This window comes from Mustela nivalis (assembly GCF_964662115.1).
Source record: "Mustela nivalis genome assembly, chromosome: 14".
Classification (NCBI taxonomy): domain Eukaryota; kingdom Metazoa; phylum Chordata; class Mammalia; order Carnivora; family Mustelidae; genus Mustela; species Mustela nivalis.
Genome location: NC_139033.1, coordinates 19,412,396 through 19,483,584, shown reverse-complemented (window position 1 = coordinate 19,483,584; position 71,189 = coordinate 19,412,396). Strand labels below are relative to the sequence as shown.

Genomic DNA, 71,189 nt, shown 5'->3' with positions numbered 1-71,189 from the left:
ATCTGTCCAACAGTACAGAACCTTTCTTACAGGGCTGATTTCGCTACTGCCGTTAGTGAATATCCAAAACAAGGGAACCAGAGCTGAGCCCCCCAGTACAGCACTGTTCCCTGGGACTTGGTGTCAAGTTGACCATTTTGCCAAAAGGCCACCATTCTCACAATAGAAAGCATAACCCAGGTAGGGGTTTTCTTTCCTGACCACAGTACCTAGGCCAGCACCCCTATCCAAAGATGACAAAACAGGGGCGCCTGGGTAGCTCAGCTGAAGCATCCACCTTCGGCTCAGGTCATGATCTCAGGGTCCTGGGATGGAGCCCCACGTCGGGCTCTTGGCTCAGCAGGGAGCCTGCTTGTCCTTCCGCTGCTCCCCCTGCTTGTGTGCTCTCTCTCCCTTAAATAAAAATCTTTTAAAAAGCGCAGGGGGTGGGGGAGGTCACTTACAAAATGATTGAACGGGATAGAACCTCGTACACTGTCTCAGGCCAGAAGAACAACTCTGCTGCAAAGTTGGGGGGGGGGACACGCCCACCATGAAAGGCCACATCGGCTATGTTACATAGCTCACCTTCCGCAGCGTGCTGGAATGGCCTTGCGAGGGTATAGCACATGCCCAGTTCAAAAGGGGTACTCTGTAGGGTCAGCGTGTCGTCCTTCCCAACGCAGCTTGTGAGCCAGGTAAGACCTGTGGAGCTGTGTCCCCAGAGCGGAGGACATGGGTCTATGTACCACCACCATTACCAATGATTAGCTCCAGGGACTTCGTGCTTCCCATACCCACAGCTCTGGGCTCTGCAGTGTTCCAGGTCTTGATCCCCAAAGATAAGAACTTTTCACCAGGAGACAGCAAATTTTCTAGTTAATTGCCAGCTACAGGTGCCACGTGGGCATTGTGCTCCTTGTGTCCAGGAGACAGCGGGCCAGAAGTCCCTCTTTCTGTAGAGCCTCCCAAGGCATGACAAGGAAGAGGGTGCAGGGCTACTTACACAACAGGATGAGGAGGAAAGAATGGATTCTGGTGATCCGCACAGGTGCTGCTTGAATTTACCATCACCTCTGGTCAGGGCAGGCCACGGTAACCATGGCTCAGACCCCTCAGGAAGGAGGTGAGCCACCGAGCCAGCAGAGGTCCCAGAAAGGCTCCCAGGTGAGAGAGGACAGCACCAGTATGGGCCAGTTGGTCCTAATGACCTGCCTCAGGATCTCCCCAGACAGACCCAACGCTGGAAAAATGGTGCTCAGGTCCGACTTTGGTGACAGAGGTGGGCTGCCCAGCCCTCCTCAAGGAAGGACTTGCTGCCCAGTGGCAGGGAGAGTGGCCCGCAGGCTGCCTCCCATTGCCGGCTTCTGTGGAGCTGGCCCCAGCTAAAAAGAACTGCCTAACATGGGGCGCTCCCCTTCCCAGGGCAGCAGGCCTCCAGGGACAGAGCACCAGAGACCTGCCCATCTGGGCCCAACATGAGACACTCCTGAGCTGCACTAGCTTCAGAGCCCCCTACCAACATGGCAAGCATCTCTACCAACTCTGTGGCGCCTCCCCACTTCCCGACCCACTACCCTTCCTTCGCCTCACAGCAGCTGGTCCTCAACGAGCGCTTGTATTCCAAACCTCATGTCCAGATCCGCTCCCAGAGAGTCTGAGTCGTGACACAGCCCAACCTCCTGTGTGAGGAACAGCTGGGCCGTAAGAACAAACACAACCTGAGCCAGTCGAAGCTAACATCAGAATTTATTACAAGGATATTTGGAGTATCTCACAGAAGAATGCAACAATCAAGGCATGAAAAGGGCAGGAGAGGTGAACCTGGACATCAAGACCAGAAGCAGCAGCTCTTGGAGCACAAGTTTCCATGGCTTCATTCTTGTCTCTCTATAAACAGTGCTTCCCCACATGGGGGCGGGGAAGCCACCGAGAGCACCCACGCTTGTATGTCACAGCTTCAGTTGTTAAAACTATACAAAGAAGGTAGTCCCAGCTTTCCAGAAGCTTTCTAATGGAACAGACATGTGATAGTTATATTATCACAGTGAGAAGACACGTGTGCGGTTTCATAAAGTGTGGACAGGCATTAACAAGGAACACAGGCATTTCAGGGACAGAAGACTGGCGAAAAGCTTTGCAAAACCTCAAGGAACTGCAAGTAGTTTGAGGAGGTCAAAAAAGTACTGTGTAGGAGGACAGACATTCAGAAATAACAGGCTGGGTTTCTGTAGAAGTCCTCATCTACCATGAGGCCAGTATACTTTAAGTCCACAATTAGCCACATGGTATTTCAACAGAGGAGTGCATAATCAGAATTGCATCTTAAATTAACTACTAAGTGTGGGAAATGGACAAGGGTCACGGTGGGGGTGAGCGTGTCTGCACTTGGGCCAGACCAGCTTGTGGGTACAGTATTTACAGACTCAGGAGTTCGGCGAAATCGACCACCCGAGCATATTGCTGGAATAAGCGGCCAATGAGTGCCTCCAGTGGAGATTCCAAATCCCCACTGATCTGCATTCTGCTTTTTGATACAGGTATTGCTGGATAAACTGAATATTCTTTGGGTTTCCTTCTCCTTGGGCTCTACAAGGGTTGATATTGAAATCAAAATGTCCAGCACACATATCCACACAGAGGTAACTGCTTCTGATTACCAAAGCCCACAGAGAAACGCTGAACAGAAGGCCCTCCTAGGCCAGGTTCCAAAACTCAGACTTTATTTAGTAAAAGGAATGCAGTAGGAATTGTCCTCTGCAGGACTGTCTCCAGGCCAGTGGGGGAACCTGAGTGGGGATGCTCCTTCCCCCTGGTCTCCTTACACATTCAACCAACATAACCTATTGCACACCAGGAAGCTACACATAAATCCCTCTATAAAATCAGTTTTCTTCTTCGGGTGGGATCTGTGGTAGGAACCAATGAGCGGAAATGTGGGGTCATATTTTTTTTATGGTTTACCAAGGTAATTTAAAAAATAGACACTAAAAATATCTAATTTCAGAATCAAAACCCTTGTGACTTCAGAAAGAGACCCTAGTGAGTTCTGCACAACATAGCTGGACCTCCACAGAAGGCATTCTGATAAACGAGACCTCTGCTGCCAGCATCAGCCCTTCGGATGACTGGTAACTGGTACTAAGGGAAAAACCTGCTTTTGGGTATTAGATCAATGGGCTAGTGCCAAAACTCTATTATTTAGTGAGGAAAGTACTGGGTTTAACTGCTTAAGAGTAAATGGAATCATCTAGAGTTAAAGAGAGCAAAATTAGGTCACTTTTAGACAACAGACTCCAAGCTCAATCCAAGAACTAATGAATCAACCTCTGGGACTAGTAAAGAGAATCATGATGGATAGAAATTTAAAAATAGGAAAATCTACAAAATAAGACATCACTCTGTCACTACTGTCTTACAAATGAAGTTGATAAAAATCACTTTCAGGGGGGTGCCTGGGTGGCTCAGTGGGTAAAGCCTCTGTCTTCGGCTCAGGTCATGATCCCAGGGTCCTGGGATCAAGCCCCACATCAGGCTCTCTGCTCAGCAGGGAGCCTGTTTCCTCCTCTCTCTGCCTGCCTCTCTGCTTAATTGTGATCTCTGTCTGTCAAATAAACAAATAAAATCTTTAAAAAAATCACTTTCAGGTATTATGCAGAAAAGTAGGAAGTCCATACATTTGAGAATGAATACAAATTTGAGAACTTAGATACTTTTAACTTGGTACAGTGGTTTAGAGAATTACTCTTTAAGTCCCAATTTTCAACAATGATGTTAAAATTGGCAACTAAAGGAAAAAAATACTGCTAGAATCAAAAGTGCAAGACACCATACTGATAAAGCAACTTGTGTATGAGAGAAGTCTTGATTTTTTTCCAAGCCTGGTAACAAGGTCAGGGCTGGATTTCTCTGAATTTCACTATCATACAAAGAATACTGTTGACTTTGTCAAGGAATATTGTAAAGATCACTGCAAAGTTCTACCTAAGCTAAGGGGTGGGTCATGCACTGCCAAAGCGAACCCTACTGGACATGAAAGGTTCACAGCAGGAGTCTCCATTAGAGGGTACAACTGGTGACAAAAGGAGAAAAACAGATATTTCAAATGATGCAACAGTGAAAATCCTATTTCTTAATACCAATCCAGTAGTTACAGAAATTCATAGGAAGGCAAAACAGGCTTCCTTGAATACACCAAAAATATTTTTCTCACCACAAGAATCTGGATTTTACATTTTCTGAACAGTGACTCTTAAATTGGCTTCTCCAGCTAGTGTTTTTTACAAGATACTTTAAGAAACACCAGAAATGTAACAGCACACAGCATCATGATATTTCATCAGTGAAGTAACATACACGCTGTATTTAAGTACATCTACTTGATGCACGGAGGTGCCAAGATGAATAGGAACAAGACTGTGCAGAGCATGACTGCCATTTAGCCTGAGTAAGAGCTGAGTGATAGAGTTCACACACCTGCTTTCTTCTGTTCATTCATGAGTCACTATTGCTAGGTTGTGGTTCCTGCCTTTGAATACTTATTAACCAGATTTTATATAAATTCTCTCAGGTTGCAAACATATTTATATAATGTTGCCTTTCAGAACTGAAGAGAAAGGTCAGCAACAACAGACCCCTTTTATATGCCAACAAGCCATAAGGAAAAAGGATGTGGTGCTATCACTTAAGCTGCGTATTAGCAGTAAGAGGTGTATCAATTGCTCTTTTTACTGTATCAGTGAAACAGAAATACCAGCAGCACGCAGTATGTCCTGACATCAGAGGCACTACCAGGTATGGTATGTGCGTTTCATGCTCGCAATTACGTTTACACATGTGATTCCAAAATATGACACACACTGTGTAACACAGGAAAATAGGCCGTACCACTGAGAAGTGTCTTATTCATATGCTTCAATGACTTCATTTATTCACACATTTTTAAAAACTTCATTCTTCAGAGTGAACACATCAACCATTAGAATTGGGCATTTCTGATAACCCCACCTATTAAAAAATGCATGGCTTCCCTTTATAGCCTTATTTCTAGGGGCACGTTTCCAATGTCTTTAAACTGTTAGTCTGACCCACATTATGAAATCCCCCCAAATACAATATGGTTGGATTACCTGATGAAGACTGTCCCACATTTAGCATTTCCACTGAGCTTCATTCCTGAGAGTATTTTCTTAATGTACAATGACCTGTGATTCTTGATGAAAATAGGACATTACTTGCTGCATTCATGGGGTTTTTCTTCATTTACTGGACTAGGGTTTACCCCAGTGAGGATACTTCCCAACAGCAAATGAGGTGTCACCTCTGCAAGGCTTTCTGACGTTCACAGTACTTCTCATTGCTTTTCATTTCCCACTGTATGTCTGACAGGGTTTTCAAAGTCATTGCATTTCACAGGTTCATTCTACTCTCAGGGTTCTTACACGAACAGGTTAACCTGCTGAAAGCTCTCCCTACATAACCTCAGAGTTCCTACCCTAAAAGATTACCCAGACAGACGGAAAATGTGATGTGACTATTTATCTCAAAGGTTTACCCTAACTACATTTTCTGACGAACGAAGAGCTGAGAGCTCTGTCAGAGAGTAGCAGTAACCCCAGTCCTAGGATTTCTTCACTGTATGAGTCCTCTGGTGATTAATGAGCTGTGACTTTTGGGAGAAGGCTTTCGCACATTCATGGCACTGGTAGGGCTTCTCTCCTGTGTGTATTCTCTGGTGATTAACAAGCTGTGATTTCTGAGAGAAGGCTTTCCTACATTCGCTGCAGCCGTAGGGCTTCTCCCCGGTGTGTGTCCTCTGATGTGGTATTAGGTGTGATTTCCGAGAAAAGGCTTTGCCACATGCGCCGCACTCAAAGGGTTTCTCACCTGTGTGTGTTCTCTGATGATTGATGAGGCTTGACTTCTCCCTGAAGGCTTTCCCACACTCGCTGCATTTGTATGGTTTTTCTCCTGTATGAGTTCTTTGATGTCTAATTAGTTCCGATTTCTCAAAGAAAGCTTTCCTACAAAGACTGCATTCGTAGGGTTTCTCTCCTGTGTGGATTCTCTGGTGAGTATTCAGCTGTGACTTCTGGGAGAAGGCTTTTTCACAATCCCTGCACCCATACGGTTTTTCTCCCGTATGAGTTCTCTGGTGAGTTGCAAGACTTGACTTCTCACCAAAGGCTTTCCCACATTCAGTGCATTCATAGGGTTTCTCTCCTGTGTGAGTCCTCTGATGGGATATGAGATGTGACTTCTGACAAAAGGCTTTCCCACACTCGCTGCACACATAGGGCTTCTCTCCTGTATGAATTCTCTGATGATTAGTAAGGCTTAACTTTTCACTGAAAGCCTTCCCACATTCACTGCATTCATAGGGCTTTTCTCCTGTGTGAGTTCTCTGATGTCTAACAAGCTGAGATTTCCTGCTGAAGGCTTTCCCACATTTACTGCATACAAAGGGTTTCTCTCCTGTGTGTGTCATTTGATGGGATATGAGATGTGACTTCTGGGAGAAGGCTTTCCCACACTGAATGCACACATGAGGCTTCTCTCCTGTGTGAGTTCTCTGGTGGTTAATGAGACTCGACCGCTCTCTGAAGGCTTTCTGACATTCATTGCATTCGTAGGGCTTCTCTCCAGTATGAATTGTCTGATGTCTAACGAGCTCTGATTTCTCAAAGAAGGCTTTTCTGCAATCACTACATCCATAGGGTTTTGTTCCTGTGTGAGTCCTGTGATGTGTAACGAGCTGTGACTTCCTGCTGAAAGCTCTCCCACATTCTCTGCATTCAAAAGGTTTCTCTCCTGTATGAATTCTCTGATGATTAATAAGATTTGACTTCTCACTAAAGGCCCTCCCACACTCGTTGCACCCATAGGGTTTTTCACCTGTGTGTGTCCTCCAGTGTGAGATGAGATGTGACTTCCGGGAGAAGGCTTTCCCACATTCACCACATTCATATGGTTTCTCTCCTGTGTGTGTTCTCTGATGGGATGTGAGCTGCGACTTCTGGGAGAAGGCCTTCCCACACTGGCCACAATCATAAGGTTTCTCTCCTGTATGAGTTCTGTGATGCGTAATAAACTGTGACTTCTGGGGAAAGGTTTTGCCACAGTTACCACAGCCATAGGCAATCTCTCTTATATGTCTGCTCTGATGTTTAATGAGACTTGATCTCTTATTGAAGCGTTTCCTACATTCACTGCATTCATAGAGTTTCTCCCCTAAACGGTTTCTATGATATATGATAATCTGTGACTTCTTAGAGTTAATTTTATCATATTTATCATACTCATAGTATTTTAACCAATTATCAGTTTCCTCAGGTTTGGGATGGAGAAACAACTTATCAAATACACTTAAGCCACCTGCTTCCGTTTTTCCATAATCTGCTTTTGGAATAAGTACATCTAAGTGATGTTTTAAAAGTAATCCATCTACATCATCTTCACTGTTTGATTTCCTTAACGGAACAAAGTTCATGCTCAGATTGAATTTTTTCCCAAATGCATCACATTCATGATCTTGCTTCATATTTCTAAGCTTCTCTTGGTTATCCTGCTGCCATGCCATGTGACCATTTACTTGCAAAACTTGTTCTATAAAGAAAGAAAAGCCTGTGAATGCTTCCATAGTTGGGTTTTTCTTGGGTTATTAATCAACTTCAGAGAATGGGCATGAAAGTAGGGGGAGAGGCAGAAGGAGAGAATCTCAAGCAGACTTCCCACAGAGCTTGGAGCCCAAACACAGGGCTCAGTCCTATGACCCTGAGATCATGACCTGAGCCAAAACCAAAAGGCAGACACTCCATGGACTAAGCTCCCCCACTGCCTCTTCTATGGCTGTGTTTACAGAATACAAAACTAGCAACACTGTTTGAAGGCATGAACGCTTCAGAAGATTGTCTCTCAGTCCCTAGCATAGGATCTATCCAGGTAAGGGGGAAAAAGAAAAGAAAATTCTACAAAAAGGAATAAGATACAGGCAATATAGTAAGTCACCTCTGGTTTTGCCAAATATAACTTTATAAAATGGAGAGAAAATGTAAAAAATTCATCAAGAGCAAGGAGGAACCAAGAAAGGAGGGTAGAAAGACTGATCCAATATTCTGAGGATTTCCTCCACCCTGAGTGCGTGAGGCCCTAGGGACGGAAAACAGTCAGCCCCTGACCTTGTGAAGTTTACATTCTAATGGAGAAGACAGAAAACCAACAGGATTGATAGAGGAACTACCGAAGCCATTACAAGATTGAAGAATGAGAAATCATTTGTGAAACTTTTTCCTATTTTTAAATTCTCTGGAATTTTGAAAAACTTTCTAAGCACGTTTTCAGTATTATTACCGAGACAGCCATTTCCTGGAACGCATTGTCCTTCATTTAATCTGTTCAGGCACAAAACTTTAAGACCTATGTGTTCTTTCACTGAAAATACCCTAAGATAGGGGATGAGGGAAAAAGAGGTGTGGTGGTTAAAATCAGAGTCTAGTATAGAAATATTAGTTTTGAGATGGAGGTTAAGAGTCCGAATAAAGTGGTCATAGGAAATGTGAGAGCAGAAAATGAAGTCTTTGTAAATTAAACTTACAACTTTGCATTACTTTAAATATTACATTGTTAGACTAAGTACACATCTGGAAATTTTTACTTTTTTCTCACTAGAAAAATGGGACTGCTTTATGGTTGGTCATTTGTGGTATATCCCAAATACCCCAACTCTCTCCACTTTTCTCAGTGAAATATCCTTCCACCTGGTTTCCCTGCTTCCCATTACATTTTCAACAATGTACTCAGGTCAGTACATTGTTAAAAGTCAGGTCAGACTTTTAAAAATGTAATCTGAGCATGGGTGGTTGAGTTGGCTAAGTGCCCAATTCTTGTTTACAGCTCAAGTCATGATCTCAGGGTTGTGGGACCGGGGGGCTCTGTGCTCAGTAAGGTTCTGGTTGTCTCCCTCCCCAACTCCCTCTGCCCTTCCCTCCATTTGCACGCATGCTCTCTTAAATAAACAAATCTTTAAAACAACAACATGTAAATCAGGGCACCTGGGTGGCTCAGTTGGTTAAGCGTCATCAACTCAGGTCATGATCCCAGGTTCCTGTGCATCAGGCTCCCCATTCAGTGGAGAGTCTGCTTCTCTCTCTCCCTGTACCTGTCCCCTTGCTTGTGTGCACGTGCGCATGCTCTCTCTCTCAAATAAATAAAATCTTTTTAGAAAATGTAAAATTTTTATTTATTTATTTTTTAAATTACTTTTTTAAATTTAAAATTACTTCAATCAGGGGTGCCTGGGTGGCTCAGTGGGTTAAAGCCTCTGCCTTCAGCTCAGGTCATGGTCCCGGGGTCCTGGGATCGAGCCCCGCATCAGGCTCTCTGCTCAGCGGGGAGCCTGCTTCCTCCTCTCTCTCTGCCTGCCTCTCTGCCTACCTGTGATCTCTGTCAAATAAATAAATAAAATCTTAAAAAAAAAATTACTTCAATCAATCTAACCACCTTCCTACTGCTTACAAGTCAATGTATGACCTAGGTCTCACACACAGCACACTATCTCCCTGGTACACAGACCCCCAGACATAAAGGCTTCCTTTTTGTTATCCTGAAGTCACCAAGTCCCTTCCTGACCTAATACATTCATATTTGTCATTCCTTCAGGGAACACTTTCCCCCAATTCACACAGCTCACTCATTTTGGTCTTTGTGTCTAGAACTGGCCTTTCCACGTGACTGTGTTGTGCACTGAACATTTGTGCAGCCCCCTTACCATCCCCCACCCCCCAACCTCTATGTTGAAGCCCTAACCAACAGTGTAGCTGTATTTGGAAATGGGATCTCAAAGGAATTAAGGCTAAATGAGAACAAGGGGCGGGGCCCTGATCCAAAAGGATGTATCCTTATCAGAAATACCAGAGCAGACCTCACCCCCACCCCTTGCACAAATGAAGAAGCAAGGCCACAGGAGGCCAAAGCCACAAGGCCACAAGGCAGCTCTGCGCAAGCCAGCCCAACCACATTCATCAGAACCCAATCACACAGGCGCCTTGACCCTGACCTCCAGAATTGTGCCAACAGCCTTCTGCTATTTATCTGCCTGTGGCATTTTGTTACGGCAGCCTAAAGAGAGCAACAAATCCTCTAAGCTATTATCATCTACCTAATCTACATCTATGATCGAACTTTCAGGGTCTGGGCTTTATCCTGGTTATTCCAGCTTGATTTCCTTTGTCCTCCTAGGAGAAAATAAGCCCCGCACGGGCAGGGAACTGATCTCCAATGCTCCCCAAGGAACCGCACCACCCAGCACAATACCCGAAGAGTGAGAGACATCACTCTCTCTTCGACGTTCTATGGTACATGGCTATTGCAGGGTAGCCCTTGGCTGCCATCTGGAGCCTGGGTTCTGGAATGCGCCCACCACTCCCAGCTGATACAGCAGGGGCTCCCTGTACTCAGCACCTGCTGTACTGGGAGTCCGCAATGCTGCTGTGTGCCAGGCAGAGGACCCCGGGCGCTGGGTCCTTAGTGCGCTTCCCTGTGCAGAAACTCTACACACATTACTGCACTTTCATTGTTGGGGTGACCCTCAATGAGGAAGCAGCACAGGACACCTGCCCCCGGATCCCTCCAGCCTCTGTTTGTGCCCTTTCACTGACGAGGAAACTGTCATTATGTTGCTGTTAAGAAGTCCTCGCCAGGATGCGGAGAAAGGGGAACCCTCCTACACTGTTGGTAGGAATGCAAGCTGGTGCAGCCACTCTGGAAAACAACATGGAGGTTCCTCAAAATGTTGAAAATAGAACTGCCCTATGACCCAGCAATTGCACTACTGGGTATTTACCCTAAAGATACAAACGTAGTGATCCGAAGGGGCACGTGCACCCGAATGTTTATAGCAGCAATGTCCACAACAGCCAAACTATGGAAAGAACCTAGATGTCCATCAACAGATGAATGGATAATGAAGATGTGGTCTGTATATACAATGGAATACTATGCAGCCATCAAAAAGAAATGAAATCTTGCCATTTGTGACAACGTGGATGGAACTAGAGCCTATCATGCTTAGCGAAATAAGTCAAGCGGAGAAAGACAACTATCATATGATCTCCCTGATATGAGGAAGTGGAGACACAATGTGGGGGCTTAAGGGGGTAGGAGAAGAATCAATGAAACAAGATGGGATTGGGAGGGAGACAAACCATAAATGACTCTTAACCTCACAAAACAAACTGAGGGTTGCTGGGGGGGGGGGCGCCTGGGAGAAGGGGGGTGGGGTTAGGGACATTGGGGAGGGTATGTGCTTTGGTGAGTGCTGTGAAGTGTGTAAACCTGGCGATTCAGAGACCTGTACCCCTGGGGATAAAAGTATGTTTATAAAAAATTAAAAATTTAAAAAAAAAAAAAGAAGAAGAAGAAGTCCTTGCCACATGGACAATATCCTGAGGCCTCCTCGCAGCTCTCTGAACGTGGCAGTGGTCTTGAGGACCCCGATACACAGGCCTTGTATAGTTAACTTAGACTACAAGTGCAATGCACTGAAATGAAGCATAAATGGTCAACGTTTAAACGCTGAATTAGAAACAAAAAACTAGGGAAGCTCGGGTGGCTGTTGGTTAGGCAGCTGCCTTCGGCTCAGGTCATGATCCCAGCGTCCTGGGATCGAGTCCCACATCGGGCTCCTTGCTCAGCAGGGAGCCTGCTTCTCCCTCTGCCTCTGCCCGCTACTCTGTCTGCCTGTGCTCGCTCGCTCTCTGACAAATAAATAAATAAAATCTTTACAAATAATAATAAAATAAATGTAAATATCTTAACTTCTTAACTAATTTCTATGCTCCCCTAAGGTGTTCTCTAGGTCTTTTATTTCCAATCATCTTTAGTCGTCATTCAAATGGAGGCTATCAATGAATGAGGGGCGCATAAGAATCACAAGAGTTTCCTCAAACTACCACCTCCAGCTCTAGACTACTCCATTTTAAAACTACACTTACACCACTGTACTGCACCAATTTTACCAGTAATGGATCCATAACATTTACTGTTGGAAAAAAATGCCCAGGTAATCCAATGCACACCTGGCTAAAAGCACCTGAATTAAAACAATGGGCTTATTGCATAAATATTGTCTGACAAGTAAGTGGATATAAACTGTAAGCCTTGTATGCACGCACACAGCCCCGGCACCACCCAGCTCAAGAACATCACATGCACTGTGATCAGGTCTGGGATGCGACTTCCGAAAAAAAAAGAGAGAAATTTAGCTGGAACAGTCAAGGAACATTCTGTGAGTATGAATGCAGCAGAAACAGAGCTAATGCAGAAAGGACTAAGATAAAGCACAACCAAACATTCAGATGCAGAGAAGAAATATTACACCTGAAAACAGAGAAACGTTTGAATGGAGCTGGCCGTGAACTGGGGGAAGGGGTAACCAGCTGACAGCCTGCACAGACTCAGACCGCAGAGATCCTGGAGGAAGAGGCCACAGGTTGTAGCAGAAGCTCCTGCCGCCTCAGCTACATTCAAAGGGACCAGCACCTCGGGCAGACTGTGGGGCCTACCCCAGGGACCCACATCCCTCTGACCCCCTCTGCTGGGTCTATATGCAGGGATTCTGGACGTTCTGGGGAGTTAACACCCCCAAGGCCATGCTCAAGCCCGGAGAGGTGGGAGTCAGAGGGTGACCAGCTTCCTGGCCCCATGGGGCTCCCAACAACCACCATGGGTCACACCCCTTCCACCACACACACTGCCATTCCTTCTCCTCCATCTCACTGCTCTTTCTCCCATCACGGTAAACTCACGGCACTCAGACACGTAATCTCAGGGTCTACTTTCGAGGGAGCCTGAAACAACGTCACTTAGCAGATGAGTAGGGCCGGAAAACGGATCAGAGACAGCTGGCTGATTTAGGAACTGAAATTCATGGTATCATTTGAGAACACTTATAAAAGGTAAGACTCTAGACCCATCAAGCAATTTGGAAAATCCAGGAATGAGACATCATGTGCCTAGTTTCAAGTGTCACTTGAGAAGTTAAAAAGATAGTTTCCAAAGGCAAGAGTCTGAAATAAGAACGTGAAGAGAGAACATTTGAGGTGCTCCATGGTGTCTAATCTATAGGAGAAGTAGAGCAGAGCCCAGTATCACAAAAGGAGGAAAGGGACCGCTGTTCGGGAGGGATGACGAGGACGTCCTTGCTCCCCAGGGACTTCTCTGGGCATCGGATGCCTGAGTGAGAGCAGAGGAAACCTCCTGAAGGTACGAGCAGGTGAACAGAGGACAGAAGGACACTAAATATGTCAGAAAACCAAACAAGAAGTCGACATCCCAGACCTGACAGCCGGAATATTTCACGGCTTGGACAAGCCGAGAATATTCTGCTTTACGTGACACGCAGAGCAGCCACATCTAAGCGTGACTTACGTGAGTGGCTCAGGTCAGCCATCCTGAATCAGCATGAAAGCTGCAGGGGTCGGGAAGAGCCCTCTCCAGGGCACACGTCACCCACGCCCACGGACAGCGGAGACGGAGTCTCTGCAGCCCGCACCTGTCTGCTTCTCACACCCACCTGGGCCGCCTGTACTCGGGGCCTCCCCGTCTCCGGTCCACGGCTCTTCCCCTTGCTCCAACTTGAAGATGACCTCAGGTTTCACGACTTCGTACCCTGTTTGGGGAAAACACAAAAGCTGTGGCCCCCACTGCTTGGGCTTTAGGGCCTCTGAAGAACGAGCAAGGTCTGGCATCAGGGGACACAGTGAAGCTACCCACTGGTCTATCAACAGAGTAAGGAGTTCTCAAAGGCAAGTCTTCACTGGTGGATACTAGGGTCTAAGACTCTCTGACTTCTATAATCCAAACCCAAAACCATTACTCACTTCAGAGGCTCTGGGCCAGTCTGCCTGGGTGCAAATCCAGACACTTGCACTTCCCAGCTTCCAGTCCTTGGGAAAGTTACTTAAAAGGATAATCATCGTACCAGCCACACAAAACTGCTCTGTAAATAAGGCCACATGTGAACTGTATGCGAAATACCTTACGTTCCTCGCATTGGTGCCGACTACTAATGGTAACGCCACCACCGTCCTGATCAGTTTCAGAGCTGCACTAGGAAAGTAAGTCTTCGTTATCCCAAGGTGAGGTACAGATGCCTTCCCTAGTGTCACAGCGCAGGGAACTTTCAATCTCCTAAACTCAGGTCCCAAACCACTAAAGATTTCAGAAGCTGCAGAGCTCTTGCCAACTCAGAAAGTGAGGTGCTGGGCCCGCAAGCAGGTCGTCGGGGAGCTGCCTTACCCAGGGACACAAGGCTGCTGTAGTTCTCCAACATGACATCCCTGTACAGGTCCTTCTGACTGGGATCCAGGAGCTGCCATTCCTTCTGGGTGAAGTCCACAGATAAATCTTCAAACGAGAACGCCTCCTGTAAGAGCACAACCCCGGTGAGCCTGCAGCAAGGGCCGCTGCGTGACGAGCACACGCAATTCCATCACAGCAAGCCACGGAGAGGGACGACCATGACTCCTTCGCATCACGTCTCTGGGAGAAAAATGCCACGATGCACCCTTCCATCCCTCTGTTCACAGGATACCTGACAACTAGAGCTCGCAACTTTGCATCTTCTGAACCACCAACAAAACGTGTACCGTACCGTAGCTGGGGCACCGGAGAAGCGGCACCAAAAGAAAGAGTAAAACAGCTTAAAAATCTGCACAGCCTTGCAGAGGGCTGCAAACCTACACACCTGCTCCAACAACAGGCCATCGTAATAGCAGAGGCAGAAATGAACAGAGGGCACAACATGGGTCAGAGCAAGAGCATCAGTCTGAGCATCAACTGAGGCTCTTTCCAAGAGGCAAAGCTTGAGATGAGTTTTAGGAAATTAGCAGTACTTCCCACAAAACAGGGAGGCGGGGCACCTGAGTAGCTCAGTCAGTTAAGGGTCTACTATCAGCTCAGGTCATGATCCCCAGGATCGAGCCCCACATCCAACTCCCTGATCAGCGAGGAGCCTGCTTCTCCCACTCCCTCTGCCCCTCCCCGCTGCTCATGCTCCCGCTCTTTCTCAAATTAAAAAAATCTTAAAAAAAAAAAATGGGGATGCAAAGACACACTGGGAGCCAACAGCTCCAATGAGACCCCAAAACTGCTGGAATTCGGGAGGCACAAGTGGTTCAGTTAGACAGCATCAGAGGGTGTGAGGTAGGGATTCCAGTAAAGGCCATGTGGGAAGTGGGGCTCACTGGAGTTAACCAACCTAGACACTTTTCCTTTCTTTTTTTATTTTTTTTTAATTATTTATTTATTTATTTATTTGAGATTATTTATTTATTTATTTGACAGAGAGATCACAAGCAGGAATATGGAAGCAAGAACACAACACTAAACATTCTGATACAAGCATAACCTTGATAACAAAACTCAGTAAGAATATTACAAGAAAGGAAAAGCAAAGGCCAAATTACAGATGAACATTGTTGTGAAAATCCTGACTGACACGTTACCACACTATGCAGAACAATATATACGGAAGAAAATACATCAAGACTGAGCTGGTTTATTCAGAAATTAAAGGTTGGTTTAAACATTAAAGATAAAAAAAATAAAGATATTCACTACACTAACAAGTTAAGAGGAGATATGTGTGGGCACCTGGGTGGCTCAGTGGGTTAAGCCGCTGCCTTTGGCTCAGGTCATGATCTCAGGGTCCTGGGATCGAGTCCCGCATCGGGCTCTCTGCTCAGCAGGGAGCCTGCTACCCTCTCTCTCTCTCTCTGCCTGCCTCTCCGACTACTTGTGATTTCTCTCTGTCAAATAAATAAATAAAATCTTAAAAAAAAAAAAAGAAGAGATATGTGATCACCTTGAAAGACGCAGATAATTTACTAATTAAAAGAACATACAAAGAAACAATAGGAAAAGTTGAACTAAGTTGTTAAAAAAGCTTATTAAATTTTCAAAAGGAAGGGGCACCTGGGTGGCTCAGTGGGTTAAGCGTCTGCCTTCGGCTCAGGTCGTGATCTCAGGGTCCTGGCATCCAACCCCACATCAGGCTTTCTGCTCAGCAGGGAGCCTGCTTCCCGCTCCCCAACACCCCCTGCCTGCCTCTCTGCCTACTTATGATCTCTCTGTCAAATAAATAAAATTAAAAAAAAAAAAGTGGAGGAAAAAGAGGTCAATGCAGGGTATCATTGAGTAGCCCCTATGGAAATAATCCATCAAGGCAACAACCACAGACAATGCTAGCAGACAGGAGCTGCTTCCTGAAAGTATGTACCAAAACCTCTGAAACACTCTTGCCAAAAAAGCGACACCTAAATCTGATCAAGCCTCCAGATCAGATCTGTGCTAATTCATGGCTTCTGAGCACTTGAAATGTGGCTAGTGTGAACTTGGGGCTGAATCTAATCATTTTATTTTATTTGTATTCTATTTATTTTATTCATTTTAGTTCTTTAGATTCTATTTATTTGTTCAGAGAGAGAGAGAAAGCACAGCAGGGGGAGCAGCAGAGGGAGAGGCAGGAACCCTGCCAAGCAAGGAGGCTGATGCGGGGACCGATCTGAGGGTCGATCCCAGGACCCTCAGATCATGACCAGAGCTGGAGGCAGACACTTCACCTACTGACCCACCCAGGCGCCCCTAGATTTAATCCTTTTAAATTGAATCAGCTGATGTGGCCAGTGGCTTCTGTACTGGACAGCACAGCTCTACAGAACACACCAGCAACACTAGCAAAACCCGGACAGTGGGAAATCCACAGAATAGACCACCTGACCTCTTCCGCCAAAAATGTGGTGAGGAGGGATGCCTGGGTTAGTCAGTGAAGCATCTGCCTTCAGCTCAGGGCATGATCCTGGAGTCCTGGGATTGAGTCCCACGTCGGGCTCTTTGCTAAGGGGCGAGTCTGCTTCTCCCTCTCCCTCTGCCCCTCTTCCCGGCTCACGCACTCATGCTCTCTCTCAAATAAATAACATCTTAAAAAAAAGAAATGGGGGCACCTGGGTGGCTCAGTGGGTTAAAGCCTCTGCCTTCAGCTGGGGTCATGGTCTCAGGGTCCTGGAATCGAGCCCCGCATCAGGCTTTCTGCTAGGCAGGGAGCCTGCTTCCTCCTCCCTCTCTGCCTGCCTCTCTGCCTACTTGTGATCTCTGTCTGTCAAGTAAATTAAAAAAAAAAAAATCGGGCTAGGAAAAAAGACCCAATAGGTTAAGAGGGTCTTAAGAGAGCAGATCAACCAATTACACTGTATGAACTTTATCCAGATTCTGATCCAAACAAACTTCAAACAATTTGCGGTTTTATAAGACAACTGGAATTTTGAACACTGACTCCGGTGATACTAGGAAGCTGCCCTCACTGGACAGTGGGCTGCACTTTCAATTAACCTCATGAACAAAATATGAAGTGAAAGAAACAAAACACAAATTACTATACAGCAGACGACACCAAACTGCAGTGTTAAAGGAACACTAGAAAGAGAAGGACAGAAATGGTTACAACAGAAGTCAGCGTCCCAGTTCTATGTGAGGAGGAAGGGGTTGTGATTGGCACGGAAAGGGCCTCATCTGGGCTGGGAGTGTTCTACTTCTTCTTCTTCTTCTTTTTTTTAAATTTTATTTATTTATTTGTCAGAAGAGAGTTAGGGAGAGAGCACACACAAGCAGGCAAGGTGGCAGGCAGAGGCAGCAAGAGAAGCAAGCTCCCCACCGAGCAAGGAGCCCGATGTGGGACTCGATCTCAGGACCCTGGGATCGTGACCGGAGCCGAAGGCAGCAGCTTAACCAACTAAGCCACCCAGGCGCCCTGGAATGTTCTACTTCTTGACCTGAATGATGGCTTCATGCATATGCACTTGGTAATAACTCATTAAACTGTACTTTTACATTTTAGGTACTTTTCCATATGTGAATTCTGCTTCACAATTAAAGAGGTACTTAAATACACAATTATGATTACTAAGTGCTTTGGTATTTTCCCCTTGGGTCACATTCTGTGGAAAAGTAGGAAAAATGACCGTAATACCCATGGACTTACCACATTTCTCTGAGGACATTACCCAAACTATATCATTTATTCAAAGATTTCATCAAAGCATGACCAAGAAATATTTACTTTCTATGAAGAACTAATTTACTTTTACCTTTGGATAACCTAACCCACAGAAATATTCTTATTTCTTTATTACAAACACTAAAAATTAGAAAACCAAGTTTGCAGCTCAAATTCATTAATTATGTAGGACACTATGGTTTATAAAAATTCAGGGGGCGCCTGTGTGGCTCAGTCCATGACGCATCTGACCCTTGATTCTGGCTCAGGTCACGATCTCAGGGATGTGATATCGAGCCTGTTGGGCTCTGCACTGGGTGCAGAATCTGTTTAAGATTTCCTCCTCTCCTGTGTAAACCCGGCGATTGACAGACCTGTACCCCTGGGGCTAATAATACATTATATGTTAATAAAAAATAAGAAATTGTTAAAAAAAAAAAAAAAAAAAGAGAGAGAGAGAGAAAGGTTTCCTCTTCTACCTGTCCTTCCTCCGCCTCCTCTCTCCCTAACAAAACAATAAATTCAAATCATAAGACCTTCTCAAGGTCCTATGATTAATAAAGTTGGCCCTTGAAAGGGCGCCTGCGTGGTTCAGTCAGATAAGCCTCTGCCTTCCGCTCAGGTCATGGTCCCAGGGTCCTGGGATCGAGCCCCGCACTGGGCTCCCTGTCCGCGGGAAGCCTGCTTCTCCCTCTGCCTCTGCAGCTCCCCCTGCTCGTTCTCTCTCAAATAAATAAATAAAATCTAAAAAAAAAAAAAAAAAAAAAGTTGGTCTTTGAACACCCCCGGCGTGCGCTGGGCAGGTCCAGTCACGTGTGCGGGTCCTAGCACTATAAACGTGTTTTTTCTTCCCGTTGATTTTAATAACATTTTCTTTTCTTTTCTCCGACTTTATCATAAAACACAGTAAATAACACACGTACCAAACAGGAATTAATCACCCGTTCCCGGGAAGGTCGACCGCGGGCTGTGAGCGAAGGTTCGGGAGTCCACAGTCCCACGTGGCTTCCGCCGTGCGGGAAGCCTGCGGCCCTGACCCCAGCCCGGCTCTAGGTCGGGCCCAGCGCAGGTCTCCCACGCTGAGCTCTTGTCCCGTGACCTCCCGACCGCTTCCACCGCTTTCCCCAGAAGGCAGAGCCCCGTCGGGTCCCCGGAAACCAGCGCAGCCTCACCTGCAGCATGGTCGAGTCCGGCCGGAGAGGAGCTCTGAGCCCGCCGCGCCCTCAGCCTCCTCGGCTCTGGCCCGGGCTCCGCCAGGCCGCGGTGCGCCTCTCACGCCGGGAGCGCGGTCCTGGCGGCCGCAGCGCCTCGCTCAGGCCGTTCCGCGGGGGACCGGGTCTGCGGGCCGCGGAGCGACGCACCCGAGGCTGGATTCAGGCCGCGCCTCGACCTCCTCCCCGCTTGCTGGGAACCAGGCGCGCAGGGTCCTCCGCGGTGGAGCGACGGACGCGGGGCTGCCCAGGGCGAGCACAGGACCCGGTGCGGAAGGACGGACCCCGGGGCCGCCAGATCCAGAACTGCCGGGTCGAGGCCGTCCGCTGACCGCGCGGCTCGCTCGGACGCCGGGCACCGGCCGCGCTCGCTGTAACGGAGCACAGCACAGGTCAGACGGACGGGAATTTGGAGAGCTTCAGTGGTCTGACCTAAAACAGACGTGAGGGGCGCCGGGGCGGCTCAGCGGGTGAAGCCGCTGCCTTCGGCTCGGGTCGTGATCCCGGGTTCCTGGGGTCGAGCCCCGCATCGGGCTCTCTGCTCCGTGGGAGCCCGCTTCCCCCTCCCCGTCTGTCTGTCTGTCTCTCTGCTGCTTGTGATCTCTCCCTGTCAAATAAATGAATAAATAAAATCTTAAAAAAAAAAAAGACTTGAATTTCAACCAACTGTTCCCCCCACTGGCTACACGGCTTTGGGCAGAACCAGACAAACTTCCACCTTTACCAGGCGGAGAAAGTCTTCCACGACCCCCTCCATTCACAGCAGCCAGTTCTGGCAACTTCTGGTGGAAGCGCGTTAAAGTCTCCCGATGACATCACAGATTGGTGAACTTTACCTTGGAATCAGATCGATATTTGCATTCAGTGTTTAAAGCCTTATTGTCCGACACCCGGAGGTTGATATTTCTGGAAGATTAGGCTTTGATCATGGTGCAATGGCCCTCCTTACGCCAAATGCTCCTTTCTTAGCTTTTAAGTCTCATTTTTTTACTTACTAAAATCGTGAGGATAAAGTGGACCTTTGGGTCCACTTGACAGTGGGACTCTGAGGAGGAAATGAAAGAATAAATGGAAAGTGAGTATCCCTCGCAGTAAGAAAGGACAACACGTGAATCTTCTCTGAGCACCTTATAATTCGACCCTCGCAGACAAGCCGCGGAGGCGTTTAACAGAACCTCGGGGTCACCGGCCACGGCGGGCTCGGAGGGGACACAGGGCGGCCGGGCAGCAGCACCGCGTCTCCGCGTCTCCGCGTCTCCGCCGGCCGGTGCACAAGGCCTCGCTGCTCGGGGCTCGGCACAGACACGCGCCGCACACCCGCGAGGCAGCGCTCGTCTCCAGGCACATGTCGGTCCCCGCGCTTCCCCGGGAACGCGCAGGAGCGGCCTGCTGCCCCAGTCGTACGGACGGACACCGCCTAAAGAACAAGTGCTTCTTCCCTTTCGTGTCTTTCTGCAACTCAGCTTCAGCAACAGCTCCGAAACACTGAGGCTTCTCCGAGGTACACGAGACACAATGCCTTGGGATAGTGCAAATACACGTATCTTAGAAGAGAAGCTGACACGCGAGCACGATGCAGGTATCAGCCATAATGATGACCGCAGCAGTGGACACGACGGCAAAATTCAGCAACATACACAGGCCACAGAAGAAACTATGACCTCCGTGACCACACCCAGACAACCAATCTTAAGGGATACGGAAGCTGTTTGCATCTATTTATGTATTTATGTGACAGAGAGAGAGAACACAAGCAGGGGGAGTGGGAGGGGGGAAGCAGGCTCCCCACTGAGCAGGGAGCCCGATGCGGGGCTCGATCCCAGGACCCAGGGATCATGACCTGAGCCGAAGGCAGACGCTTAACGACTGAGCCACCCAGGCACCCTCTGTTTGGATATTTTTAGCAAAAATGTATATGACAAATAAAATCTACTCTCAAAGAAAAAAACCACAGGGGCGCCTGGGTGGTTCAGTGGGTTAAGCCCCTGCCTTTGGCTCAGGTCATGGTCTCTGCTGAGCAGGGAGCCTGCTTCCCCTTCTCCCTCTGCCTACTTGTGATCTCTGTCAAATAAATAAATAAAATCTTTAAAAAAGAAAAGAAAAAAAACAAATTATGTACGACTATCTTCGGACAAGAAACACGGAAGCCCCATTGGAAAGAAACGAAAACAACCAATGGGGACTGTAAAAAGAGGCTTCATACGTGCACAATCTGGTCTTGCTCTGGGATAGGAAGACTTCCCAGTGAAATAATTCAGCCCCAAATTATTTGTATCTTTAGTTGACTCCAACCATAATCTCAAAAAGGTTTTCTTTAAGAAGCAATTCTAAAGTTCATCTGGAAGAAAAAATGTTCAGGAAGAGCTTGGACACTTTTAGAAATACACAGTAACTGAGGCACCAGGTTAAGCGACTGTCTCTTCATGTCAGCTCAGGCTGTGATCTCAAGAGTCAGGCTCTGCTCTGCACTCAGCAGGGAGTCTGCTGGAAGATTCTCCCTCTTCCCCTCCCCCAACACACATGCACACTCCCAAATAACATAAATCTTTTTTAAAAATTACAAAATAATGAATGTGAACAGGTCCACATAATTTTAACGGGTACAAATAATTAAAAACTTTTGACACTGTCTCCATAAGACATGCAGATGCATGAAGCATTACAGCTCAAATTTGGAATTTAGCAGACAATAAATGTGGCATTTCTTTTTTTTTTTTAAGATGTTATTTATTTATTTATTTGAGACAGTGCACACAAGCAGGGGGAGGGGCAGAAGGAGAGGGAGAAGCAGACTCCCCCCAAGCGGGAAACCTGATGCGGGACTCAATCCCGGGACCCTGGGATGAAGACCTGAGCTGAAAGCAAACGCTTAATGGACAGAGCCCCCCAAGGCACCCCAAATGTGGCATTTCAAAGCCATGAGTAAAACTGGCTTGTTTAATGAACAGAAGTGATTAACATTTAAAAGAAAATAAGGCTCTCACATTACAACAAACTAATTCCATATGGATTTTCATTTAAACCACAATAATGCCCTAAGAAAACAGAAGTGAGGCCCCTGAAGTTCACAGCAGCAACGTCCACAACAGCCAAACTGTGGAAAGAACCTAGATGTCCATCGGCAGATGAGTGGGTAAAGACGATGTGATATACACACAATGGAATACTACGCAGCCATCAAAAAAAACCAGGAAATCTTGCCATTTGCAATGACATGTATTATGCTGAGTGAAATGACGTCAATCAGAGAAAGACAATTATCATGTGATCTCACTGATATTTAGAATCTGAGAAACAAGACAGAGGATCACAGGGAAGAGAGAAGAAAATGAAACAGGACGAATCCAAAAAGGGAGACAGACCACAAGAGACCCTTGTCAGCAAACAAACTGAGGGGTGCTGGAGGGGAGAGGGGTATGACAGATGGGGGGCTGGGGGATGGACACAGGGGAGGGCATGTGTTTTGGGGACCGCTGGGTATTATGTTAAGACTGATGAATCAAGGGTGCCTGGGTGGCTCAGTGGGTTAAAGCCTCTGCCTTCTGCTCAGGTCATGATCTCCGGGGTCAATCCCTGCATCAGGCTCTCTGCTCAGCAGGGAGCCTGCTTCCCCCTCTCTCTCTGCCTGCCTCTCTGCCAACTTGTGATCTCTGTCTGTCAAATAAATAAATAAAATCTTAAAAAAAAAAAAAAGACTGATGAATCACTGACCTGTACCCCTGAAATAAATAATACATTATATGTTAATTAAAAAGGCGGGGGAGGGCGCCTAGGTGGCTCAGTCAGTTGTGCATCTGCCTTGGGCTCAGGTCATGATCCCAGGGTCCTGGGATGGAGTCCTACAGCAAGCTTCCTGCTGGGTGGGGAGTCTGCTTCTCCCCCTCCCTCACTGCTCTCCCTGCTTGTACTCTTTCAAATAAATAAATAAATAAAATCTTTTTTTTTTTTTTTAATGTGAAAAAAGTCTTTAAAAAAAACCCCACAGGGACGCCTGGGTGGCTCAGTTGGTTAAGCAGCTGCCTTCGGCTCAGGTCATGATCCCAGCGTCCTGGGATCGAGTCCCACATCGGCTCCTTGCTCGGCAGGGAGCCTGCTTCTCCCTCTGCCTCTAGCCTGCCTCTCTGTCTGCCTGTGCTTGCGCTCTGTATCTCTCTCTCTCTAACAAATAAATAAAATCTTAAAAAAAAAATAAAAACCACCACAGTATTTGTGTAATTTGCGGGAAAATTTCCCTATACATAATACAAAGTCAAAAACAATAATTAAAAGAAAAACAGTCAATAAATTAAACTATTAAAATATGTAGGAGCACCTGTGTGGCTCAGTGGGTTACAATGATCTCAGGGTCCTGGGATCCAGCCCTGCATCAGGCTCTCTGCTCAGCAGGGAGCCTGCCTCCCCCTCTCTCTGCCTGCCTCTCTGCCTGCTTGTGATCTCTGTCAAATAAATAAAAATTTTTTAAAATCTTAAAAAAAAAAAAAAGGTTGGGGCACCTGGGTGGCTCAGTGGGTTAAGCCTCTGCCTTCGGCTCAGGTCATGATCTCAGGGTCCTGGGATCGAGCCCCACATCGGGCTCTCTGCTAGGTGGGGAGCCTGCTTCTCTCTCTCTGTGCCTGCCTCTCTGCCTACTTGTGATCTCTCTCTATCAAATAAATAAATAAAATCTTAAAAAAAAAAAGGAAAAACCTTTGTGTGGTTGGAAAAAAAAAGTCAAATCCACACAACCGCCCGCTGTATACACACACTGCAAACCAGGAAAATATATGGACAACAAATGTCATTTGCTTTGCATTATACTTTCACTTCATTTCACATAATAAACATTCTGGCACTGTGACAAATAAAACTATGTTTAATTCACAGTGTCATTTTAAAATTTACTTTGTAATTGTTGTCAAAGATTACTCAGTGAAGTTTACTTAGGTTTCAACGAAAACTTACCAAGAGTAGAAAACTCATCATATCAAAATGATGTGGACTTAAGGGGCACCTGCGGGGGCAGTGAGTTAAGCATCCAACTCGCCTTCGGCTCAGGTCACGATCTTGGGATCCTGGGACTGAGCCCTGAGTTAGGCACGCTCAGTGGGGTGTCTGCTTGAGTCTCTCTCTCCTTCTCCCCCTGTGCCTTCCCCACACCCTCTCAAAGGAAAAAAACCAGGGGTAGACTTGGTATAGAAAACACGTGGAGTTGAGAATTTCAAGTGAACAAGTGTGACAAGCCCTCAGTGCGGTGGTATTATTTCTAACGACATTTGTTATTCAGAAAAATGTAGACTCAACCTCACTCTGAATTTAAACAAATACATTTTTGAAAATTGAAAGTTTTTGACAAGTTTTTCCTGAGCTGTTTTATATGGCTCCCATGTGTCCTCTCGGCAAACGGAAGCCTAAACCCTTCTCTGCACAACTGGCCCAATTTAACCAGACCGCTAGTGTTGTATACCTTGGCAGCTTCCTGCGTACCACGCAGCTCTCCCTGTGACAGCTCTCACGTGCGTCTCCAGAACGAAGGGACAATCGTCACCATCGCGTAGTTCCACTTAGCATCAGGTTCTGAAGGAATTTCAGGGGGAAAGTAGAGAATAATAAAAAATAACATTTATTATTTACTATGACAGATGTATTATACATCATACTGTTTGTTGTTTTGTTTTTTTTTTAAAGATTTTATTTATTTGACAGACAGAGATCACAAGTAGGCAGAGAGGCAGACAGAGAGAGAGGAGGAAGCAGGCTCCGTGCTGAGCAGAGAGCCCGATGCGGGGCTCGATCCCAGGACCCTGAGATCATGACCTGAGACGAAGGTAGCGGCTTAACCCACTGAGCCACCCAGGCGCCCCTGTTTGTTATTTTTTTAATGATTATTTATTTGACAGAGACACAGAGAGAAGGAACACAAGCAGGGGGAGTGGGAAAGGAAGAAGCAGACTTCCCGACGAGCAGGGAGTCCAAAAGGGGGCTCGGTCCCAGGACCCTGAGATCATGACATGAGTGGAAGGCAGATGCTTAACCTACTGAGCCACCCAGGCGCCCTGTTTGGGAGTTTTTTCTTAATGCATCCAGTACCCATTATAGAAAGTCCTAAGGCTCAGAGGTTCAGCAACTTGCCCAACATCGATGACATACCTATGAAGTGGCAGATCCAGCCCACTGGCCCCACTCGGTGTCCCCGAAGGCCTGCAGTCACAGCCCTTCAACAAAAGTGGGGGGTGAGGGTGGGCAAAGGCCCCATTCCAATACTGGTGCCACTCAGTCCCCTGTCCGGAAATAACGCCACCACCGCAAACTAAGAATAAACACAAAAGAAAGGAGGGCACTTGGATGGCTCAGCTGATTAAGTAAGTGCCCGACTCCCGCTCCCGGCTCAGGTCTGGATCTCAGGGTCATGGATTCAAGCCCCGCACTGGGCTCCACACTGGATGTGGAGCCCATCTAAAAACAAACCAAAACCAAACCAAACCAAAGGAAGGTAAGTTCTCAGGGACCAGCTGAAAAAACTGCCCCCACGGAACAAAACAGACGACCTTAACACAAGATGTCTGTAATATATCCTAATGGCTTCAAACGGCATACTCCCAATTTTGTTTCGTTAAAGAAATATACATAAGATGTACTAAAATTATACATACGTCACCTGAGTACAAGAAATGTATCAAAACATTAACTGTGACTGTCTCCTGTTGATGGGATCATGAAAGATTTTCACTTGAGTCTATTTATCTAGTCGCTCTAAACTGACAACAAACACATTTTAAATTCATAAAAGAAGGGGCGTCTGGGTGGCTCAGTGGGTTAAGCCTCTGCCTTCAGCTTGGGTCATGATCTCTGCACAGCAGGGAGCCTGCTTCCCCTTCTCTCTGCCTGCCTCTCTGCCTACCTGTGATCTCTCTCTGTATCACATAAATAAATAAAAATCTTTAAAAAATAAAAAGGGCTGTTTCTGTGCGTGCGAGCGGCGGCCGTGGCGGGTCCCAGCAGGTGAGGGGCGCGCCGGCTCCTGGGCAGCCCCCGGGACGCGGCCTCGGACCGGAGCCGCTGCGGTTGAGTCCCGCACAGAGGAGCTCTCTCATGGGAGTGACTTCCTGGGTCTTCAAGCAGCCACGGAGGATAAACCGTCTGTCTGGGGCTCTTTGAAACAGCGGACCAGGCCTTTGTTAATCAACCTGAGCAAGAGGAGGGTGAAAAAGAACCTGAACAAGCCCCTAGACCTACAGGCACGGTGTTCCCTGGACCGCCACCTCAGCCTCTCTGTCCCTGACCTCTTGGAGGCTGAGGCCTTGGCCCCAGAGGGCAGGCCGTACTCTGGGCCCCCGTCATCGTACACCTCGGTGCCCAGCAGCCTGTCAACGGCGGGGATCTTGCCCAAGAGCAGCAGTAGCGCCTTGAAACAGTCTGAGGAGGAATTGGACTGGAGCCAGGACGAAGCCGGCTACCTCCGTGTGGTGGAAACGGACTCCGAGGAGGCCTATGCCTCTCCGGCCGAGGACAGGAGGCCTTCCAGCAATGGCATCCTGGGTCTGCCGCAGAAGACGCGGGCTGGAGACGGGCCCTGGAAGAGCCAGAGAAGCTGTGCCAAGTGGCGATCTGAATGCTTCTCTGACATCCCAACAATTTGAAGAACAATCTATGTTTGGGGAGGCCAGTGATGGCTTGAGTAACCTGCCCAGTCCTTTGGCCTACCTCCTCACCATCCACCTGAAGGAAGGCCGGAACCTGGTCATCCGGGACCGCTGTGGGCAAAGTGAGAGGACAACTGTGTCCTCGAAGCTGGCTGGCCTCCCCATCCCCCAGTGCAACTGCTGTGCTCTGGTTGTCAGGCAACTGTTTACCTTAGAGGTAGAGCGTCCCCAAGGTTCTGAGCCTTCAGTTGAGACCCAGAGAACACTGGCCTTTGGAGGCAGAGCTAGGGAGCTCTCCACAGCCGTGGATGGCCTCCTGCCTGCCATAGATCCATTTCCACTTGGTCCTAGACCACCTGTGCGGTCCTCCACTGGTGATTTCTGAAAGCTGGAGACACGTTGCAGGTCTCCGTGGATTTCCCTGGGAGATCCTGGTATAAACTGTGATACTGGTTTTGCCAGTGAAGAAACAACACATTTCGAGAAGGGTGAAGGTGTCAGGCGAAAGGTGTTTCGCCCCCGCTGAAGTCTGTGGGAAAGGCACTGAGAAGATGGAACCGCTGACACAAGCTGATGATGGCCGAGGTCTGCCCGGGGCGGAGGCCAGTCTTCCCACCTTAACCTCCTCGTGCTTATCAGCAATAAATACAGACCACTGTAGGCTGTCTCTTCAGAATACTGTTGACTTTCTGAAAAAGTTACTGAAGGGCCAGCCTCCTAAATCGTCTCAAGAGACTGGTGGCAGACCCATCTTCAAAGCCTCAGAAGAGAAGGGAGAAGACCTTTGGGAGAAAACCCTGGGTGATTTGAATGGAAACCCTCCTGATCTACAGAGTGCAGAACGACTCGCCCAAGAAACTGCGAGATGGAAGCAGAGACTCCAAGAAATGGAGCAGGAGAAAGAAAGGCTAGAACAGTCAAACGCAGGATTCCAGCAGGCCCTGAACGAGAAAGTCAGCCAGTTAGTACCGGTGGGTGAAAACCTGCTGAAGACCTTCCCCGGGCCCACTCACCTTGGAGATCATTTGGGTCATGTCAACTGTGAGGTCAAGGAAAAGAGGGAAACAGAAAATGACGATGGCCCCATCCACGGGTCAGAGGGTGATCTGAAGGGTGTCACTGATGATGCTGATTCCAATGTGTCCCTTCCAAGTGCTGAAGGGAAAAAGCAGGAACTAGCCAGACAATTGCAGGAAGGAAAGCAAATGAATGAGGAGCTTATGGGACAAATAACAGATCTTCAAGCCAAGGAGGCCTCTTTGCAGTGTGAAAATTCACAGCTTGAAGAGGAGATTCAGCAGCTGAAACAGAAGCTTCAAACTCTGCCTAAATTATATCAAGAATGCATCAGCCCCGTTGAGAGAAAATGGTCTGAGGCAGAAGAGCAGTGCGCAGACATTAAGTGGAATCTTTCCTGCACACGTAGAAACATCAAGGCCATGTCTCAGACTCGAGACTTCTACAGGGAGATCGCTGAAGACCCCAGGAGAGAATTGGAGGAAAATGCCATACACTATCAAAAGGGGGTCCTCTTCCATGCAAAGAGAGCTCAGGAAAGCTGGAGGGCAGCTGTGCTGACCGAGAGAAGCCTCCAGGAGCTAAAGAAAGAAAGTGATCACAACAGGCAAATGTTGGCCAAAGCAGAGTCCAACTTCCAGCTTTTCCCAAGTGGCCCTTTTACTCCTGCTCCTCCACCAGCTGCCCACAGAGGCCCAGAAGTGTCAGAGAACCCCTGGATCATCAGCACCCCCAGGAAGGAGAAGAGCCAGGACTTGAGGGCCCAGCCAGCTGGGCCACACCACCAGGGACCCCTGGGGATTTGACTGAGCTCACCGCAGGCCCGTCCTGAACTCCCACAACCACAGCATAACATCTGCATGTGTTTTCTGTCTTTAAAGTTATTTGGACTTGTCTCTTTTTAGTGTAGGTATTATTTAGATAGATAGTTAGATAGTTATTTAATTGATAGTACAATTGCTTTTACTCAAGTAGATTTAGCATTATAGTTTCCAGATAGTATTTTTCTATTAAAGTGTCATTTCCTGTAATTCTTACAGATGGATTATTTTCACCAGACCCTCTAGAACTAGAAAATTTTAAAGATTTAAGTTAAAGATCTCCAGTTACTTTAATAATTATCAAAATTTGGCATGGATACAAACATTTAAAATAATCAACATTATTTTTAAGAACATTTTTCTATGGCATGAACATTTTTGTGTGCTGTTTTCATACACATAAGCTTGTATTAGACATCTGCACAAGTAAATTAGTATATATCTGAATAAATTTTGATTTGAAAAACTAGGGAAAAGAAAACCCTAAACAACAATTCCCTATTCCAACTTCATAAAATTTTGATTAGACTAACCTTAAATTCATAAATTATCTTAGCAGAGCCTAAAGTACAATTTTTTCTCCTTTTGTTAACTTAAAAATTTTTTTTCCTTTTGTTTAAGATATTGTTTGCTAAATGTTTAGACATTTCTCAATTTTATGTAGCGAAAATAAAAGTTTTTCAGTGATGGCAAGCAAACAGACCTCCCCCATGTGGTTTACAAGGCACTTTTAGTCAGTTTGGCGGTAACGGAGAGTAATAGAACAGTAAAGAAAGCTGCCAATTTTTAGAACAATTTTAAAGAGAGAAAGAAAGAAATGATGTTCACACAATTTGTATAATATGCAAGATATAAAAAAAAATATGCAAGATATACCTAGCCCATATATACACAGAAGGAGAATTGCCCAACGTATCAGATAGATGCTCTGCTCCCCCGAGCTGCGGAAGCAGAAAGCGAGGCGAAAGCAGAGGGAGACTCCCAGATGCTAACAGGGGGAGCTGTGCCCACTCTTGGGCCTGCCCGGAGGGAGGAGGGGCACGTGCTGCCGCCAGGGCCCAGGGCAGGCAGATTTAGTGCCAGGCCACCACAATAATGCAAATGTCACCATAAAGCACATAATTCAATAATTAATATTTTTCTGGAAATCCTTTTTTTTCATGTTTCCCAGTGCATATAAAAGGTGTTTATCCCAGGACACTGCAGTCTTGTGAGTGTGCAATAGCATTATCTCCAAAAAAATAAAAATTAAGCCTTGTTTAAAAAATAAAAAAAATAAAAAATAAAAAATAAAAAAATGCCTTTAAAAAAAAACTTTTTTTTTTTTAGATTTTATTTTATTTATTTATTTTATTTGACAGAGACCACAAGCAGGCAGAGAGGCAGGCAGAGAGAGGAGGAAGCAGGCTCTCCACGGAGCAGAGAGCCCGATGCGGGACGGATCCCAGGACCCAGGGGTCACGACCTGAGCCGAAGGCAGAGGCTTTAACCCACTGAGCCACCCAGGCGCCCCCAAAACTTATCTTTTGAAATGTAAAGCGCTTAACCCAAGAACACAGTTCAGTTCACCACCACACATTTGAAACAAACAACAAATAATTAAAATAACTAAGAGTGTTAATGACCGCGGAAAGCACCACAACTGGGAGAAAGAAGGGAAAGGTGGAAGGGAGGAAGGAAAAAAGGAATCCTTTCCTGGCACTCCCTCATTGTCAGGAGAGGACCGTGAGCCCCAGAAACCGTGCGTGGCGGGTCCGAAGGGCAGAGGCGGCCACACGCAGAGACGGACCGTCGAGCCTCGGCAGCTGCTGCCAAAAACCACTGGGTTATTTTTCCCTCTGGCTTTGGGTTTTTTGTCCCAGTCGAGAAGCCTTTAAAACAGCTTTACTGATGAGAGGCAGAGCTGGCCTGGTGAGGCCGAACCGGGGGGGACGGGAGGCCCAACAGGGACATCAGCCGACAGCAGGAGCCCAGACCGTCTGCGCAGCCAAGGGCATGGGTGGAGGAGGAGGGGTCCCGGCGACCCCAGACCCTCTGCGCAGCCGGGGGCGGGGGGCGGGGGCGCAGGAGGTCCCAGCGACCCCAGACCGTCTGCGCAGCCAAGGGCATGGGTGGAGGAGGAGGGGTCCCGGCGACCCCAGACCGTCTGCGCAGCCGGAGTCCGGGGGCGGCCCCAGCCCCGCGGGGCGCACGTGCGCGGCTCGCGGCCCCCGCACAGCCGCGGACGCCCGGCGGCCGCTCTTTAAGGCCTCACCCACGAAGGCGGGCGTCCCGGCGGGCGCCGACCCCACGCCCCCCACCCGTCCCGCGCCCCGCCGCGCCGCCCGCGAGCGACGAACCCCCGCCCGCCCACGCGCCGGCGCGCACCGGCCCCCAAGCCTGCAGGCCAGACACGACCCCCAGCGTGTCCCCGCGGGACCCCCGCACGCCTCCTACCCGCCGGCCCGGAGGAAATCCGCCCCCGAACACCCGCGAACGCCGGCACCGACCCCGGCCTCCGTGGGCGGACGCGCAGGCCCAGGGACCACGTGACCCGCCCCAGCGCCCCCAGACTCGCGGCCGCCCCGCCCCCGGCCCGCCCGCGCCCCCGGCCCGCACGTCTCCCGCCCACGGGCCTCGGGCGGTGTCCCTGGGTCCGCGGGATCCCGGCGGGGAGGCTGCGGGGCCCGGGGGCGCGCGCAGAGACGCCCACACTCGCCTGTCTCTGGGCCGCGAAGGACAAAGAAGGGGCGCAACCCGAAAGCGTCAGGGGCCGTGCGAGGGGAGTACGCGTGCGCGAGTGGAAGACGCGTTTATTTTTTTTCTTTTTTCTTTCTTTTTTTTTAAAAATCAGCTTAAAGGCAGGAAGTCGCCTTTGAACTACATTTCCCAGAAGGCTCCGCGGCACGTAGGTGTCCCTACGTCTGGGGAGGGCGGGGTCGTCTGGAGACGCCTCCGCGACCCCTCCCGGGAGCGAGCGGAGGGAGCGCGCTCTGGGAGAAACGCGGAGGATTAGGATTTCTCTCTTTTTTTTTTTTTTTTTTTAAGATTTTTTCTTTATTTATCTGACAGAGATCACAAGCAGGCAGAGAGGCAGCAGAGAGAGGAGGAAGCAGGCTCCCTGCTCGGCTCATGTGTGGACCATGACCTGAGCCGAAGGCAGAGGCAGAGCCACCCAGGAGCCCCAAGGATTAGGATTTCAAAAGACCAGGAATACAAATTCATCAATATGTTAAAGAAAGGGGGGAAAAAAAAGACAACTGGCTTAAGATTTCAACTGAGGAAATAAAAAGATATATGAGTACATTTACCCTAAGTTGCTAGGAATTAACAGAAAAGTTAAGATGATCCATAATTCGAGAGCTGTGGGGGAAAGTTATAAACAAGTCACTACCTCATTGTAAGGGCTTACTTAGCCAAAGGGATCCGTTTTGTTGTTTATGCAATAAACTTAGATTGACCCTGCTCCTCCCAGAGGAACTTTCTTGCAAAGCCCAGATACAAGGGCGGGTCAGGCCAGGTGGAGACGTCCAACCAGTGGGGCGCACATACTGTCTCCCTAGCTACCAAGGAGAGTGGGCCCCGCCTTATGCCAATTCTGACCAAGGTCATAGGCCAGTTCAAATATCTACTTGGGTAAATCGAAATCCATTGGCCGCCCGTGTGTGACCTAGCATGACTGTGCAGTTTTCTCTGTGTGTTGCAATCTATGGGCCACCTCTGTGTGGCCAGGCTCAACCAGCTCTGTAAGTTAGTCTGTGAGGCTGGGAGGGGTCGCGGGACCACGGGGTTGGTTTGATTCTTGATGCTTGGCCCGTAATAAAGCTTTGCTTGATCTTCGCTTTGTACCAGTCTCGCTCCTTTGATCACGGACCCATTATTGGGGGGACCTATCATTGGGGGCTCATCTGGGATCAAACCACAAGAACTGAGCCAGCATTAGAATTTCTGGGGAAAGCCTCCGGAGGTAAGATCTGAGGATCCTGTCTGTCTGTCTGGATGTGGAGCTCCAGGGTATAGCCCAGTGGGGAGAAGCTGGACGCAGCCATGCTCCCCAGGGGTGGAATGGATGCGGGGACGCCCCATCCCAACACTGGTAGATCGTCAGGGGGTTCGAGTCCCTCTAGGCAGTCAGGAGATCAAGAAAGTCCCCATCGGTGGCAGGTTCTGGGTAAGGACCACTGGGCCAGTGGTTGGCTATGTCTTGTCATTTTGTTGTCTGTTCTGTTGTTTGTTGTGTTTGCAGGGGACCAAGAAAGCCCCCACCAGCAGCAGGCTCTGGATGAGGATCGCTGGGTCTGCGGTTGTCTTTGTCTTGCCTTTTTGTTGTCTGTTGTGTTGTTGATTGTGTTTGGAGAAATGGGCCAAGTGGGGAGTAAGGGACCTGTGATACCCCTAAGTCTTGTTCTCCAGCCTTTCAAGAATTTTCAAGGTAAAGCCACCCAGTCGGGTGACAAGGTTTACCCGGGAAAACTAAAAACACTCTGCCAATTAGAGTGGCCCACTTTCTGCACAGGGTGGTCACCAGAAGGAACGTTTGCCTTGGCTCAGATCTACTCTACCCAGAGTAAGTCTCCATCGAGACCAAATACCGTACGTCGTGGCCTGGTGGTATCTGATAGAAGAGCCACCGTCATGGCTCAAGTCCCACCTTCCCCTGCTAACGGAACCATCTCTCTCCCTCTAAGGCAGGTTGGATCACCAAAAGAACAGAGAGATGAGGGGGAACCAGGAAAGAAGACCGTCCTACCCCCATCAGATGTGAAGGATGTGGAATTCCCCCCCCTTATCTGTCCCCTAAACCTGACTCTTGGTCCCAAGACACCCTGACCAGTTCCCCTCATACGCGGTCAGGGTCCACCTACGGGACCACCAAGCAGAAAGACCGCCCTGATCCTTCCCTGTCCTCTATCCCCCTCTGCCTCCCTCTAACTCACGGGTTACATCGGCGCCGATGCTGCCTCTCTGTGAGGTTGCTCTACCGGTGGGAGAGGGCGCCCCCACCTAACCTCTATCCCTTTCTCCTCTTCTGACATCTGTAACTGGAGGGCCCAACACAAATGCTTTTCTGTCCACCCTCAGGATTTAATTAGTCTCCTGGAAACTGTCTTTCTTACCCACCAGTCCTCCTGGGTGGATAGTTAACAGCTCCTTATGGCTCTCTTTAACACAGAAGAGAGGGATCGCATCACGTGAGAATCCCATAAGGTGATAAGCGAGAGACCTGGCAGGGACCTCGATCCCCGACTCCTGCCCGAGGGAACCCCCCGACTGGGATCCATCCTCCGATGAAGGTGAGGAGAGCCTACGCTTCTACCGCCAGGCTCTCCTGGGAGGCCTCCGTGCAGCTGCAAGGAGACCCATAAACCTATCTAAAAAAAATTAGTGCGGTGACTCAAGGTAAGAATGAGTCTCCAAGAGCTTTCCTAGAAAGGCTTATTGGAGCCTATAAAATGTATAGCCCGACCGACCCTGAGGCACCTGAAAATCAGAGGGCAGTGAATCTTGCTTTTGCCAATCAGTCAGCCCCAGATAGAAGGAGGAAACTTCAGAAAATTGAAGGATTTGAAGGGAAGAATCTGACTGAGTTGGTGGGAATAGCAGAAAAGCTGTTTAACAACAAGAATGCACAAGAGGATGAAAAACAGAAGAAAAAACTGGTTACGGTTTTGGCATTGCATGAGGCGGGGAGGAGACGGGGAAAGAGCTCAACGGAAGGGAAAGGGCAGGTAGAGGTGGTCCGTGCGAGGGAAAGTCTGAGCACAGAGAAGACAGGCGGGAAGACGCGGATTCAGACCAGTGCGCTCACTGTGAGGAAACGGACGCTGGGCCAGGCAGCGCCCCGGGCGCAGACGGCAATGCCGGCCCCCAGAGACCGAAGGGCCGTGGTTCGGAGCCCTCCCCGGACCTCGGGTAAAAACTGAAGCGGAGGGGAAATCAAGTGATTTTTTGGTGGACACGGGAGCCCAATTTTCCTCATTACTTAAGCCTATAGGAAAACTAGCTGGAGAGGAATTCTGGGTACAAGGGGTGAATGGCACAGAAAGACATAAATGCTTAACAGAAAGGACTTTAAATTTGGCCTTGGGAGTAGTCAAGCATCGATTCTTGGTCCTCCCCTAATGCCCTGTATAACCTCTTGGGAAGAGATCTCCTCCCCAAACTACGAGCTGGCATTCAGTTCTCGGAAGGAAACACGACCGTAACCTTGAGACAACCCACTGTGCAGCTGCTTGTGGCAGCAGTAGGTGGATACCTTCTTTACCAGCCAGTCTCAGAAGCAGAGCAGACAAGATAAGGGAGCCTTCTCCAAACCCTACAGGTCGAGTTTCCAGAAGTCTGGACAGAAGGGAAGCCCCCTGGCTTGGCCAAGGGACAGCCTCCAGGGGTGATACAATGAAAAGCAAGGGCCACGGCTGCTCGCGTCCGGCAGCACCCCCTCCCCTGGGAAGCAAAGGAAGGATCAGAACACACATGAACCGCCTCCGCGGAGACGGGACCCTAGTGCCTTGCAAGTCTCCATGGAACACGCCTCTGCTGCCCGTCAGAAAAGCCGAGACTGGGGAGTACCGACCCGCTCAGGACTTGTGGGAAATTAATAAACAGGTTGAAGATAACCACCCAATGGGGCCTAACCCCTATACCCTCCTCTCCCTCCTGGGCCCCAGAAGAATGGCCTATACCGTCTTCGATCTCAAGGATGCATTTTTCTGCATGTCTTTAGCAAAGGAAGTCTCAGCCCCTCTTTGCTTTTGAGTGGTCCGACCCACAGGAAGGATTCCAAGGCCAGCTCACCTGGACAAGACTTCCCCAGGAATTCAAGGATTCACCCACTATCTTCGACGAGGCCCCACATGAGGATTTGCGTGAGTACAGAACCTCCAACCTGGAGGCACGCTGTTACAGTACGTTGATGACTTGCTAATAGCCGCTGAGGACTATGATTCATATTTGCGGGGGACAAGAGCGCTCTTACAGACTCTGCAGGAAAAAGGGTATTGGGTGTCAGTGAAGAAAGCGCAGCTCTGTCAGAGCCATGTCAGTTATCTAGGCTTTGATCTCCACGAGGGCATGCGTTCACTGTCTGAGTCCAGGAAACAGGTGATCAGCCGATACCCCCACCCCACCACGTCCCCACAAGTGAGGGAGTTTCTTGGGACGGCGGGCTACTGTAGGCTGTGGATACCGCGATTTGCGGAGGTTGCCCGACCTCTCTACGAACTGGCAAAAGAGGGCTCGCTATGACAGAGTGGACAGCTGAGGCAGAAGGAGCATCTCGGGAATTACAGACAGCCTTACTGCGTGCCCCGACATTGGCCACCCCAGATGGTACCAAGCCCTTCCCCTTGTATGTGGATGAAAAGGCAGGGGTGGCCAAAGGAGTTTTAACTCAGACTCTGGGGCCTTGGCAAAGGCCAGTAGCCGATCTTAGCAAGAAGCTAGATCCAGTGGCAGCTGGGTTCCCCCCTTGCCTCCGCATAATTGCTGCCACAGCCCTCCTGGTCAAGGATGCAAGTAAATTGACTTTGGGTCAAAATCTCACCTTAACCACCACGCACACTATCGAGGGCCTTCTCCAGACTCCACCAGACCGCTGCATGATGAACACCCGAGTGATGGGGTATCAGGCCCTCCTCCTCAATGAACCAAGAGTGACCTTCCGGCCCCTGGCGGTGCTAAATCCAGCCACGCTGCTGCGGAAGGAGCTGGCTGACCACCCACATGACTGCGGGAGGTCCTAACGCAAGGTACAGGGGTTAGGCCCGGTTGGGTGGATGTCTTCAACCCATTTATTAATTTCCCGCAAGTCCTGAACAGGTCGGTATTCCCCAGTCTCGGCCTTTTTGACGGGCAGCAATTCACAGGAATAAGGCCGGACCTCAGAGACATTCCACTCCCAGATGCAGAGACAACTCTGTTCACAGATGGGAGTAGCTACATGGTCGATAGAAAGGCGTGCAGGGGGCTGCAGTGGTTTCCCCCGAGCAGGAACTCTGGACGGCAGCCCTGCTACACGGAACCTCCGCGCAAAAAGCAGAGCTGATGGCCCTCATCGAGGCACTGCAGATGGCCAAAGGTAAAACCCCCAAGAGTATTTACAAAAATGGGCTAAATTGGACTATGAAGGGGACTGGGCTAAAACTAAAATAGGAAATTTAATTCTTCCTCGAAGACTAGGTAAGAAGTTAGTAGACCAGATACATCAGGGCACTCATCTGGGGACAGTCAAACTCAAGGAGCTTATAGGCTAGCAGTTCCTAGTCTCTAAATTAGGGCGTATGGTTCAGGAGGTAGTTGACAGATGTGCTCAATGCCAGGCAGTTAATGCGGGAGGAACTAGAATGGGAAGAGGGAGAAGAGAAAGAGGTAAGGAACCAGGAATTTATTGGGAAATAGATTTTACAGAGATGAAACCCGGGAGATATGGGCACAAGCAGGAGTGGTAGCCAAAAAGCTACTAGAAGAAATAATTCCTAGGTTTGGGCTGCCTCTCGCGATCGGGTCAGACAATGGCCCTTGCATTTGTGAGTTCAGTCTCACAGGTATTGGCCAAGGCTGTGGGCACTAATGGGAAACTACATTGTGCCTACTGGCCCCAGAGTTCCAGGCAAGTTGACAGAATGAACCAGACTCTTCAAGAGACCCTGACAAAGCTAATTCTGGAGACTGGCAGCGGATGGGGGGTCTCCTTCCTTTCACCCTCCTCAGGGCATGGTGTACACCCTACTTAAACAAGGCGACCCCATTTGAAATAATGTTCGGGAGACATCAACCCCCCCTCCCCCCGCTCTGCCCTAGGCTACAAGCGGTTGCCCTAACAGAAATGACAGATCAGTCTGTACTCTAGTCACTGCAGGCATTACAGTCTGTCTTTTTTTTTTTCTTTTTTCTTTTTTTTTAAGATTTATTTATTTATTTATTTAACAGAGAGAGAGAGATCACAAGTAGGCAGAGAGAGAGAGAGGAGGAAGCAGGCCCCCTGCTGAGCAGAGAGCCCGATGCGGGACTCGATCCCAGGATCCTGAGATCATGACCTGAGCCGAAGGCAGTGGCTTAACCCACTGAGCCACCCAGGCGCCCCTACAGTCTGTCTTAAAAAGAGCTCACACAGGGATCCGAACTGTCCACACTGAGATGGACAGTGGAGGTGAAACCACATCCCTACGAACCCGGGAACTTGGTTTGTATACGTCGCTATCAAGTGGGAAACTTGGAGCTTCACTGGAATGGACCATTTACTGTCATCCTGATGACAATAAAAGTAGAAGGCATCAGGGCCCGGATTCACACAGGTCACGTCAAACGAGCCGAGGAAGAGGACATCCCCCAGAGATGGACCCCGCTGACCGTGGACTAAAGCTGACTCAAAAGACTATGAGTTCCTTGTTGCTCGTATTATTACCTGTCTGTGTAAGAGCTTCTGAGTCACCTCATAAGACAAAAAAGTACAGGCGGGGGGCGCCTGGGTGGCTCAGTGGGTTAAAGCCTCTGCTTTCAGCTCAGGTCATGATCCTAGGGTCCTGGGATCGAGCCCCGCATCGGGCTCTCTGCTCGGTGGGGAGCCTGCTTCCTCCTCTCTCTCTGCCTGCCTCTCTGCCTACTTGTGATCTCTCTCTGTCGAATAAATAAAATCTTAAAAAAAAAAAAAAAACCTTTAAAAAAAAAAGTACAGGCGGGAAATTAGACGAATGGAATTAGGAAAAATAGAAAAGGTTATACAAAGCGGTGAATGGCTAACTCATCAGCCGACTGTGCACTAATGTTACTTTTTGGCCCCTGCATTATAAATGCCCTAATGTCGTTTGTACAAAAGAAAATTAGAGCGATAAAAATGTTAGTCTTACGTGCTCAATATAACCCCTTACAACAGGAGAACATAGAACTGGCTGAAAAGTCAAGGATTTGACTAAATCTCCAAAGAAAAAGGGGGAATGTAAGAGCCTACTTAGCCAGAGGGAGCCATTCTGTTGTTTATGCAGTCAACTTAGATTGACCCTGCGCCCTCCAAGAGGAACTTACTTAAAAGCAAGTCCGGGAAACCAGTCCCATATAGCAAAGCCCAGATACAAGGGTGGGTCAGGCCAGGTGGAGACGTCCAACCAATGGGGCGCACATACTGTCTCCAAGGAGACCAAGCTACCAAGGAGAGTGGGCCCCGCCTTATGCCAATTCTGACCAAGGTCATAGGCCAGTTCAAATATCTACTGGGGTAAATCGAAATCCATTGGCCGCCCATGTGTGACCTAGCATGACTGTGCAGTTTTCTCTGTGTGTTGCAATCTCATGGGCCACCTCTGTGTGGCCAGGCTCAACCACCTCTGTAAGTTAGTCTGTGAGGCTGGGAGGGGTCGCCTCTTTGTAAGAGACCCCCCCAACCAGTCGGTTTGATTCTCAATGCTTGGCGCAAAAATAAAGCTTTGCTTGACCTTCACTTTGTATTAGTGTCACTCCGCTGATCACGGACCCATTATTGGGGGACCTATCACCTTACACAGACAGAGGGGTAGGATGATAAAACAAGAATAACCGCAGACATGTAGAAAGTCCAATGAGAATGCTATGTATACTAAGAAATTCGGAATTCTTGGTGAAACAAATGAATCTCCAGGAATGAATGTGTCAGATTTGACTCAAGAAAGGAGAAACCACTTCATGAGTAAAGATGAAGACAGTTTCAGAGATCCTGTGCCAAAAAGCATCACTGAGTTTCCAGGGAATTCTTTTAAACATCCAGTAATCAGAGAATTCTTACAGGTACAATTTTCAGAGGAAATAGAAGGAAGTTTTCTATTGATTAATCACCAAAAAGACACCAAAATTGACAAATGTATGGTTTGAGAAAGGAGCTCAGATGAAACGTCATTATGATTACCGGTGCAAAAATTATGACTACCCTGAGAAATTATCAACAGAGAGAAGCTGGCAGTACCTTAGAAAAATATATTATAACAGAGTGGAAATACAGGAAAGTTGATATATTCATTAATATTACCATATCAATAAGTCGAAAGGAAAATATAATCACCTCAATAAAATAAAACGAAATTTTTAAACTTAAAAATACATTCTTGGGGGGGGGGGCGCCCGCTCATCAGGGAGTCTGCTTCTGCCCCTGCTTGTGCTCTCTAATGAATAAATAAAATCTTTTTTAAAATTGTCTAACCCTGGGGCGCTTGGGTCTCTCAGTGGGTTAAAGCCTCTGCCTTCAGCTCAGGTCATGATCCCAGAGTCAGTCCTGGGATGGAGCCCCGCATGGGGCTCTCTGCTCTTCGGAGAGCCTTGCTTCCCCTTCTCTCTCTCTGCCTACTTGTAATCTGTCTGTCAAATAAATATGACCTGAGCAGAAAACAGATCTCAACCAACTAAGCCATGCAGGCACCCCTAAGATTTTATTTTTAACTTCTCTCTACAGCCAACATGAGGCTTGAACTTACAACCCCAAGATCAAGAGTCACATTCTCCCGGCACCTGGGTGGCTCAGTGGATTAAGCCTCCGCCTTCGACTCAGGTCATGATCTCCGGGTCCTGGGATCCAGTCTTGCATTGGGCTCTCTGCTCAGCAGGGAGCCTGCTTCCTCCTCTCTCTCTCTGCCTGCCTCTCTGGCTGCTTGTGATCTCTGTCTGTCAAATAAATAAATAAAAATATTTTATTTTTACAGATCACAAGCAGGCAGAGAGGAGGAAGCTGCTGCCTTTAGCTCAGGTCATGATGTCAGGGTCTTCAGATTGAGTCCCACATCGGGCTTCTCACTCAGCGGGGAGCCTGCTTCTCTCTGCCTCTCCCTGCTTGTGCTTTTTCTCTGACAAAGAAATTTAAAAATTTTAAGAAAGATTTTATTTATTTATTTGGCAGACAGAGATCACAAGTAGGCAGAGAGGCAGGGAGGGGAAGCAGTCTCCCCGCTGTGCAGAGAGTCTGAGGTAGGACTCAATCCCAGGACCCTGAGATCATGATCTGACCTGAAAGCAGAGGATTAACCCACTGAGCACCCAGGGGCCCCAAATAAATAAAAGATTTAAAAAGAAATTCTTTCTCCCTCTCCCTCTGCCCCTCCCTGCTTCTTGTGCTCTGTCAAATAAATAAAGTCTTTTTTTAAAAAATTCAACAGTGAGGGATGCCTGGGTCGCTCAGTCAGTTGAGCTGCCGCCTTCAGCTGGGGTCATGATCCCAGGATCCTGGGATAGAGTCCCACATCGGGCTCCTTGCTCATAAGGAAGCCTGCTTTTCTCTCTCCCTCTGCCTGCCACTCTGCCTACTTGTGCCTTCTCGCTGTCTCTCTCTCTCTCTCTCTGACAAATAAATAAATTTTTAAAAATCTTTTAAAAAATTCAACATTGTATCAGATATATTCCTAAGAAGCTTGTCATTCCTATTGATATGATGAACGTGAGCTTTTTCCCCTAGTGTATTCTGTTTACTGGCTACTGAATGGCCTTCCCCAAATTGTCTTGTTGAAATCCTAACCCCAGTGTGGCTGTAGTTGGAGATGAGCATCTAGGGAAATTAAGGTTAAATGAGCTTATTTCCATCTTATACACCCAAAATACATCAGTGGCGCAGACACGGGAAAAGTGCTCCGGATAGTCCTGTTTAACACGCGGGACAACGGGAGTCCCCACGCAAGTCACTGGTCCCCGGAAAATCCCGAATCCACTGAATCCGCGTTCCCCGACGGTCCTGTTCTCTCGGAGCTCTTCCCTGCTCTTCGGGGGCAGCCGCGGGCTCCCGGGGCTGCCATCTGTCACCGTCGGTCCCCCACGAGGGATTCGAGGTCGCAGGGGTCCTCCCCGGCCTCCTCCGCCTGCAGAGGGCTGCGTCCCCCGCGGCCCGAGTTCCTACCGCGGCCCGGAGCCCGGCGGGTGCGCGTCCTCCACGGCTTTCGTCTGCGCCGTCGCTCCCGCACCGAACCTTGCGGCCTCGCTCCTCCCACTGACCTCGCACCTTCTTTGTCCCGAACCGTCGGAGCACGTGCGCAGCCTCGGGTGCAAGAAAACGTGCTTGGGATCGAGCCGTTTTCTTCAAAGTGATCGTCCCCGGGGGCGCCCGCGGGCCCGTCCGTGAAGCGTCCGCCGTGGGCCCGGATCTGGACACGCGTGTCCGGACGCAGCCCCGCGCGGGCCGCCCTGCTCCGCCCTCGCCCCGCTCGCGACCCGTGGTCTCCGAACGACTCCCCCAGCCGGCAGCGGGACCTGGGAGCTCACGCGCCGACGCCCGGGCACCGCTCGGAGGCCTTGCTGACTCGCTTCAGTAGGTTTCTTTCTAAGATCGAGTCTGTCTGCTGGGGGCGGGGGTGCGGGGCGACGCCCGAGCGGATCCGTCCGGGCGGGACCGGAGGCAACGTGGGGCCCGACGGCAGCGCGGCCGAGTCGGCTGAGGCGAGGCCGGCGCCCCCCGCGGTTGTCCTCCGTCGGGGACCGGGGCCGCCCGCACGGCCGTCGCGCCGCCCCGCAGGTCTTCCGGGGACGCGTCTGGCTTCGGCTGCTCCGGCCTCGGGCGGGACGAGAGTCACGGCCCAGCGCGGGCGGCGCGCGGACAGAATCGGCGGCTGGAAAGCCCGCGCCTCGCCGCAGGCCTCACGCGGGCGTCGCCTCTCCCGCCGCGGGGCCCGGCCCCTTCCCCGCCAGCCCCCCTCCCCGCGCGCCTGCGGGGGCGCCCCGACGGCCGCCCCGACGGGCTCCCCGACGGCCTCCGGGCCCTGCGGTCTTCCCGAGCCTCCCCTGCGGTCTTCCGGAGGCTCTCGCTGCCCCGCGCCGAGGCCGGGGGACCCCACTTCCAGGCCAGACGTCTGTGCCGACCGCAGCTGCGGCCTGGACGTCGCCCCCAATCGGAGCCTGCGCCGCAGCCCGGACGCTCTCCGGATTCTGCGGGCGCGGGGCGCGGGACGGAGGGCGCGGGGCGAGTCTGGCCGCACAGTCGCGCCTCCGGAGGGCGCACGCGACGCGGTCTGTCCGTCCCGCGCAGCGTGCGGGGGTGCGCGGGCCTCGGGTTCTCTTCGCGAAGCCTCAGAACTTCCGCAGTGTCTCCGCGCGGACCCTCGAGGCTCCCGCCGCCCCGCCCCGCCCCGCCCCGCACGGCCGCCGGGACCTCCCGGGCGAGCGCTCCGGCCGCGACAGCGGGGGCTGCGTGGCCTCTTTCGTGTGTGCGTCCGTGCATGTGCGTGCGTCCATGTGCGTGCGCGTGCGTCCGTGCATGTGCGTGTGCGTCCGCGCGTGTGTGCGTGCGTCCGGGCATGTGCGTGTGCGTCCGGGCATGTGCGCGCGCGTGCGTCCGTGAGTGTGTGCGCGTGCGTCCGTGTGTGCGTGCGCGTGCGTCCGGGCATGTGCGTCCATGCATGTGCGCGCGCGTGCATCTGTGCATGTGCGTACGTCCGTGTGCGTCCGAGCATGTGCGTGTGCGTCCGGGCATGTGTGCGTGCGTCCGTGTGTGCGTGCGCGTGCGTCTGTGCATGTGCGTGTGTGCGTGCGCGTGCGTCCGGGCATGCGTGTGTGCGTGCGCGTGCGTCCAGGCATGTGCGTCCATGCATGTGCGCGCGCGTGCGTCTGTGCATGTGCGTGCGTCCGTGTGCGTCCGGGCATGTGCGTGTGCGTCCGGGCATGTGCGCGTGCGTGTGTGTCCGAGCGTGTGTGCATGCGCGTGCGCCCAGGGATGTGCGTGTGTGTCCACGCGTGTGTGCGTGTGTCCTGCATGTGCGTGTGCGTCCGCGCGTGTGTGCATGCACGTGAGTCCGGGCATGTGCGTGTGCGTCCGGGCATGTGCGTGCGCGTGCGTCCGCGCGTGTGTGCGTGCGCATGAGTCCGGGCATGTGCGTGTGCGTCCGGGCATGTGCATGCGCGTGCATCCGCGCGTGTGTGCGTGCGCATGAGTCCGGGCATGTGCGCGTGCGTCCGCGCGTGTGTGCGTGCGCATGAGTCCGGGCATGTGCGCGTGCGTCCGGGCATGTGCGTGCGCGTGCGTCCGTGCGTGTGAGGGCCACCGCATTCCGCCGCCGCCAGTGAACTGGCCTCTCGGTGGCGGCCGCGGGGAGCGGAGGCGAAGGAGGCGAAGAGGCGCCCCCCCCCCCCGCAGCCGACTCCGGAGAGCGGCGTCCCCCACCGAGGTCACCCGGGCCGGGCTCGGTAACTGCACACCGCGCAGCCCCACGGGCACATGCACACGCGTGGGCCAAGAAGCCTGGATTCGGTTTTTCCCAGAAAACCTGCGTCTACCGGACGGGCCTGCAGTCGCCGTCCCCGCGGCTGGTCTCCGCATTCCGTGGAGTTGGTAGCGCTGGGAAACGAATTTGGGCTTTAAAATGTCCCCAAACTGCTTGTGTAACGTCACGACGAACAGTCCTTAAATCTTCGGTAAAATGCTGCTGCTCCGCACTTCAAGCTTGCTACACTCCATCGAGGGAAACTTCTCACTACCATTCAGTTTCCGTGTTTCGTGTTAAGATTTTATGTATTTATTTGACAGATCACAAGGAGGCCGAGACGCAGGCGCCCCCTCCCCCAGCAGAGAGCGCGGTACGGGCTTGATCCCAGGACCCTGGGACCATGCCCTGAGCCACCCAGGCCCCTCTTTTTTTTTTTTTTCCTTAAGAGTTTATTTATTTATTTATTTGATGGAGAGAGATCACAAGGAGGCAGAGGCAGGCGGGGAGTGGGAAGCCAGCTCCCCACTGAGCAGAGAGCCCGATGCGGGGCTCGATCCCAGGACCCTGAGATCATGACCTGAGCCGAAGACACAGGCTTAACCCACGGAGCCACCCAGACACCCCTCAAATTCCGTATTTCTTACTGATTTATTCAGTCTTGCTTTTTCTGCTTGGTCCGTTTTGGTCATGTATAATTTGTGAGAAAATTGAGAATTTTTTTAGAGAATTTTTAAAAATATTTTATTTGACAGAGAGAGACGCAAGCAGGGTAAGGAGCAGGCAGAGGCAGAGGGAGAAGCAGGCTGCCCGCTGAGCAGGGGCTCCATCCCAGGACCATCCCACAGACCCTGCGATCGTGACCTGAGTAGATGCAAATCAAGAGATTTGATCTAACCTTTCATATTTAGTGGTACATTCATATCCTTAATTTATCCTATAATTTTAACAATCTAAATTATGTGTATTTATGTCCCCTTTTCTTCTCACATCACTGACAAGGACTTTCTCATGAATGTTCATGCATCTGTCACCCAGATTACAAAGAATTCACAGCCTCTCTTTGCTGCTCCTCCACAGAAGCAGATGACATCCTGAATATTTGGGTTATCATTCTCTTGCTTTTCGTGTTCCATCATTTTATCACAGAAACACGCCTGCCTAAATAATACGTAATTCCATTTCACTTACTTTGGGCCTTTAATGAGAATATCATAGATGAACTGTACTTTATGTAGTAGTACATAACATTCCATTGGCTCTACATAAGTTTATTCATTCTTTTACAACTTTCCTAGATCTGTTCTAAATGAAACTTAATCTATTGAGTCAACTGTAAATTCAGCTGTAGTGTAAAACATAATAGATCCTTATACTTTGCCCCAGTGTTAACATTTTGCAAAACTACAGCACATCACAGCCAGAATATTGACCTTAACACAGTCCACGCTACTTCTGCGGATTTCTCTGGTTTCACTTACACTCATGTTTGTGTGTGACGTTCTAGTCAGTGTTATCACCTGTGTGAGTTCATGTATCAACAGCCACAGTCATGACATTGACCCTTTCCCACAGCACAAAGCTTTTTTTTTTTTTTTTGATACATTTTGTACTTTGATACTTTTGGAAATTGATTCATTTTATTAAATCCCATTTTGCAAAGTTCTGCTGGCACGTAGAAACAGAATTGATTTATATACATAGACCTGGTATCTGATGACCTTGCTAAATTCATTTTTTTCATTTATATTTAGAAATGTTTTGATACTGATGAAAAGTCAAAAAAAAATCACAGAATGACAGAATTAAAGAATTTACAGAAGAGGGAAGATTCCTAAATAAACTTTACCTATGTTCCCCAGATGTTAACATTTTTACCATGTCTGCTTTCCCTAGAAAAGAACATACTTCTCGAGATGCCTGGGTGGCTCAGTGGGTTGAGCCGCTGCCTTCAGCTCAGGTCATGATCTCAGGGTCCTGGAATCGAGTCCCGCATTGGGCTTTCTGCTCGGCGGGGAGCCTGCTTCCCCCCCCTCTCTGCCTGCCTCTCTACCTACCTGTAATCTCTCTCTGTCAAATAAATAAATAAAATTAAAAAAAAATTTGGATTGAATATCCAATTTCATGTATCTTTACTTAACTTTAAATTTAAAAACTTTATTTTAATTTTAGGCAAACTCTAGTCCCCACACAGGGCTCCCCTCTTTAGTTACCTTTAAACTGGACCAGTCTTTCATGACCTCGATATTTTAAAAAGTGCTGCCATTTTCATGCTCAATGACTCTCGGCCCATGTTTGTTAGATGTTTCCTCATGATTTAGATTCAGGTCATGCATTTTTCATGGGAATACTTCGGAAGTGGTGTCTTTCTCAGAGATCTGTATCAAGAGTTCCATATTTGTGTTAATAGTAGCAATTTTCAGTGGGGCGCCGGGGTGGTTCAGTGGGTTATGCCACTGCCTTCAGCTCAGGTCATGATCCCAGGGTCCTGGGATCGAGTCCCGCATCGGGCTCCCTGCTCAGCAGGGAGCCTGCTTCCTCCTCTCTCTCTGCCTGCCTGCCTCTCTGCCTACTTGTGATCTCTCTGTCAAATAAATAAAATCTTTAAAAAATAATAATAATAGCAATTTTCATTTTGATTGCTTAATTAAGGTGATAAATGCCAGATTTCTCTTTTGTAAAGTTCTTATTTTTTCCAATTGTAATTAATAAGTATCTCACAGGCAGATGTTTTAAGACTAATTAAATATTCCCTCATATGGGGCGCCTGGGTGGCTCAGTGGGTTAAGCCGCTGCCTTCGGCTCAGGTCATGATCTCGGGCTCCTGGGATCGAGTCCCGCATCGGGCTTTCTGCTCAGCGGGGAGCCTGCTTCCTCCTCTCTCTCTCTCTGCCTACTTGTGATCTCTCTCTGTCAAATAAATAAATAAATAAATAAATAAATAAATAAATCTTTAAAAAAAAAATTCCCTCATAAAATTCTCACCCGCCTAATTTTAGTGTCCGTAGACAGTTCTTGCCTAAGACAAATACTACTGTGCTAGCTACCAAGTGGTGATTTTTCTAATTGTGTTACTTCTTATGTATTAAGTGATATTTTACTTTATTTTTTAAAATATTTTATTAATTTGAAAGAAAAATCACAAGCAGCGGGAGATGCAGGAGCAAAGGGAGAAACTCACTCCCCGGTGAGCAGGGTGTCCGATGTGGGACTCGATCCCATGACCCTGGGATCAAGACCTGAGCAGAAAAAAAAAAAAAAAAAAAGACCTCAGCAGAAGGCAGATGCTAAATGACTGAGCCACGCAGGTGCATCCCCCCTTTTTAAGATTTTATTTGACAGAGACACAGTGAGAGAGGGAACACGAGCAGGGGTGAGTGGAGGAGGGAGAAACAGTCTTTCCACAGAGCGGGAGCCCAATTCAGGGCTCGATCCCAGGACCCTGAGATCATGACCTGAGCCGAAGGCAGAAGCTTAACCCACTGAGCCACCCAGGCACCCCCAAATCTTCATTTTTTTGTTTTTTTGTTTTTTTTTTTTTTAAAGATTTATTTATTTATTTATTTGACAGAGAGAAATCACAAGTAGATGGAGAGGCAGGCAGAGAGAGAGAGAGGGAAGCAGGCTCCCTGCCGAGCAGAGAGCCCGATGCGGGACTCGATCCCAGGACCCTGAGATCATGACCTGAGCCGAAGGCAGCGGCTTAACCCACTGAGCCACCCAGGCGCCCCAAATCTTCATTTTTTAAAAGACTTTATTTATCTATTTGACAGAGAGGGACAGCACAAGCAGGCAGAGCAGCAGGCAGAGAGAGGCAGAGGGAAAAGTAGCCGCCTCCCCCCAAGCAGGGAACCCGACACGGGACTCGATCCCAGAACCCTGAGATCATGACCTGAGCTGAAGGCAGATGCTTAATGACTGACCCACCCAGGTGCCCTAAATAAAATCTAAAAAGAACAAGCAGCTCTTAAAAAAATTTTTTTTCTAATAAAGTGACAGAGAATTTGGCTAAACTGTCCTAGTGTTTTGTAAAACACTAACTTTTAATGAATTGAAACTTTTAGCTGCACAGATGTCTAAGCTGAGTGTTGACAACATGGCCTGACTTCCTGCTGCTCATAGTACAACTTGAGAGGACAGAGATAAACTGAAAAATGAATTGTTAAGAATAAAGGAAATCGATTTTGAGAATTTGAGATTCTCGGCTTCTCCGTGACTGTAAAACAATGAGAAACTCTGCTCTAGGAGAACAAGGGTGTGCCTTGTGAGTCCATCAACCGTCTCAGCAGAAACGCTACCAACTGGACTGAAGGGGAGAGAGACTGTGAAGCAGCTCGTCGGCTGTCCAGGAAACGGGCCAACCGAGCTCTCCAGATGGGCACGTGGGTCATCCTTAAAGACAAAGGAAGAGCGACCCTGGGAGTAGAGCCACCTCCTCGGTCTCAGAGCGTGACGCATCTTCTCAAATTCCAGAGGCTTGTCTAGCATCCAGGCATGACGGGCATGGCCGCCACCCAGGTGGGCTCAGAGGACAAAGCACTGGGCCAAAGAGAATTATTCCCAGGCCTTAAAATCTAATGGAATTTGCCCCGTGAGGTTTTAACTTGCGTGGGACTCCCAACCGTTTTTCCTGATTTCTCCCTTTTAGGACAGGGTAGTCTATTTCATGTCTGCCTCATCATTGGATCTTGGAAGCAGGTAACGGTCTGGTTTCACACATTCTGAAACAGAGAGGAATACTGCCCCGACGCCGCGTGCCCCATCTCACCCACAACTGATGTAGATGGTACTGAGAGACTTCAGAGTTGACCCTTGGGTGAATTAAGACTTCCGGGGGAGTCGGGTGGGGAGAATGTATTCTGCATGTGAAAAGGACATGGAGGGGGTGGGGAGCAAGAAGGCAAACTTACACATTGGATTATGTCCTTCAAAAAAGATTAGGGACATCTGGGCGGCTCAGTGGGTTAAGCGTCTGCCTTCGGCTCAGGTCATGATCCAGGGTCCTGGGATCGAGCCCCGCATCTGGCTCCCTGCTCAGCGGGGGGCCTGCTTCTCCCTCTTCCTTTGCCCCTCCCCCTGCTCGTGCTCCCTCTCTCTCTTGCAAATGAATAAATCTTAAAAAAAATAATTATTAAAGAGTCTACTTTTTCTAGACCAATACAGGCTCCTATAAGGGATTAGCAAGCACATGAAGCGGTGGCTGAATTCAGCAACGTCACAGAAACTGCTCTTCCTTGCTGGGTGTTCAAGGCCTCAAGTCTGATTGTTGTGATTAAGAGCTAACAGGACGCAAGTAGCCATCGCATCTCCTGTCCCCGATTTCCTCATAAATTAACTCTCCTATGGCAACAGCAGCCCTCAGTGTTCCCAGAATCTGATGATCAGGAGCCACAAGGTTCTTGGTGGAAACGAGCAATAACACTTCACACTCTGGGCTAAAGTTTCCACACTGTAAACAAGAATCTGATTTTCTTCTTGCCTCAGGAAACAAGCCCTGTTTTGTGACTTACTCACTACTCCCAGCAGCAATTTACTAACTAAAGCCCTTCAGTGATATGAGATAGAAATTCACTCTCCTTAACTTGAGCAGAAAAAAACCATTTTTACTGAAGAGAGGCAGAAAATCAGATTCAAGGAGGGACCACACCCAGACTTAGTCTGGGAAACCAATCCAGCAGGACCTCTGAGCCGAGGCAAGAGTAAGTGAGGCCCACAGGTCCCCTCTGGTTCACAGGCTGAGTCAGAGACTCAGGATCGAGGAACGAGGCGCCCCGACCCGGCAGTGGGTCACCAGTAGCTGGCGGGACAGGCGCCGAGAGACACCAACCCGGGCACGCACACACCAGAGAGGCGCCCAGCCAGAGGAGACTAGGGAGCTCCCGCCAGTCAGCGGAGAACACACTCTGAAAGGCTAGAACAGTCTCTCCCTGCTCTTCACACAGCCCCGTGGTAACCGCCAGACCCACTCCCGCGACTGCCGAGTAAGTAAACTCATTTGGGGAGCAGATTCTTTCCATTTATTAAATGCCACATCACTTTAGTTGCTAAGAAATAAAGAGACAAAACTGATATTTAGCATTTAATATGGAGAATATTAGGGGATGTTATTCCATAAGCTACCAAATATATGTATGACAAGTTACATTAAAAAATAAAATACCAAAATTTTTAAAAATGCTATTCAGTGTGACTTAGGAAAGTCACAGTAAATGTCCTTTAACCTCCAGAATATGTTCCTTGATGTTTTCCTGACCACTGCTTTATTTACATATTAAAATAAAAAACAACTTTATACTCCATCCTGAAAAAACCTGGAGTGGTTTTTCAAGTAGCTTCAAATCTGGAATGTAACTCCCCACACATAACACATTTCCTATGGGAAAATGCTTTCCTGGTTTATTAAATTTGGGAAGTTTTAAATACGAATTCTCCGGATTTCATCTCTACCATGATGGCGCTGGCCTTCATAGTTGCTCCTCATTCCTTCGTTCTCATCTGCAGAGTCTCGTAGGACTTATTTCGAAAAGCTTCTGCCCCCACACTCCAAACACGATGGTCTCTCTCTGACTTGGCTGACAGGAGTGTATGTCTAGGACTTCCTGCTGCTGCATCCCATCTCCATTATCACCGGAAGTCCCCTGAGGGTCAACATCCGTGACAAAGTTGCTAACATCTCCTTCATTCTAATTTCTCACTTGTGAGTTTTTCGATGTATACGAAGCCCTGAGTTCCAACAGAAGGATTTCCCACATTCAGAGCATTTCCAAGGCTTCTCTCCTGTGTGAACTCTCTGATGCTCACTGAGGGACGACTTCTGAGTGAAGGCCTTCCCACATTCACCACACTTGAAAGGTTTTTCTCCTGAGTGAGTTTTCTGGTGGATCTGAAGCGACGCCTTCCTGGGATAGGCTTTCTCACATTCGCTGCACTCGTAGGGTTTCTCCGTCGAGTGAGTCCTCTGGTGTATGATGAGCTGGGATTTCCCACAAAAGGCTCTCTCACAGAAGCTACACTCGTACGGCCTCTCTCCCGTGTGCGTCCTCCTGTGTATGACGAGGTATGACTTGCTGCTGAAAGCCTTCCCACACTCGCCGCACCCGAACGGCTTCTCGCCCGCGTGCGCTCTCAGATGTGCGGTGAGCTGCTCCTTCCGGCCGAAGGCCTTCCCGCATTCGCCGCACTGGTAAGGATTGTTTCCCGTGTGGATTCCCTGGTGGACGACGAGCTGCGTCTTCATATTGAAGGCTTTCCCACAGTCGCTGCACTGATAGGGTTTCTCCCCCGTGTGCATTCGGATGTGAACCAGGAGGTAGGACTTACTCCTGAAGGCTTTCCCACACTCGCTGCATTTATGGGGCTTCACCCCCGTGTGCGTCCTCTGGTGTACGACGAATGGCGACTTCAAACTGAAGGCTTTCCCACACTCGCCACACTCGTAAGGTTTCACGCCCGTGTGGCTTCGCTGGTGTAAAAGCAGCTGTGATTTCCAGCTGTAGGCTTTCCCACACTCGCTGCAGCCGTAAGGCTTCCCTCCCGTGTGAACTTCCTGATGGACGATGAGCTGGGACCTGAAGGAGAAGACCTTCCCGCACTCCCCGCAGGAGTAGGGCTTTTCTCCCGTGTGCACCCGCTGGTGAGCGTTCAGGTTGGACTTGGCACTGAACGCCCTTTCACACTTGGTGCACTCGTAAGGCCTCTCTCCCGTGTGAATTCTGAGATGCACAATCAGCTGGGATCTACAACGAAAAGCCTTCCCACATTCGTTACACACACAGTTTTTTTCTATACTATGAGCTCTCTGATGCTTGAGAAAATAGGATTCTTCATATCCGTGGAACTTGTCAGGGTTTTTTCTCAGACAGCTTTTGGCTGAAGCTGAGCTTTGGGTCAGCCGTCTTCCATGTGTGCTATACTTATGGATTCTCTGTCCTGAAGGAACACGGGTTCTGCTCAGACGACGTCTTCCAAACGCAGCACAAGCGAAACTTCTCTCAACGTATTCAAACTCATCTTCATTTTCCTGGCACCATTCTTTCCAACCTTCTAGGAAAAATAAATATATATGCATATATATATTTTAATTGTCGATGTAGCTGATGTGGAATTAGAGAGCTACAGAACTGCCAAGTAATGAGCTTTTTTTTTCTAAATAACAGACCTCAGACACTGGTTCCAAAGAAATACTGGCCAAGCCCAGGCGTGCCATGTATCCGAGCTTTGGAGCATGCAGAACCGCGTCAAACAAAATCCCATTACGGAAATGGATGGCAAATTAACAGTGATCAAAAGCGGTTTTTAAAACAGAAGCTTAGGGCCACCCGGGGGGCCTCAGTGTGCTGAGCGCTGACTCTGGTTTTCAGCTCAGGTGAGTGGAGCCCACGTTGGGCTTGTGTTTGTGCTTGAGAGTCTCTCTCCCTCTGCTCCCTCCCACCCTCAACATCCCCACCATGCTCTCTCTCTAATAAAAAAAAAAAAGAAAAAGAGAAAAGAGAACAAGAGGCTTAAAAAACTTAGCCTAGGGGCACGTGGCGTGGTGGGGCTCAGTAGGTTAAGTGCCTGCCTTCAGCTCAGCTGAAGATCCAGGGGTCCTGGGATCAAGCCCCACATGGGGTCCCTGCTCAGCGGGAAGCCTGCTTCTTCCTCCCCCTCTGCATGCCGCTCCCCCTGCTTGTGCACTCTCTGTCAAATAAATAAATAAATCTTTAAAAAAATAAAAACAAAAAAAAAGAAGAAAAACTCAGCTTGCACTTAGGAGCCAATACCATTAATCTTGTATCTGAATGTTATTATTATTACAGCAGCTTACTCAAAAAGTGAATTCAGAGGATACAGGGTAACCAGCGTGTAACATTCGGATAGGTACAATGAGACATTAGAAGTAAGACTGAATAAGCCATAGGAAAATTAGGGGCAAGAGCATTCCAAACAGATGGAAAAGCACATAAAAAGTTCTTGAGAAGGGGGCGCCTGGGTGGCTCAGTGGGTTAAAGCCTCTGCCTTTGGCTCGGATCATGATCCCAGGGTCCTGGGATGGAGCCCCGCATCCTGCTCTCTACTCAGCAGGGAGCCTGCTTCCTCCTTTCTCTCTGCCTGCCTCTCCGCCTGCTTGTGATCTCTCTGTCAAATAAATAAAAGTAAAAATAATCTTTAATAAAAAGACAAAAGTTCTTGAGAAGGGAACACCTGTTTGGCACAGTTAAGAAACAGAAAAAACGGGACACCTCACTGGCTCAGTCAGTGCAGACTGCAGCCTGTGAGTCCTATTGTCAGGGTCATGAGTTCGAGCTCCACATTGGGTATGAAGCATACAAGTTTAAAAAAAGAAAAATATTGGGCACCTGGGTGGCTCAGTGGGTTAAGCCTCTGCCTTCGGCTCGGGTCATGATCTCAGGGTCCTGGGATCGAGTCCCGCATCGGGCTCTCTGCTCAGCGGGGAGCCTGCTTCCCTCTCTCTCTCTCTGCCTGCCTCTCTGTCTACTTGTGATCTCTCTCTATAAAATAAATAAATAAAATCTTTAAATAAATAAATAAATAAATGAAATCTTTAAAGAAAAATATTTTGAAAAAAGCCTGGGATAAATAAAACCCACTGAGTGAACAGAGTGAGGCAAGAACCAAATAGGCAGGCAACAAGTTTTCATCTTACCCAAAGAGTTTTAATTAGAGGACATCTTTATTCGTGTTGTGCTTTTCTAGTTTTTTTTTTTTTGTTTTTTTAAAGACTTTTAAAAATTTATTTATTTGACAAAGAAAGAGAGACAAGTAGGCAGAGACACAGGCAGAGGGAGAGGGAGAAGCAGGCTCCCCGCTGAGCAGAGAGCCCGAGGCGGGGCTCAATTCCACATCCCAGAGACCATGACCTGAGCCGAAGGTAGAGGCTTAACCCACTGAGCCACCCAGGCACCCCTTTTAGAGTTGTTTTTTTTTTTAAGATTTTATTTATTTATTTCTGAGAGAGAGAAAGAGAGCGCACACACACACGAGCAGGGGGGAGGGGCAGAGGGAGAAGCAGGGTCTTCACTGAACAGGGAGCCCAATGCGGGGGTCGATCCCAGGACCCTGAGATCATGACCTGAGTCGAAGGCAGAGGCTTTAACCCACTGAGTCACCCAGGCACCCCTCGTGTTGTGCTTTCTAAAGATGTCTGGCTGTTATGTAGAAAACGATTAGAAGAAGGGCTGAGAGACAGACAAGAAAGCCCTTACAGTAGTGCGGGAAGGTCCTAGCGGTTTGGATTAAATTCCGGAGCTGAGCGCATGTGGCACGCATCTGGAGAGAACCAAGGAAATCTAAAGGACTGGTGAAGGGTAAGGAGAGCGAAGGGGAGGCTTCAAGAACTCCAGATTTTAGGCTTGAGAAAGAGGAGGTGCTGTTCTCTGAAAGAGAAAATGTTTGGAGGAAAAATGAAGGACTTTATTTGGGATCTGGTACACTAGAGATCCCAGCAAATACCCAAATGGAGAAGAGACAGCACGTAGGCAGCAGACCGAAGTTCAGTGCTCAGGGAAAAGCAAGAGTCAACAACACGTAAAAGGTCTTAAACACCATGAAGGACGAGACCTTCCAGGGAAGGTGAGCAGAGGACACGTGTGGCCGCATAAGGATGAGCCCAACAGGAACATGATGCTGAGTGTGAGGCCCGCAGGGCACCAGGAAAGACGCACTCGTCAGAGGACAGCCTCATCGTGTCACTACAGCTGTCCTGGGGGGGCCACCAGGGGATCTCCTGCCTCCTGGGACCTCCCAATAAACCCTCTCTCCCCACTCATGTGGCAACAGTTCACACTATGGTTTGTGCCTCAAAGCAGGGCCTCTCAAGGACAGGGGTGAGAATACCAAGACCAGCGGCCAGAAGACTTCTCAGGCTTGAATATATGTTCAGACAACTTTCGGTCGTTGGTACTGGCTTCACAGAATTACTCAGAAAAAAAGAAGACAGACTGGAAGCTTGTTGGGTACTTTTTAAAAATAATTTATTTACTTGAGAAAGAGAGACAGAGATAGCAAGAGAGAGCATGAGTGGGCAGGCAGAGGGAGAAGCGGACGCCCCACTGAGCACAGAGCCCAAAGCCGGGTTTGATCCCAGGACCCTCAGATCACCACCTGAGACAAAGGCAGCCCCTCAATCGACTGAGCCGCCCAGGCATCCCCGCTTGTTAGGTTCTGAAGGAAACCTAAGCCTGGTGGGACAAGAGCCTATGATTCTGTAGCCCCAAACACGCCCAAATCTGCACCAACAGACGGGACCATCTCCCTGAGCATCACCTTATTCCTGGCCATGCAGGACAAAAAGAAAAGACTGGAGTGAAGAGGAAAGTATGCCAGTGTTAGGGCAGGAAGTCGTCTTTGACTTTCTTTGTGAAAGAGGAGAGTGTGCGATGGGCCGGTGAGGGCCGCTACCCGGCCTCCACCCCTCTGCAGAGGAGCTTCCGAGACGGCCTCTGAACCCTTCGCGCTACTGCAGGCAGAGCAGACCAGGGGTCTTGTAACCCCATGTCTCCACAGGTGGAGAGAAGGGCCTGCGGGCGGCACACTCCGAGGCAGGACTCACAGCGTGTGCCGCACAGCTACGGAACTTCCTCCTTCCGTGCACCAGGCCTGGCCGGTGACGACAGTCCCTGTGCTCCCCCAGGACCCCTTCCCGCCTCGTGGCCAGCTCAGGCGCCGGCAGGTCAGCTGTAAGACAACATGCCCGCAGGCTTCTGAGACCCCGTTGGGGACGGTGAAAGGGAGTGTGGGGAAAGAAACGGGACTTATCCCTGAGTCCACGGTGTCCGTGGGTGACGCCTGGCAGGGAGGAACCCCCAGGACAAAGGAAAAGAAAAGCAGAGCATCCGGGGTGAGAAAAAGGCGGCGTGAACCGCTGACAGCGCCAAGCGGCCTGCCCGGCTGCCGGAAGGAAGTCAGCTACGGCCGCACACACGCACGCGGAGCGGAGAGCGGGAGGCTCCCGCAGAACGCCCCGAGTGCAAGCGCAGAGCCGGGCCCCATCCCGGGACCCTGAGGTCATGACCTGAGCCGACATCAAGACTGAGCCACCAGGCGCTCCTGGCATCACTAAGCTTCTGAATTCGGCCGCTGTGCAGCGGCGTCCCGCGGGAGGCGACGGTCCCCTGAGACTATAAACTCCCGATTCCTTACTCCGGCTGAATCAGAACCGAAGACACGTTGCTTTCTCAGCGCGGCGACAGATGCTTAGGAAAATAAACGCGGCGGAACAGCTACGGAGAAGACCGAGAGCTCGAGCGCCCGCGCCCGAGAGAACAGCATCCAGTCGGGTGACACCGAGGGACAGGCGCTCCGAGGCCGGAACCGTGGCCAGGCCGCAGCGGTCCTAAGCCCCGCCGCAGCGCCGAGCCGGGAGCCGCGCGAGGAACCCGGGGAAGCCGGAGACGAAGAGCTCCTGGGAGCGAAGAGTGGGGCGGCCCGGGGCCCTGCGCGAGGAGCAGAGCGCCGAGGCCGAGGGCGCGGGGTGGACTGTGGGGTGGTGGTCACCGCGGGGCGGGGGAACGCTCGGCGGAAGAGCCGTCGGCGCACCGGCGGGAGGGCGGGCGATGCGGGAAGAGCGCCTCTGCGGGGGGCAGTCCCCGCGCAACAGGGGGGCGGGAACGCAGCGGGCGACGTCGCGACCCGGGGACGCGGGCTGGCTTTCCGAAGCGTCCGCGAAGAGCCCGAGAAAGCCAGAGTCTGACGTCGGTGGGAAGGAGGCAGCGCGGTCTGCGGCGTCGCCCCGCGGGAGGCAAGCGGGGTCGGTGGAAGGGACGGGGACAGCGCGAGCCACACGACGGCGGCGGCGACCAACTCCGGAGGCGCGGCCGGACGACGGCGCCCGTGACCTCGCGAAGGAAAGCAAGGAACCCCGAAGGGACATCCTGGCAGAGCGCGGGTCGCACGGGCGCGCCGTCCGCTCAGGCCGCGGAGAGGACAGCGCAGGCGTGGGCCGAGCCCGGTCCTCCCCTCCCCCGAGCAGCGGCCGGGCTCCGACCCCGCGGCCCGGGGTCCAAGGGCTGGGCGGCCGACCTTCCGCGCAGCCCTGCCGGAGCTCCACGCCCACAGCCCGGCTTCCTGGTCCCCGCGCACCCACCTGGACAGCTCGGACGGGAAACTCGGGCATTTATTATCCATGGCTCCTCTCCTTGCTCCAACTTGAAGATTAAATCGGGTTTGGTACCATGATACCCTGTTGGTGGAAAACCATAAAGGATGTGGGCCAGGCTGCTGGGCGCTACGGGACCCAGAACTACACGCTGAAACTGCTCGCTCGCACTTGGCGGAAGGACCGCGGTGAGGATGAGGGCCATACAGGCAGCCGGAGTCTTGGCTCTCTGACGCTCAAGCCCATAACCGTGAAGTACTCCGGAGACCTCGGGACAGACCAACAAAAGAACAAGGGTGCCAATTCGAAACGCGCAGCCTGACATCGCAGAGAAGCCGCACTTACCCAAAGACACCAGGTGGCTATAGTTCTCCAGGATCACGTCCCTGTACAGGTACTTCTGCGTCGAGTCCAGCAACTGCCACTCTTCCCAGGTGAACTCCATAGATATATCCTTGAATGACAATAATTCCTGGAATAATATACATCCCATTCAATCGGATACAATCACAATCACGTTAGGTGACACGGAACAGATGTACAGTAACTGAGAAAGGAGAAATGTTCCTCCGGAATGGCTCCTGTGCCCAGGTCAGCACTGACTTCCAGAATGAAAACAAAACAAAACAAAAACCAGCGCACCTGGGTGGCTCAGTCAGTTAAGCACCTGCCCTTGGCTCAGGTCACGATCACAGAACCCTGGGATGAGCCCTCTGCTGGGCTCCCTGCTCAGCCTGGAGCTGGCCTCTCCCTCTTCCCCGCCCCTCCCCTGCTCATTCTCTCACTCACTCGCTCTTTAAAGGGAAAAACTTCTGAGCTTCCATGTGCCACATATTGTTTTTGGTCCTGAAGACTTCAGGATGAACACAACCAACTTCTGCCCTCAAGAAGCTTCCAGTCTTGGGACGCCTGGGTGGCTCAGTTGGTTGAGCATCTGCCTTCGGCTCAGGTGGTGATCTCGGGGTCCTGGGATGGAGCCCCATGTCAGGCTCCCTGTTCAGTGGGGAGTCTGGTTCTCTCTCCCCTGCCCCTCCCCATGCTCTTGTTCATGGAACCTCTCAGAAAATAGAACAGAATGGAATAAGAAGAAAAGAAGCTTCCAGTCTTATAGAGGGAAACAAACAACTATACACGGAGACAAAACAGGTGTTGCAAGTCTTTGATTAAGAAAAAAACTATCGGGGCGCCTGGGTGGCTCAGTGGGTTAAGCCGCTGCCTTCGGCTCAGGTCATGATCTCGGGGTCCTGGGATCGAGTCCCGCATCGGGCTCTCTGCTCAGCAGGGAGCCTGCTTCCCTGTCTCTCTCTCTGCCTGCCTCTCCATCTACTTGTGATTTCTCTCTGTCAAATAAATAAATAAAATCTTTAAAAAAAAAAAAAACTATCTTGGGGCGCCTGGGTGACTCAGTGGGTTAAGCCTCTGCCTTCAGCTCAGATCATGATCTCAGGGCCCTGGAATCAAGCCCTGCATCGGGCTCTCTGCTCAGTGGGGAGCCTGCTTCCTCCTCTCTCTCTCTGCCTGCCTCTCTGCCTACTTGTGATCTCTGACTGTCAAATAAATAAATAAATAAAATCTTCTTTAAAATTTTAGAAAAAAATTATCCAGGATATATTTTGCCCAGAAATGGAGAGAACAATTCTAAACACATGGGAAGGTGTGACTCTCTGAACTGTCATCTTGACAGGTGCTCAACCCATCTTGAGTCTTACACAGAGTGAGAACTTGGCACGATTAGAAAAAAAAATAAATTGGGTGCCTGGGTGGCTCAGTGGTTTAAGCCCCTGCCTTCGGCTCAGGTCATGATTTCAGGGTCCTGGGATCGAGTCCCACATCAGGCTCTCTGCTCAGTGGGGAGCCTGCTTCTCCCCATCTCTCTCTATCTCTCTGCCTACTTGTGATCTCTGTCTGTCAAATAAATAAATAAATAAATATTTTAAAAAAGAGGGTTGCCTGGGTGGCTCGGTGGGTTAAAGCCTCTGTCTTCAGCTCAGGTCATGATCTTGGGGTCCTGGGATCGAGTCCCGCATCGGGCTCTCTGCTCAGCAGGGAGCCTGCTTCCCCTTCTCTCTCTGCCTGCCTTTCTGCCTACTTGTGATCTCTCTGTCAAATAAATAAATAAAATCTTAAAAAAAAAAAAAGAAAGAAAGAAAAAAGAAAAAATAAATAAATAAAGGCCAAACAGATAAACTCCTAGCCTTCTTTCGAGAAAATAAGGGGCCCATTACCCATTGCTGAGGTCGACCAGGGCTCACTCCCGCACAGACCCTGAGCCGGGACCAGTGCTACAGAGCTGCAGATGCCAGAGAGAGGGCGGGCCAGGCGCAGCAGTCCCTACCTCGAGTTGTGGGGCAGTTCTGTCTGTTCAACCTCTCAGTGAGGCTCCCGACAGCTCTGTGAACCTCCCAAAATGCTTGTAGTAAGTTCCTCTCCAGGGACCGAAAGAAACTCCCAACAAGCTACAGGTCCTCACGAGATCATTCAACAAGCATTTCTGAGGCACCGCCCATGGGCCAGGATTGTTCCACGTGCTGGGGGCTCAGCCATGGACACGGTCCCTGGACTTGGTGCGTTTCTGTCCTTGCAGGGGGAGGTGACAGTAAACACATAACCACCCAACAAGCAGGTGGTGACAGCACTCTACCAAGACTCAGGCAGGGTAAGGGGAGAGAGCCCAGGCAGGCAGGTGCAGGCGGATGGAGTGATCAAGAAGTGCTCTGGTAAGGGACTACCTGGGTAAAAACCCAACCGATGGGAGAATGATACCAAGGTTTGTGCAGAAGAGCCTTCCAGGAGGCATGAAAACTAAGGCCCAGGCCTTCGGGGCTCACAGCGTATGGTAAGGACTTGAGATTTCACTCCAAGTGAGGACAGGCCACCCCAAGGCCTCCAGCTCTGATTCCCACCCAAGGTCATTCCGACTGCTGTGGAGAACGGACGGTCCTGGATCTGGGGGCGACGGAGGCAGCTGGAGCCAGGGTGGGAAAACTGGAGTGATACGCAGTGGCTGGACTGCGGGCATCAGGTGAAGACAGAGCAGACAACATCTGACCGGAGATGACCGGCACACGGAGATGGACGTTGAGGAGGACAGCAAGGGTCCAGCCAAGTAAGACGCTGCCCTTTACCAAGGACGGGTGCCGGAGGGATGAGAAACGAGCGGAGTGAGGGCTGCAGAAGCAGCTGGACAGAAGTCCCTGAAGCAGGCCACTGGGGGAAGGGAGGGAACATGCGGGACAGCCATCTGGGTGTCCACTGAGCCCACAGTCAGGAGGAAGTGGTCTGTGTTCAGGGATTTCAGTAAACCAGGAATCTGGTATCTGTTACCCTCTGGGAACTTCTGAAGATGGAGGCTTCTGGAACATTCTGTAAAGGCAGCTGAGAAGTGAAGTAGAGATTCCTGAACTTAAGCACCCCTGATGGGCTCCTGACGCGACGGCACTGGCTGCAGACAGAGAGACCCAGGAGGGAAGAGACAGTGAGTGCAGCTCTGGGGGAGTCTGCCGAGGTAAGTGAGAGAATTATTCACGACATGGCCAAATAGCGTAAGGTCATGTCTCACGCCCTAAGCAACCGCCTGGTGCTGAGCACCACCCACCTGACAAGAGGAGCTTCTCTGGTCTAAGCACTGGGCTTCCCAACCCAGGAGGAGCCCCCACAGGACGTGAGAATGAAGGGACAAGCTCCCCATCTCTCCTCTGCAGCCTGCGTGGGGAAGAAGAGGAGGAGGAATTAAGAGTGTGGACTGGAGGCCCAAAGCCCAAAAGTGACCAGAACCTCATGAGTGCTCACTAAGACAACCCCAGTGGCCAAGGAACGGCAGAGTGGACAGCACGTCTGAGGCCATGTTGTAGGGAAACGAGGCTGTGGCTTCCTGCATTCCGATCCCGCCCAGGCCACGCGTCAAATCAGCGACTTTTCAGCGGAGGAGAAACACGATCACACCATGTGATCGTGTAAAAGCTTCAGGCAGATGCCACGAGAGTGAACATAGACCAAAGCGGCTGAGCAGGGACACAGGATGGAAGACAGTGAGGAAACTGCGAGGCTTAGTTTAAGCTTTTTACTGGATTGTGAACTTGATAAGCACAAAAATAAAATATAGAGACACCATTAAAAAATTTTTATTGGTCAAGAATGGTAAAGACGTGAAGAAATTAGAAATAGAAAACTATTAATAGCATTGCTGAGAGAATCCATAAGTCTAAGATAAAGATTTTTAAACACATGAGATTATAACACAGAGGCAGTTCTACTGTATGCAGCCAAGAACCACCCCGCGCGAAGTCACACGGCAAACCCGCAGGGAATCGGGGAGAATGGGGATGGGGCACGACACCTCTGTCAGCAACACGTAAGAAAGAACACCAGGAACCTATCAAACATAGTAGCAGTTTCCCATGTTAACTGTTTAAGAAATAATAAAATGACAAGATACCGCTTTACCTTGGAAAAGACCTGGTGTTTGGACATAAGAGGGGCTGCAGCTGATCATAAAGTGGTGGAAAGAGGGCTGTGTGAAGCCAGACAGAAGGCTCACACTGTTCCCTACCAAATCCATGGTGCTGAATTCACGTTTTTAAAGCAAACATGGTGGCAGACCTGAAGATATTTGTGCCAGGAGCGCCTGGGTGGCCCAATGGGGTAAGCCTCTGCCTTTGGCTCGGGTTATGATCTCAGGGTCCTGGGATCGACCCCCGCATCGGGCTCTCTGCTCGGCGGAGAGCCTGCTTCCTCCTCTCTCCCTCTCTGCCTGCCTCTCTGCCTGCTTGTGATCTATCTCTGTCAAATAAATACATAAAATCTTAAAAATAAAAAACCAAAATTTATTCCAACAAATTTTAAAACTTAGAAGAAATAGAAATTCTTTAAGAAAGTAGAAAGGGGGGCGCCTGGGTGGCTCAGTGGGTTAAGCCGCTGCCTTCGGCTCAGGTCATGATCTCAGAGTCCTGGGATCGAGTCCCGCATCGGGCTCTCTGCTCAGCGGGGAGCCTGCTTCCTTCTCTCTCTCTCTGCCTGCCTCTCAGTGTACTTGTAATTTCTCTCTGTCAAATAAATAAATAAAATCTTTAAAAAAAAAAAATCTTTAAAGAAAGTAGAAAGAACCCAAGTTGGCCCAGAAGGAAGTAAAAAAAGCAAGACTGACTAATCCATGATGAGAAAGCAAACAGAAGTACAACCGAAGGGACACCCTCCGGTCCAGAGAGGCCGCGCGCCCACACTGCACCTGACAGTAAGTTCTACCGACATCGCAGGGACATCAAATTCCCATCATGTCTCCCCCGACGAGGTGCCCAGAAGCCACAGGATGCCCTACGGCGCATGGCACAGACTTGCACAACCTCCCAGACAAACCAGGCAACTACAGCACGAACTGCGGTCTTACTCATTTACCATTAACTTTGATCAAATTATCTGGATAAAAATACTGAGTACAAGCCCTGCACACACATACGGAGCAAACTGTGACAAAAAAATTTCTCTAAAAAATTAAAGCATGATCCAAAATTAACAACAACAAAAACACAAAAAAACCCATCTATGAAATAAGCCACATCAGTGCGCAGCAGAGAACAGCCAACCAGTTATCTCATTGGATGAAACAAAGCAATGCGGTGAAACTCAACCCTTCTAAAAACCCCAGCTCTTCCCAGGTGAGTCAAGTGCTGGGTGTTTCTGTCACTGGGGCATCTGTCCAGCCTGAGAACAGGCAGGGGAGCCTCTGATGCCCCAAGGACAGCGGGCTTTCCTTCGGGTGCGTGTGGGGAGGCTGGTGAGCACAGGAGCTGGGCTGGCCTGGCGGACGGATTCTCCCAGTCTCAAGGCACTGAGGGTGCAAAGAACTGTATAGAGGAGCCTGCAGTCACCGTCCCCACCCTTACCGCTGAGACCGCAGATGGAGGCACCACAATAAAGTGGCACCCTGGCGCCTGTTTGACGACATCATCAGTCATCTCCCTATCTGCATGGCAGAGGAAAGGGGAAACACTCTGGTGGAAGGGAACACTGAGCTTTGGTCTCTGTGGCTGTACCAACATAGGCATAAAATAGAAACTTGTGAGACATGTGAAGAGGCAAGAAAACAAGACTGAGAAATCCAAGGAAAAAGCACACAACACAGACTCACAGATGACCCAGAAGTTAGCAGACACACTAGAAACAACTGTCATAAGACTTAGTATTACAAATACTTAAAAGTATAGAAGTACACAATAGATTGAAAGGAAACTAGAAATTTATTTTTAAAAACCCAAGGAGACACTGAGAAATAAAGACTGGATTTCATATTAAGCGAGCCCCAGCATGACGGCTGAGTACAGGACACCCATCCTTGGGAAGATGCTCCAAGAGAAGGGGACAAACCACCGCTGGCCTGTGCTGACGGGGCACAGAGCCGTTTCAGCGCATCGGGAAAGTGTCTGGTCGTGTTCACCGAACTTAAACACACACACACGCATCACTCCTAGACATACGCCAAGTCTGTGGCCTTGGGAATGTCTGGCACTGAGACTTCTGTGCCGGTCACGTGGGGACAGAGCTGCTGGGGCTCTCCGAACGGGCAGAGGCCAAGGACGCTGCTCAGCGTCCTGCGATGTACAAGACAATCCTCCACAGCAAAGAGTAACTCAGTCCACAACGTCAACAGTGCTGAGGCCAAGAAGTCCTGGTGTTTGCCCAACAGAAACAAGAACTGATGTCCCTCAAAAGTCGTGTACAAAAAAAAATGTCGTGTACAAAAAAAAAGTCGTGTACAAAATGTTTACACCAGTGTTACTCATAACAGCCATTAACCGGACGCAGCCCAATCCTGGGGTTGACTGCGTCTGTGCCAACACCAGAATACAGATAAATTGCAATAAAACAGAGTCTATTATACAACTTGGACGTCAGTCACAAACTATGCTAAGAGAAGCCAGATACTTTACTGTAAAATTCCAATTATGTTAAGTTAAAAAGGCAAAATTAGTGATGTTGCAACAGGAGTAAAAAAGTATAAATAAAGCAGTGAGGCCTGGGGGTGGGGGGAGTGGCGACAGGGAGAGAAATGGAACCTGCTAGACCACTGGAATTCTTGACATTGATCTGCCTTCAACACACGCTCCGATTCTGTGGTGTGGGAGAATATTTGGTCATTCAGATGTCCAAAACGTTTCTTGTATGTATTCGGTCTTCATCCACAGTTTTCTGGTTCAGAGCTCCTAAAACCCTTGGAATTCCCTAAGTGTGATCACGGTATCTTTTGTTATGTTAATGATGCAACCTCTGGAAAGCCCCAAGAGGTACCCGACCAAAGGGCAGCTGGTTCCCAACAGAGTGTCCCCCATCTCTGGGTACACAGTGACAGAATGAAGCTGAATTCTCAGACAACCTGCTGGTGTCCAAGAACTGCGTGATGCTGTGTGTAGGGAAACTGCACCCCCAACCCTCTTGCTGGAATTGGGTCCAGGAACCTAAAAGAATATAAACACTCTACTTAAGGTTTATGCATTTTACTATTTTTTAGAACTCAATTAAGTTTTTAAAAAGCCAAAAGAAGCTACAAATGGATATATATGTAAAAAATCGTCACAGATACAACTACAAATGTATTTTTTTGCATGGGGAAAAACAGAAACAACGTTACATAGTCTGAAACCCATTTATGTAATAACCCAAACAAACCAAACATTTTAAGGATATAAACTGCTGTAGGGGCACCTGGGTGGCTCAGTGAGTTAAGCCTATGCTTTGGGGTCAGGTCGTGGTCTTCGGGTCCTGGGATCAAGTCCCACATCAAGCTCTCTGCTTGGCAGGGAGCCTGCTTCTCTCTATCTGCCTCTCTGCCCACTTGTGATCTCTCTCTCTCTCTGTCAAATAAATAAATAAATAAAAATCTTAAAAAAAAAAAAAAAGACTTAACTGTGTTCTAAGAGAATGCAGAAAAGTATCATATATGTCACCAAAAATTAAAAGAGATAGGAATATATCCATACATGTGCAGAGCTGTTCATGGTTTCAAAGTCTGTAACAGTGACAAGATCAACAACCTAAATTTCCACCAACAAAAGAATACCTAAATAAGAATATGGTACATTCATCTTACAGAGACATTTTCAAACTGTAGAATAATTATATACAGAATGATGCAATTCATAAAAACAAAACTTTTCCGGGGCACCTGGGTGGCTCAGTGGGTTAAAGCATCTGCCTTCAGCTCAGGTCATGATCTCGGGGTCCAGGATTGAGCCCCGCGTCAGGCTCTCTGCTCAGCCGGGAGCATGCTTCCTCCTTTCTCTCTGCCTGCCTCTCTACCTACATGTGATCTCTCTCTCTGTCAAATAGATAAACAAAACCTTAAAAGAAAATTATAAAAATAAACTTTTCCAATGTTTAATTAAGCACACCTAAAATTCCACACATCACTATATTATTCATAAATAATTTTAATTAGTTATTTTTAAAAATTTAAATGTATTTGTGTCTCAAAAGAATACAAAATTTCAGCAGATCAAAAGCTGAGGCCTGAGAGCAGGAAGCATGAAGCCCTAGTGGTTACCAGCTGTGGGACCCAGGAGGCGAGTCCACAGGCTTAAATGCCCATCAGTGGAGGATCATAAAATGGAGCTATTATAAAAGGAAACGCCCATCTATACGTATTGCCATAAAGAAACTAAAATAAATGTAAAAGAAATGGCAAACTACACAATTCATAGAAGAGAACGAAACATGAAATCTTATTTCCTGTAGAAACAATCTGGACAGAAACCCCCAAGCTACTGACTACCTCTTTTCCAAACTTTTAAGTTTTTTTAAACTTTAAGCAGGCTCCATGCCAATTTGGGGCTCATAACCCTGAGATCGGGAGCCTGCTACTGATATTAGAGGAAGGAAATGATAACCAAATGGCTTTGGCTGCGTTACTTAGAATCCCGTTTTCTGAAAGGAGGCCATTAACAGTTTTTATATTAAAGAGGAAAAGCAATAAGGCCATCTCCATACTAAGAGGCAAAACAGCCACCAGGGTACACGATCATACATGCAAAACGTAGAGAAAGACAATGGGAAAGTTCCATCAGAAACCATGGCTGGCGATCTTTTCTGGGGAGCAGAACAGGGGGTGTGACACGGACACGGACACATTCTGTCGATAAAAGTGAGAGGGACGGGAAAGAGAGGAGGAGGAAGAAGAGAAGAAACGGAGGGAGGGAGGGAGCGCTGGGGAGAGAGCGTGCGTGCGGCGCGTGCGCGAGAGCGGGCCGGCAGAGATGAGGCGATGCAGGCTGGAACAATGAACAAGGGAGGAAGGTTAGAGCGGAATGTGCGCGCACGCACACGCGCGCACACACACACACACAGGTTAGAGCGGAATGTGCGCGCGCACACACGCACACACACAACACACAGAGAGTGATAAAGCGAATATGCTAAAATGTTGACAATTCTGGGTAAAGAGGTTTTTTATACCACAGTGCACAGGAGTAATTTTTTTTTTTAAAGACTCCATTGGTTCACCCATCATTTGACACAGAGAGCGCACAGGCAGGGCGAGGGGCAGAGAGCCTGATGTGGGGCTCAATGCCAGGAACCCAGGACCACGACCCAAGCCAAAGGCAGACACATAATGAAATGAGCCACCCAGGTACCGCTGCACAAGAGTTTTTTATACCATTCTTGTGATTTCCCTAGTTTCAAAATTCTTTCGAGATGAAGTCAAATTAAAAACTCCTAGGGCCTTCCAGTATGAGCCTTCCCCTACTTCAAGGGCTCTGCTGGTCTGGCCCGGCTGCCGGGCCCTCCCTCTCCACTCCCGCCACAGGCTTTCTCTCCGCGAGAGGCGGCTGCAGCTTGCTTGGAATACAACCCTAGAAATAAGAGTCTGGAAGGCTCCCTCCGCCACCACCCCCAGCATCCCATGATCGTCAAGTCGTCACTCAGGTGCTAAGTAAATGTCGCCTCAAGCAAGGGTGCCAATCTAAGCAAAGCAGCCACTCAGTCGCTCTCTTCCCCGAGCTTCAACACTCACGTCTCTGTCTGTTTACGATGCTCCTCTGGTATGTCTGACCATCTCCCATACCCAGCATGGGGTCATGGACCCTGTCAATCTTGTCCGTCCCAACATGCCCTAGAAAAATTACCTGGTGTAATAATCAATTAACGTTTGTTAAATTAACATGTGCACTCAAAAACAAGGAAACGCTATTCACATTAAAATGTAAGAGGCATAGGGCCACCGGCGTGGCTCAGTCGGTTAAGCGTCTGCCCGTGGCACAGGTCGTGATCCCACAGTCCTGGGATTCAGCCCAGGGTCGGGCTCACTGTTCAGTAAGGAGCCTGCTTCTCCCTCTCCCACTGCCTGCTGCTCCCCTAGCTTGTTCTCTATCAAAAAAAGTATTTTTTAAAAACAAAATGTAAGCGGCATTAAGAGCGCAACTCTGAAGATACTGCCTTGTTTGAATCCTAGCTCTGCAACCCTAGTCTCCTCGGATCCTTTACGAATTTGGGGTCATGGTCAGGCTTCCCAGTTTCGTCACCTGTAAAGTGGGGACATACTTGCCCCATAAGGTCATGAGACTTTAACAACTTCATACACATGAAATGCCTAGCTAAGGATGGTACCCACTAATACTATCCAACAGTTTTAAAGTCTTCGTTTAGTCTGTTTACTTACTTATTCTTCATGAGGTATGACTCTGCTCACTTCCTTCATCTTTATTTATTGCTACTGTAAATACAATGTTTTCTCTCACTGTATTTTTTATATGGTTTTAAGAATAAAAATATCCAAAAAAAAGAATAAAAATATCCCAGGGCACCTGGCCAGCTCAGTTGTTAGAGCATGCCACTCTTCATCTCGGGATTGTAAATTCGAGTCCCACACTGAGCATAGAGATTACTTAAGAAAAGAAAATAATGAAAAGACTCTTCATTTTAAGGTTAATTATCTGACTCATGTCACTCTGTGAACTGCCTTGTTCTGGCACCCATACTCTTCTTGTCACACCTGAAGCATCATACCACCTAAAAAATGTCTTTACTGTCACTAATCATTTCTTTACATTCCACCGTCCACAGCCTTATGCAATCCAGTTTGCAACAACACCATCACCTCTCAGGAAGTGACCATTCCGGCATTCTTTCTGGTACGGAAAAATTGCTTAAAACATAAATATGCAAAGCACCGGGGCGGCTCAATCCTTAAGTGCCTGCGGTGGACGCAGGTCATGATCTCGGGGTCCTGGGATTGCGTGCCAAGTGGGGAATCCCCTGCTCGGCAGGGAGTCTGCCTCTCCTTCCCTCTCTGCCTCGGCCCCTGCTAGCATGCGCTCTTTCACTTGCTCTAATAAATAAAATCTTAAAAAAAAAAAAAAAAAAAAGACTTATAAATACCCAAGTCCAAGAAATACTGTTTGTCTCATGAAATAATTCCCTGAGGGATTTCATGTCACGGCTTTTATGAAGTTCCCTTTTCTCAAGTTTGCAGGGAAAAGCCACTCTCCACACTTACACCTCTCTTGCACCCCGGGCCGTGCGCACCGCGTCGTTCCTTGTCTTTGCCACAAACCCTCCACTTCTCAGAGCTCTATTCCCTCGCGTAGGGACCTTTAATCTGGGTATTTGCAGGTGAGAACTCCCACCTGAGCTGCAGACTCGGTGCAGGTGCCGCAAAGCCAACGCCTACACAGCTGCACCCTTGTCCTGGGCGCCTCTCCTAACAGTGCTCCCGGGGGGTGCATCGGCACCCGTGCAAGAGGTCGGGAGCGCAGCCATCCCCTGCTGACCCCGCCCCCGCTGGCACAGCCCCGCCGGTCCACAGCCCGCCCCCGCTCCAGAACTGCTCCTTCCTGCTTCCTAACAAGGGCCCTCCCTATCCTCAGGGTTCAGGGTCCGCGGCGGGTGCAGAAACCAGGGGCGTTTCTGGAGATCAGAGACCGGGAAGGAAGCGGGGGGAGGGCACGCGAGTTCGGGCGCGGCGGCGACGGTGCAGAGACGGCGGTGCCGGCCCGCAGCGCCCCGTCAGCGTTTAAAGACGAGAGCACCCCACTTACCCAACACGACGCTGTCCGGAACGTGCCGGCCATCCCGCGCTGTTCCCTGCAGGCTGCGGAGCAGAGGACCGAACCGTGAGGGTCTCCCTGCGGGCCTCATCCGCGCCCACCCACGGGGGACCTCCCGCCCCACGGACGGAGGGCCCGGGCGGAGTCCCTCACAGGGACACGGCCTCCGCGCCTGGACACGAGCAGTCGGAGCGGCCCGACACGGAGACCCCGAGTCCAGGCTGGCCCCGAACACGCCCCAGACCTACCGTGGGGGCTCAGCCGGCCAAGCTGCTGGTCTGCACAGGACGCTCCGGGCGGGGGCTCACTCTGTCCCTCCGCCCGGTCCGCAGCCACAGAAATTCCGAAGTCCCCGGGCCCGCTCCGGCCCACGAACGCCCAGGCGGAAACAGCCCTGGAGGCGCGCACCCCACTACCGCGGAGGGTGCGGCGCAGAGGAAGTGCGTCATGCGCCGAGGCAGCCGGGGGACGGCGCCCAAAGAAAACTACACCTCCCAGAATCCTCTGCGCAGGGGCCTGCGGCTCGCGGGGATTCCCGGGAAGGCTGACCTGCACAGACGCGCGGAGACTCGAGGGACCCACAGCTGGGGGCCAGGCGCCGCACGCGGCCTCTCGTCCCCTCCGTCGGGCCTCGCCGCACTCCAGCCGCAGTGCCAGGGCGAACATGCTGAGGCCTGAGGTCAAGCAATACGGGGGTCCGATCCCCAGGCTCGCAAGGCCACAAGCTGCAGGCCACAGGGTCACACGACGGTCCTGCACAGCAGGGCACTGGCCGATGCAGTCAGCGCCGCGTCCAGGAGACCCTGCGGTAGACGGAAAGACACCGAAGACAGGAACATACTGCCGGTCCAAAGTAGATCAAACAATTCTCTTATTACGATGCAATGAAACTCTAAATAACACGAGTTTAGAAGTCTTCTCTGCCTGAAAATCTTTTTTCCAAACAGCGTTTTTTTCCTTTAAGATTTTACTTATCTGTCAGAGAGCGAGCACAAGCAGGGGGAGCAGCAGGTAGAAGGAGGGGCAGACCCCTGTGAGCAGGGAACCCGAGGCAGGACTCGATCCCAGGAGGTTGGGGTCATGACTTGAGCCCCCCAGACGTCCCTCCCAACAGCTTCCTACTCAACAAGTATTTCAATGAGATAGGGAAATAAAGACGAAAGTGTAGACAACGCTATAAGCATTTAAGGGAGAAACAGCAGTGATAACAGAAGATCTCACAATCTTGAGTAATTATAAAAATGAACACTAAAAAGGAGCAAATTAAAGTCACAGAAATGTACTGAAAAACCAACAAAATAAGCCAAAAGAAGGCAAAGGATATATTAAAGATAAAAGCAAACAACTAGAGGAAATTAATCAGAAATGAAAAGCCACAGAGTACCTGACATCTAGAGAACACTGATAAAGGCCCAAAGTGGGGACACTTAGGGGAAGGCCCTGAGTCTGTAAACCCAGACAGAATATGTAACCTAACACTAGCAGTTTCAGCTTCCCAGAAATGCAATCTTTTTTTTTTTTTATTTAAAGATTATTTATTTGACAGAAATCACAAGTAGACAGAGAGGCAGGCAGAGAGAGAGAGAGAGAGAAGCAGGCTCCCTGCTGAGCAAAGAGCCTGATGCGGGACTCGATCCCAGGACCCTGAGATCATGACCTGAGCCGAAGGCAGCGGCTTAACCCACTGAGCCACCCAGGCGCCCCCAGAAATGTAATCTTAACGGGTCAGCACCGATAAGATCATCTGTCACAGGGTCCTTTCATCCCTCAAAGGAAAAGGAGGTGACCTCACCTAAAATAATCCTTTTTTCTATTTATGGCTTCTTCCGGTTTTTAAAACCTTTCCCTTTCTGTAGTCCTTTGGAGCTCCCTTCTACCTGCTAGATGGGATGGTGCCGGATTCATGAATCGAATAATAAAGTCAATTAGATCTTTAAAATTTACTTGGCTTGGGGCACTTGGGTGGCTCAGTGGGTTAAAGCCTCTGCCTCCAGCTGGGGTCATGATCCCAGGGTCCTGGGATCAAGCCCCACATCGGGCTTTCTGATTGGCGGGGAGTCTGCTTCCCCCTTTCCCTCTGCCTGCCTCTCTGCCTACTTGTGATCTCTGTCAAATAAATAAAATCTTTTTAAAGATTTTTTGGGCGCCTGGGTGGCTCAGTGGGTTAGGCCGCTGCCTTCGGCTCAGGTCATGATCTCAAGATCCTGGGATCGAGTCCCGCATCGGGCTCTCTGCTCAGCAGGAAGCCTGCT

At 49.6% G+C, this 71,189-nt stretch overlaps 2 protein-coding genes across 2 annotated transcripts; both read right to left on the bottom strand.

The window, feature by feature from the left end:
• Positions 1-1,709: 1,709 nt before the first annotated feature.
• On the bottom strand, positions 1,710-19,610 carry ZNF84 (zinc finger protein 84). The gene is made up of 4 exons (XM_082699949.1): positions 19,201-19,610; positions 14,275-14,401; positions 13,550-13,645; positions 1,710-7,584 (listed from the first exon to the last, which is right to left on the bottom strand). Exons 1-4 carry the CDS (start codon positions 19,207-19,209, stop codon positions 5,600-5,602), a joined length of 2,217 nt encoding a protein of 738 aa, XP_082556075.1. The 5' UTR covers positions 19,210-19,610; the 3' UTR covers positions 1,710-5,599.
• Positions 19,611-49,875: 30,265 nt separating this feature from the next.
• ZNF26 (zinc finger protein 26) lies at positions 49,876-69,603 on the bottom strand (the record flags this gene model as incomplete). The annotated part of the gene is made up of 5 exons (XM_082698175.1): positions 49,876-51,852; positions 56,894-56,989; positions 57,251-57,377; positions 68,929-68,981; positions 69,186-69,603. The coding sequence occupies 5 exons, from the start codon at positions 69,601-69,603 to the stop codon at positions 50,501-50,503; spliced, it is 2,046 nt and encodes a 681-aa protein (XP_082554301.1). The 3' UTR covers positions 49,876-50,500.
• Between the last annotated feature and the right edge of the window lie 1,586 nt (positions 69,604-71,189).

What these genes read in the sequence shown, in the direction of transcription:
- ZNF84 (XM_082699949.1), bottom strand. An exon ending in CAGCAGCCTTGTGTCCCTGG is followed by an intron (nt 13,646 to 14,274) that starts GTAAGGCAGCTC and finishes TTCCCCAAACAG; the next exon opens with GGTACGAAGTCGTGAAACCT. An exon ending in CCCGAGTACAGGCGGCCCAG is followed by an intron (nt 7,585 to 13,549) that starts GTGGGTGTGAGA and finishes CTTTCTTTATAG; the next exon opens with AACAAGTTTTGCAAGTAAAT.